Source organism: Strongylocentrotus purpuratus, unplaced genomic scaffold, assembly GCF_000002235.5.
Source record: "Strongylocentrotus purpuratus isolate Spur 01 unplaced genomic scaffold, Spur_5.0 spur5_scaffold_19, whole genome shotgun sequence".
Classification (NCBI taxonomy): Eukaryota; Metazoa; Echinodermata; class Echinoidea; order Camarodonta; family Strongylocentrotidae; genus Strongylocentrotus; species Strongylocentrotus purpuratus.
The window spans coordinates 8,572,290-8,633,237 of NW_022145604.1; the positions used below are offsets into that span (position 1 = coordinate 8,572,290).

Below are 60,948 nucleotides of genomic sequence, written 5' to 3' on the forward strand. Positions count from 1 at the left end.
TGACTGCTATATTTACTATACAAGAGCTTTTAGACAGTGTTGTTTACATAATGACGTCATGTGTCACGTGCCAGTAAAGTGCGAGTTGGCTAAAACCTTTATTTCACATCATGGCCGACTAAGCTACCGACGTGCTTCTAAGTGACTGGGAATTCAATGGCTTAATTGAAATCACGTTTCTATTAACCAATTTGAAGTTTTTAACTGTACGTAAGTTCACAGTTAAAATGTTCAGTATCTGTACGCAAATATCAGAATATAGGTAGACTTTAAATCGTCGCGTCATGCAGTGCGGCACTGATCGATAAAATGAAGAGAGATTAGAATTTAAAAATAAGATATATAACAAAAAGACGATGGAAGAAATTGACATCGAATTGTTCCATTTTTGACCAAAATTGAACAGTTTTCATGAAAATTGATGTAGTGTTTTTTATCTTCACCGCAGTCTATTACTGTAAAGTTGTTTTCTTAACGTGCCACAGAATTCAAAACCAGTCTTTTAAGGGTGAGATCGAATGCTTCACATATTTATTTATTTTGCATGTGCAAATTTCAACAACCTTTACTTATTTTTTTGTTTTCAGTCTTTGCTTTGCTTTTTTTTTGTTTCTTCAGGGTTGTGTCGGTCATGTCTGGTTTCAGTCCTGTTGGTAATGTCATTGTAACAAAGATTATCAATCGTTACGTAGACAATCCTGAGCACAACCTCCCCTTACATGTCGGAATGATCATTCTGCATGATGCCCGGACCGGAGAATCCAAAGCCGTAAGTTACGACTTTGATAATGATTCCTTGCTCCTCGACATGAAACATGTCCAGAGTGCATTACGAGAGAGCGAATTTTACATAGCACATACATACATAATTATGCAGGGTCATAGGTCATATTATGGAGATCCAAACAGTTTCTTCCCATTTTTAATTTCCATGGGAGGGAACTGTTTGGAGTTCTGTGAAGTGACTGACCAATCGGGAAAAACCTCCTGTGACATAACTATATCCCTCAACTAGCTATGAACATGGCCTATTCCTTTCGAGCATGGAAAAGAAAAGGGGGGAATATTGTGATAAATTGTTTTCTGTGTTTCTCTCTTTCTTCAGCCATATGTTTGTAATGCCTGTTGTCAGTTCTACTGATAAATCATAACAACAATGAGTTCTAAAGACCTTGCCTAATGTCTTCTTATACATGTATGTATTTAATAAGAAACTACTGATACACACCCCTACGATAGACCCTCCATTCGTATGGCTACCCAGTATTTGTCCCATGCACCATTGGGCATATGCACCATTAATTGGCTCAATGTACCACTGGTAACAGTCACCATTTGTCCTATGAACCATCGGTTCCATATGCAGCTGGTCATCTGGATTTCTGTTGCTCCTCCCCTGTATGCACTATCGGTCCATTGGCTATATGTAACATTGGACCTACCCTGATATAATTACTTCAGTATTGTATGTGCCATAATTGGTTAAGGGGGCTAGAATTACGGTAAACCTAACCCTACATGTAGTCCTAATCTCAGCCCTTACAGTTAGGACCAGGAATTGTAAACTGAATGGCATAATCCTATTAGGTAGCTGAGTGAAATGAATTGGCACAAAAGATGCGTCCATAATTGTTGGTGCGATTCAGGAATTAAAAGTCCTTTCTGGACATATCTAAATCACATTTTAATTGGTTGGTTCTTTTTATTCATATTTCATGCAAAATTAGCAAGTCTCAATACATTTTACAAAACATTATCATTTTTGGTGTTATCTGTCATAATCAAGGTCACAGAGTTGTTTAACAGCTCCAAGTCCTGGAAACGTGGTTCTACCTCTATTCCTTATGAAAGTAATAATTGTCCATCATTATGCATTACGTGTTCTGGGCGGGTCTTTTTGCTAAGCTACATGCCTTCCTGTTCATTTACTAGGTAATGGATGCAGAGCACATTACTGCTATGAGAACCGCCGCAGCATCAGCCGTAGCTACAAAGGTAAGACATTATATCTGATATTAAACTCAGCAGGAATCAATTAACCATGTTGAAGACACCGATATCTTTCACTCAATATGGTATTCGCAATGTGTTCATCCCTATATCCGAAGGGTTTAGTTGTCATTCAATCATTTTTGAAAATGTGTTATGGTTTCATCCTCCAGGCAATAAATTATCTTTTTAGCACTTTCCATTATGTGCCTGTGAGTTCAGTGAAATTATCTATCTGCCTACCCCACCCCCCAAAAAAATATACACAACACGGAAATGTTATTATATCTTATTAGATTAAAACAAAATATTTTCCGGAGGTTTAAAATAAATTATTTGTGTCTTTTCTCTTTAGTCTATTGTGTCCTAGTTGTTTTTATTTTGTGTAATGTTGTCATTTTTTATTTAAATGTCTATGATTATTTTTGTTTAGTGCCATAAATCTATGATATTATTATTGTTATAAGTAATAGTAGTAGTAGTATCATTCTTCTACTTCTCTTTCTTCTCCTCATTCTTCTTCTTCTTCTTTTTACTATTGTTATAATAGTTATTATAATGATGATTAATATTTATATTGTTCTTATTGTAATTTTGTTATGACAATCATCAACTTAATCGACATTAAGTTGATAATATCATCAATAAATTGAACGTGTAATATAAATTCCATTTTCCATCCAGTACCTGGCGAAGGATGGCTGGCAGACGTTAGCAATTCTTGGAGCAGGGTCCCAGGCCGTGTCTCACCTTCATGCCTTGAAGCATATGACGACAATTAGGGAGGTCTGTATCAGGTCTCATCCACATAGATGATGCATTAAGCCATCAAAAGTACTGCTATAATAATATTTATCATATGCCATTCTTGTATAGTGCAAATCACCTGATTATATAAAATCTCTATGCACTGTCGAAGGACTTTGCATATTAGAGACCCTTGCTCTACCTCAGAAAACCATAGCGCTTTAAATATTCAAGGAATAGCCTAAATCCTACCATGTAGGCAGGTACCAATTTACCCCTCGTCGGTCAAGTCAGGCAAATGTAGATTAATGTCTTTCTTAAGGATTTTAGTACTGCGGTAGGGATTCAAACCCGTACCTTGTAGTTCATAGTCCAGAGACTTATCCACAAGACCACAAACCTCTACATTAGCGCTTCATATTAATGTTTTTTTTATTTTATTGACAGCACAGAAGATAAACAAAGTACCAGTACTGAAAGTGCTTATTTGCTGGAATTTGTCAAAACCTGTTGCTCTGCCTGATATCCTGATATTTATCATGATGAAGATGCACGTAGGCCTGCATGTAGGTCTACTACAATTCATCTACAATCATCTACTACAAACATCTTAATTATATGATAACCTTTATCGATGCCCTGGATTATGACATGTGTCAAAAGATTATGCATTTTCACCGATATCAATGGATTATTGATATTTATGTATCCTTTTTTATCTATATCATGATTGTAAAATAATCTGCAATTTGGCCATCTAGCTGCGAATTATTTCTTATCCAAAAACCATTTAGAATGAATAATCACTCTTTATAGGGGCTTTTGTTGTGTTCAGCTTCATTTAATTATTCCTATTTGCCATTCGTTCACATGCAGATGTAATATGATTTTAATTTTATATGCGAAGAATTAAGCAAGATCATGTGACATCATTTGATCAATAAAGAATTCTTCAGAACACAACGCTGTAAACTGCTTACCGAATGATATCACGTTGATCTTTTTGATACAGGTACGAGTTTGGACAAGATCCTCTGAGAAATGCCAGGCTTTTGCCCAAAAGTTTGATGTAAAAGCATGTGAAACAGCTCAAGAGGCAGTTACTGGCGCAGATGTTATTGTCACATGCACTTCTTCTAAAACTCCTGTGTTGGAGTCTAGCTGGCTGAAACCGGGTGCTCACATAAATTGTAAGTATCTTGCTTTTCTATTTTGCAGTACAACGTGGACTTCTGGGATGCTCCAGCATTTAAACAAATACATCTCTTCTCTGCCATAATGCAGTATAATGCTTATTTTTGCTTGGTTCTTATTTGATGTAATTATTGACAGTGTCTTTCAAGCCATACACGATGGTATCTGGTGACGGATAACAATTATGGTGTAATTGCAAGTGAGCAAAGCGAGCAAGCAAATTTTCTGACACTTATTCAATATCAGTAGCCATCGGTGTGTGTTATTGATCCATTTCAAGCATGAGAAGGAACTTCAAATTTTTTAGTTGGTTTTTCATACCTCAAAGACTTAAGGTGGTGCCGGAGGCACAATTCTCTGTAATTGGTGGCCACATCAAATTGTGCATGTCGTATGGGCTATTATCTAAGCAGCCCATATTCAATTCAATACTTCAGTACACAACTTAAGCTTTTTACTAAGTAGTTGGCTCATATAAAATACTTAGCCAATTTTGGTATTAAATTCAAACTTTTGGCTAAGTATTTTACCCTAAATTTAAGACAGCTCTCTACCAGACTTAAGCCAATTATTTGGAGGCTTTGTTTGGTAGGCGTTTGTTTTTCTCATGCAGTATCAATGAAAATGACAATGACAATGACAATGGCAATTTATTCTCATGTCACCCACATTGGGGTATTGGAGAAGGTTACAATCAGTTTGAATTTGTCAATTAAACACTGTGAAATATACAATACAATACAAATAGAATTAATATTAATCCATACAAAATAACACTATCGACAATAGTGAGAAAAATTATGATGATAATGATAACAATATTGATGATGATAATAATAATAATAATCAAAAACAAAACGATAATATTAATTAAAACGATAATTAATGACGAAATTAATGGAAGCAATTGAAAAAGAGATTTACTGGCACCAGTAAATTTATATCTGAATTAATGAATTACTGAAAATATTCTTGATATCAATTTAATAAATTGATATAAGACAAAAAAGAGAAACATAAAGTTAATATTGAACTCATAACATGTTTTTGCACATACTTAAATTAATGAAAACGAAGCATTATTTGTCGACAGAATTTTACTAAGTTTAAACGTGTTTGTACATTATTGGAGTTAAAAAGCTGACCCATATTTAGTCTTTCAATAAAATATTTATCGATGAACAATTTTCTTTCTGAACGAAAGGTAGGGCATACAAACAAGTAAAGAAACTCATCCCCAAGTGATTGCAAATTGCACAGCGTACATAGCCTCATTTCCCTTGGAGAATTTGAATATCTACCAGCTACAATCGGCAGGTAATGATTGCCACAGCGAAAACGACTTAATATTGTCCGATCTCTTTTAATGAGATCGATTAAGTATCTTTCTAAACATAAAGAATGTTTGAAGATTCGATAGTTAACACTGACAATGACAATGACAATGACAATTTATTCTCATGTCACCCACATTGGGGTATTGGAGAAGGTTACAATCAGTTTGAATTTGTCAATTAAACACTGTGAAATATACAATACAATACAAATAGAATTAATATTAATCGATACAAAATAACACTATCGACAATAGTGAGAAAAATTATGATGATAATGATAACAATATTGATGATGATAATAATAATAATAATCAAAAACAAAACGATAATATTAATTAAAACGATAATTAATGACGAAATTAATGGAAGCAATTGAAAAAGAGATTTACTGGCACCAGTAAATTTATATCTGAATTAATGAATTACTGAAAATATTCTTGATATCAATTTAATAAATTGATATAAGACAAAAAAGAGAAACATAAAGTTAATATTGAACTCATAACATGTTTTTGCACATACTTAAATTAATGAAAACGAAGCATTATTTTTCGACAGAATTTTACTAAGTTTAAACGTGTATGTACATTATTGGAGTTAAAAAGCTGACCCATTTTTAGTGTATTTGGTCTTTCAATAAAATATTTATCGATGAACAGTTTTCTTTCTGAACGAAAGGTAGGGCATACAAACAAGTAATGAAACTCATGTTCATGAAGCTGTGTTCAATAGAATGTATCTTAGGTAAAATTGTTGTATAATATTACATAACTTTCGTGAGCATGTATCCAGTATTAGTCTGAGTGGATTTTACAATTTTGTACACGTTGAAACGATGCACAGGGGAGAACTATGCTAGTTAACACCGATAGATCCCAATCTATTTCTCAAACTATCTTTCGTGCCAAAGCGGTAACAAATAAGGCAAAGGTAATATATAAGGCAAAGTTAAGGTTTGCCGTGGCGACAGCCCAGAAAAACGGCAATGATCATAACCTGCGCACCCGCATTTATTGCGACTCATTAATTGCGCGTTACTTTTGCTTTGACCGTGAGACGTCACAATGCTTATCATTAAGTATTTACTTAGATTTTGTCGCAGGCAAGTTATAGCCTAAAATGAGATTTGAATACGATATAAGTAAACTTCTTAGCTGAGCCATATACTTCGTAAATTTCTTACTTATCCTAGGTAATTTTACTAATGTCTGAACAAAATTATGGGTATTATTTGTTTTATAAGATTATGTTTTAAAACATGATTTTACTAATGACCGGTCGATATCAAAATTATGTGTCAGGCAAAATAAATGCCTGGGCACGTGTACGCTCTCAATCAACCATTTGATTAGGGTCCACGTCATCATCTTATAATCTCAGTAAATGAATCACACGTGACCGCGCATGACAAATCATTTGGTTAGGATCTGGGAGTGAGTTGTATATAAAGATTTAAAAAAACATACGCCTGCATATCAAGGCCTTCACAAAATTAGCATCAGTATTTTATCTAAGCAGAAGACTAAGCCTAAAATACTCTTATTTCAAACTTAAAGGGATCAAGTAACTTTGTCTCAGATTCTGAAAAAAAATCCTGGATTTAACTCATGCTGCAATGATAATGATAAACATTTAGGTCTTTCAGGAACCCCATGATTTTTACAAGCCGATAGCATGTCTGATTATCAAGATATTTTTTATTGGAATTACAAATTTTGAACACTACAGTCTATTGGGGAAAACGAGTATGGAAAAACCGGTCACTCAAAGATGTTTACTTTTGGAGGCACTTTTTGATCATTTTGAAGCGCAATTTTTTAGGGCTTCAATATTGCACCATATCACAGACACTGATAACACGTAGGGCCGTGCATCTCAGATTTAACATTGTTAAACGATGCCTTTAAGTTTTGAATTGAATACCGGCCCAGTGATATAGGACATAGTTTGAACTTATGGTACGAGGATCAATCATTCCTAAACGCTGCTATATGACCTGAGTACAGTATTTTGAGGATTCCAGTTCTCTTTGATCATCACACTGTGTGTTAGGTGTTGGGGCCTGCCAACCATGGGCTCAGGAGTTGGGCGTTGAGGTGATGAAGAAGGCTGTAATCTACGCAGATAACACTCCAGGGGCATATCAAAATTCTGGGGACATCGTCCATTCCAAGGTAATTAGCATTATATCCCACTTACCAAGAATATTGCAAGAGGTATCCTCTAAATGAGGTCACTTGGTATATCTTGAAAGTCGTAGTGATAGTAAATGCTATTTTTTAATTTGTATTTTCTGTTTGCTTAAGATCTTTCTGCTTCTCCAAGAGCCCCAAAACTAGAATTTTAGATGTTAGACCCATCAGCACTTCAGTAGTTTGAGTTTAGATTTGCCCATCGCTATTAACCCAAATTACTTTGATACTACATGTAGTTGAATCAAATTATCCACTTTTACGGGGGTTAAAATGTGTTACGAAACACTCAAAGTATACACAAAGCATTTTCCGAATAACTGTTATAAGCTACTGAAATCCTGATATTTGATTGGCTGGCAGCGAATTCGTCATATAAATTTAGCATTTGTTACTGATAAAAGTTGTATGAAGCAGGGCCCAGCTCTAGTCAAATAAAGAGACTGTGAATCACCATTGTTGTGTGGGTGAAGCAGACAAACCTTGGGTGAGGTTGGGCTAGATTTATTGTTATGTATAACACTCCTGTGAGGCTTTCTGTGAGTGTACCATTAATGCTTAGATGCTGTGCAATCACCTTTCCCGACACCTTCACTTCCGTGGTAGGAAATTATTCTGACATAAATAAACTGACAACATGCTTATGCTTGCTTAAGTCGGGTCAACTGCCCGAGCTGTGATGGCCTTCCACACATTCCTGTCCAGCATGGCTGCTTTTATCTCTGACAGTTCAAGTCCCGTGTCCTTCTTGAGTAGGTCTGTATAGGTAAGATGAGGTCTTCCAGGTTTCCTCAACGTAGGTCCTTAATTAAAACTCCGATTAGGTTTGTATTACTACCTGGGAAAAATCGTCATTTGTGGCATGGTGGTAGAAATACATGTAAAGTGTACATTTACTATCGAGATCATGCCAACGTACGGAAAGTGGCATTGTATATTGTTGAAATTACAAGTTTAAATTCACCAATATCACCAACCGTTATGCCTTTGACATTCCTAACGCATCATAACGTGCCACTACTGTGCTTTGCTAAGCTACAAATTTAAAGTGTCATTCTTTATTCACTAATTATCTTGAAGGTGACGGTGTTTGCAGAGATTGGAGAGGTGATTAATGGGACCAAGGAAGCCAAAAGAGATGAGCTTACGGTCTTCAAATCTCAAGGTGAATATTGACTGCTTTAACATTACTTGCTGTCAGGCGCGTACGCAGGGGGGGGGGGGGGGGGGGTCAAAGCCCCCCCCCTCATTTTTTGTTAATGTGTGTGTGTTTTTTTGGAGGAAACCCCACCCCCCCCCCAACTGAACGAAAACCATAACAATAACAAACCATAACAAATGAAACCGACTGATTTTGATGGTGTCCTAAAACCAAGGGTAGGTCGATCTTTGCATCCCCAGTTAAAACGTTGGAACCAGTTGAATCCAATCCCTTGCTGGCCTTGACAAAATAATTTTCTAAGATCTAACCGACCCTGCTCTTATCTTGATTTTGTCTTCTAGGATTGGCTGTTGAAGATGCTGTAGCAGCAAAAATCGTCTATGATAAAGTGAGCGTTCTAAAGGACATGAAATTATAATAAATAAAACCAATCGATGGTGATGTTTCAAGGATAGGCTTGTAATCTTCCAAAAATCAATTTGCTGAAGACAAGTTGTCATGATTATTCGAACATTTATAGGGAAATTGTGCTGCATATATAAATTAAATTTATAAGGAAATACATACATGTATTGTATTTATTAAACTTTATTGGTGTATATCAATATTCTGTTTATAAACATATAAATCAATTTACAATGCAACATGTATCATTTAATTAGTTTTGAGATGTGTATTATGTCGACTTCTGTTTTTCTAACAAGTCCATGTTTATTCAAGGCACTTACTTACGTTTTCTGATGAGTATAATTTTTAGTGGATTAATGAAGCATTGTATTTAAGATGAGTGATTACTATTACACATTGGGTTTTAAAAGCATAAGTTTAACAAAATTGTTTTTGTTTCTTCTTTTTTTTTCCAGAAGGGAAAAAAGAACTATAATTAGTTTCACATCAATTTGCAATGTCAATACATCGGTTTTACACAGAAAATATACAAATTTCAAGTTATACAAAATTTAGAGAAGCAGAGGTAAAGCCTACTGCATAAAAGAAATCAAAATACAATCCCCAATTCTAATCAAAGTTATCACACTGATAGTTTTTTTTATAAAGATGAACCTCTCTTGATAAAAAAAATACCTCTCAACCTCTCCTAAATTTGGATGTTTATTATTCATTTTCATTTTGTAGATATGAAAACGAGAAATTAGCATGATAGTGTTCAAAGCACTAAATTTGAGAGATCTGACTCCAAATAAACACAAATCCTCATCAATTTGAATATGGATACTTGAAAGCTCCCTCAACCATTGAGCTACTTTGTTCCTAAACAATATGATTATCGGACATACACAGAACAAGTGAATTAATGTCTCTTCTTCTTCAAGACTACAGAAGGAGCAGAGACCTGAATCGACTTTATTACTTTAATAAGGAAAGAATTAACGCCTAACATTCTGTGGATGAGCCTAAACTGAAACCACCTTAATTTTTGTATCTGTGGTACATTTATACGGGATATTATACACTACCGACCAATCGTCTTGAATGTATCGAATGTTCAACATATTGTTCCATTTTTCAGTAAATTTTCTTATGACTTTTTAAACAGAAACAAGCATATCATAAATATTCCTCGACCATTTCTTATCTTTAAAAACAAAAATTGAAATGGAAAGGTTTGAAGGGTTGAGTAAATTTAGTAGATATATTCTCCAAGAGCCTACCTTTTCTAACTGCATTCACTACTCCACCGTATTCAATAAACTTGTTCGAACATTAAATCTGTCCCTAAACCTGTTGAGGGAAAGGTGGAATTCCCTTGAATCATTCATGATATCACTAACGGACCTTGCATCTTTCTTTGCCCAATGATTATAACAAATACACTCGCCGCCAATTTTAACTCTATCATTAAACCACAACATATTTGTCATTAGATCATATTCATTTTGTGGTACATGAGAAGCACAAACTTACTCCAAGCTATTAAAACATAAATAAAACAATTCTTATTTTGATCAGGATGAAATATATAACACAGTTTTTGGGAACCACTCACAACATATAACAGGTCAGGAGTGTTAGCTATGGTCACAAAAACATTACACCATTGTACATTATCTGCTCTTAGAATTCTTCTTATCCATGTCACTTTAAGTGCATAAATATAACTTTAAACATCAACCATTCTTACCTCACCTTAATCATAATCTTGAATCATTTGGTTTCTGGTAACTCTATCCATATCTTTCCAGATAAATTTATATAATGTTTAATTCTTTCGGTTAAAGTTAAAGTTTCAAGTTAAAGTGACTTGGTAACATTGTTGAAGGTTGATGAAAAAAATGCTTAATTTTTGTATAAAATGTTACTTACTATATTCCTTCTACTGTTCTAACCCTCTGACATGCAAAAAATCCTGAGAAAATTCTCAAACCACGAAGATATCTATAGTTTTCCTTGACGGAGTCGATGTATGACACCCTCTATTGATTAACAGTAAATTCTCCCAAACAATTTTGAATTTTCCCAACCGTTTTTCCATGAAAAAAAGGACATAAAACAGGCTATAAAGAATCCGTCAACACTTATTATGTCTGGAATGGAATGTAGAGCCATTTTATTGCTTTGTGACGATTTCCATTCACCTAAAATGTAATTAAATTGTAATAATATAGTTGGGAGAATTGAGGAATCGATCAGATCAGTTTTTCCCAATTTGTACCATGAATAATGGTCCGTTTTCACTCAAACTTTCAAATTATCTGTAATTGTACATCTAGCATTGAAGTCACTACCTTAGCACCACTATCTCTCATCTGAACAATGTTACCAGGTCCCTTTAAATCAAATTTGGCAAAATCCAAAAAGTCTTTCATAAAGTGTAACAACACAATTATTTTGCATAAATATTGTTATGCCGCAAATTAATGAAATCTGTGGGGGTGTTTCATAAAGCTGTTTGTAAAGTTACGCATGACTTTACGAATGACTTATGAAATATGAAAAGCCGAATGGGATGCTCAATCATTATTAACTGCATCAACTTGAGTTGAACTGTGCAGATGTAGATTAATATTCTTATTATATAACAATTTTTTTAATGCAAAGTATATTTTTGGCCATAATTTAATTGAGGTTATTGGAAATATAGTGACACTTTGAGGCTGTTATTTGCACTGCACAAAAGTTTTGTGTCACAGACATTGCTGGTTTTACAGTGAGCTAGGGGATTTTTCTTGTTTGTAATGCATGTACATGCAATCATCTTTGTTACCTCTCTTTTAAGGTTTGTTCATAATAACCGTGGATTTATTTGTATACTGACATGTATTGAAGGGTGGCGTGCCTAACTTTTTTTTTCTTGTATCTCGTATCATATGACAGAAGTGAGTATTGCTTTTAAAATAAAAGCTCAAAATTCATCAATGTGTTACCTTTGCGAAGTTCTTGGTTGTCGCTAGTCTGCTTAAGGTATGATGGGGGAGCTGTATGTCTGCGCCCCTAACATTTGACACGAAATCGACAAGGAAGTTCCTTCCATACTGTATTCCTCTAAAGCTTAAATTGACATTATTCCTCATATTCTTAAGAGTAAGTGCGCCAAGTCAAAATTTAAACTGAGAGAGAGAGAGAGAGAGAGAGAAAGAGAGAGAGAGAGAGAGAGAGAAGTGAGAGAGAAAATATGGGTGGGGGAGATAATAGAGAGTTTAACTGTTGAGACGGAGAAAGAGGAGAGATTAACGAAACATACAACGTAATGAAGAACATATATGAGAGTAACAAAATGAAAGGACTGTTTGTTCTTAATATTTCCAATATCAAGTTTGCTGGTTTATACTTCGTAGGCCCGTCAAACGTTCAGCCAATTATGGTAGTGATTGCTAAAGGCCCGGTCACACAGAGGGGACGCATGGGGGACGCATGCTCAAAAAATCCCGACGCACACAACGAATGACGACGAATGCATAGCGTGGGTCCAGCGCGCTCGAGGAACGAGTAACGAATGATGACGCACACCTAGCGAACGACAACGCACTGGTCAAAATTCCAAATTTCCATTGCGCTGGCCGTGCGTCCCCCATGCGTCCCCTCTGTGTGACCGGGCCTTTAGAAAGCGTAACAAGCATTTTAACTTCACCTTTCCTGCCTATCTGTCCATCTTTATCTCTCCCTGGCTCTCACTTTTTCTCTCGTCGGTTCTCTCTTTCGCTCTCGCTCTCAATCCCTCTCCCTCTCTCTCTGGTGATTATATTTAGTACATGTAGCCTATTTTCCTGTTCTGTTCTCATTCATCCTCTCCTTTCATGTTGTTTGTCCCTCCCTGCATTATTTGCTTTCCTATCTTGCAGTCTATATCGCTATAATAAAAATATTATCACATTAAAAAAGATCAGTCAGCACTAATAGCTCATTCATGGGTTGAAATAATTCCATTTATTGCTGCCAATACATTCTCTCCCATAAATTTGTCCCACACTCTTTAAAATCTAGATTTCTTCTCCATTACATCTCAAATTCTCTCATTTATATTCAACAATTTCTGGACATTTGTCATGTTCCCTTTTTATGTTTTGATTTTCAGAAACCAAATCCCAGTAGTTGCCCGTATGGCAGAACCAAAAAGCATTGGCATGAAATGGAAATACACGAAAAAGTATAAAGCGAAGGCTAATAATTTACTGTAGTCAAAACAAACTGGCCAATCGATGATCCGTTCGAAAAGCGGCTAAAAATCTTTGAGATGAGTGATTAGCCAGGTCGAATTTCATGAAAAAAAAGACACTAGACATATAGCTCTAATACTATTTACGTTAAACTAAAATTATGATCATTTGATTTATTTCATTAATAGCAAAATTAATTTGTTCCATTGCATTTAATTCATCTTTGAAATGCAAATCTTGTAGAGTAGTTTGCTATCAAGGTTGGATTTCCCTTGGATTGAATCACTATTCAAAGTAATCTTGTAAAAAAAGTTATTAAGACGATACGAATTTATTCTACGAAATGAGGCTCCGACTTGCCCTTCGATTTTACTACTTACTGTACATGTATGCTCTAGCGACCATTGGAATTGCTCTGCGGTCAAATTTTTTTACACCATCAGAATTCCCAATTTTAAACATGAATACAATTGTATTCATATTTGACCAATTCAAGTTTATGGCAAATATTAACATAGATTTGACGAAAAAGATTAAAACTAAAGACCATAATGAACAGATTGAGATCTAAAACAAGAGAGTATTTTGGAAATTTGAAGACCTACTAAGAAGCCTATAGCTTGCAAAATATATACCCTCAACAATATCATAATGATTTAGCTGAGCAAATTAACAAAAACAATAAACAAAATAATGCTATAAACACCATGAAATTTATATGTACGCTATATACAGATGAAATATACAAATACGATTACCACACAAAGGAAAACAAAATATATAGAGTCAAACAGAATAGACATTAATGCCTGCAGCAAAGGACGCCCGAACAAATGTCGCAGAAGTAAATTAATGTCGCCCGAACAAAATGTCGCTGAAGTAAATATCGCCGGAGCAAATGTCGGATCACCAAACTCAACCCGCTAAGGCCTTTCGCTGGACATGCATTCACCCAACCAATCTATAGATCTCTGTTTGGCAGGTCATGCCTTTGGTTGATTTCAAGTTCGGTGTCGAAAGCTGATGTTAGTGTCGTGAAAAGATCAGCACCAACACCGAACTTGAACTCGCCCATTGTTTCCATTAATTTTTTTTTACATGAACCTCACAATGTGTGGGTCTTTGCCGAATCAGTGCGCCGAAAGAAAAAAAAAATCATTCATTAGTAAAGTCGCAAATGTGAGGGTCACTGCACTCTCTATGTGCCTGATATGATCTTTCATTTTTTTTAAAGGTGAAATTCAAAGAAGATCACAAATATGTCAACATATCGGGTGATTTATAAAAATACAAATACAACCACCTCCATCGCAGCTGGGATATACGAGGGATTCGCCGGAAAAATAACGATGTTTTGATGACGTCACTATATGGACCAACACTGCCCAAGCAGACGAGATCCCATAGAGAATGGACATAATTGCAAAGCTATTATTTTTCAAATTATAATGAGTTTAGTGTATATAAATGTAATGGCATGTCAAACCATTCAAAAGGGGATATGACCCGATTCTGATAACAAAAATCTTTTGCTTGTAAATACACAGGATAGGGGTTAATTAACAATCGAAGAAACCAGACTTTCAAATTGAAAACCCCCCGGAATGATATTAAGGACGGCATTTGTTCCCTCTTGAAACGCCGAGCATAACCCGATGTGTGCAGCTGAATATACAATGGCGTCTTATTTTGTTTGCTAGCGACAGATTCCCCTATTTTGGTATCGCTGCATTTGTCATTAAAATAAAACCATGCACGGGGTTTAGAGTGAGGCAATAGAATACATTTAGCATGCTATGCCGGGGCTTTATCTAAGCGTTTTGTAATTTATAATAATCCTTACTTCGAATGTTCCCAAGCATTGAATTTCGATAACCTTGTCGAATCCAAGTTTCAACTTTGCAATAATGAAAATAAATTTAGTTTTTAAAATCAATGAATATCTGCTTTAACGTGACAGTCTGAATAATATGAACTGTATGACGTCGCTTTTAGTTCTATATGAAGGCCAGTCTGCATCGTACGACCTTTCATTTATGACGTCATTAGGAAGCGTGCTCTCTTTCAGGTCAGTCCTCGAAATGACACCCTGAATATTTCCCATTTAGTTTTCAGATCTCCGAAATGGGTCCTTCGCTTATGACGAATCAAACTTCGTAGAAAGGTTGCCATTTACTCGAGAACTGGAAGACCCTCCAATGTTGGGTTGGAACCTGTTTTTCATGGTCCAAATGAGAAGATCAATGCTGCTCATCACGTTCATCCTTTTCTTACCGTCTCCTTTCCACTTTGGCCAAGCGTCAGGGTCTTCTTTGCTTCCAGGGGAACCAGGGCTATCCGATTCATGTTTGCTCTTTCGGTTGTTATCCTTTCCTTTCCGCCTGCCACTCGTTGGGGTTTCAGGTCGCTTCTTGTCAAAATCTAGGGTCATCCCGAATTCTAGAGCATTGTTTTGGCGTAAACTTTTCTCCTTCTTGATCTTCCTTTTCTTCTTCTTTTTCTTCTTTTTCTTCTTCTTCCTTTTCTCCTTACTGTTTTGATTGTCCAATGTTCGCACTTCCTCTGACGTTGTATCACGCGACAGTCTCGATTCACGACGTGCCATGCTTGGGGTCTCTGTCCGATCTTTGACGGCATTTTTAGCCACACTGTACTTATCACTGTCGTTTGATTCTTTCTTTCTCTCCAATTCTTCCAGGTCCGCTGCTTCAATCATGAATTGAAATAGATTAGCCCACTTGGAGTTTGGTCTATCAACGTTTTGTTTGTCAATGCACAGACCCCTCTGTGACGTCTTGCAACCGGACTGACCACGCCTGGTCTTTACTGTACTTCCCATTTTGGAAACGCAGGACTTCGTGCTGGGTGATCCTGGCGTTGGTGTGTGAATGGCTGGCGTGGACACGTCACCGCAATCTTCGACAGATTTTTTAAGACCTGGAGCAGCTCTGGACACGAGGGTATCTTGAAAGGGGAACACGGTCTTGAAGAGTGATCTTCTGCGTTCGTGAAACTGGTTCAGACTCAGTGCGGTATCGACGCTTCGCTTGGCGTCGCCCTTTGTGTTCGCCCTCACTAGTCCCTGTGAAGTCGGCTCAGGTGTGTCGCATTCTCGAGATACCTTCGTCGTATCCAGCTGATGGAATTCGCAAGAACGTGATTGAAACTTTCTGCCGTACTTCTTCCACAGTTTCGTCTTCGACCTGGACAGGCTGCCCTTTGTCAAGTTACGAAGAGGTTTGTTTGAGTCATGAGATGTAGCTCTTGATTCTTTTTCGTCTGACATTTTAGTCGGTCCTCTATGTAAGTGACCTTGCTGCAATTTGCAACTTTCGATGGCTGACTTCCCTCTTGAAGATGGTATACTTTGAGATTTTTCACCCTGTCTCCCATTACTTCCAATCGTACGGACCATACTGCTAAGATCATTTCGTTTCCAAACCGATGACGATATCGGCGTAAAGCTGAGTTTTTTCCTCTGTCCTTTTACAAAATCCTCTCTCTCTTTTTTCTTCCCATCGATTTTTGGAGACGTAGAAGACTCTCCTCGTTCACTCAACCGGGTTTCTTGAAGAATCTTCTTCGGTCCTTTGAACCTTTCCTTCGGAGCGCTTTTCATCTCTTCTCGTTGACATACCGGGTTCAACATTTTCGTGTCAGAAGTCGTCGACATAAGTTCTCTGTCATCAATTTTTACAGTTCTTTCCACAACTGACGTTTCTGATCTCGATATAATCTTACGATCAGTCTTGGCGAGCTGTCCAGGAAGAGGTGGAGTCAGACTTCCATCTGTGCCCCCTCTCTTGGGGTCACGTTTATGTGCCTCTTTCCTGTGATTTCTTGACCTGTCAATCGTGCTGGTGACCAAACTATCAACGTAAATGTTTTTGAGCGTCTCGACATTGCGGGATACACGTTTAGATTTGATGATGTTTCTCCCCTTTGCATTTCTTGCTTCTATAACGTCACCAGCATCTTTATGACCTCGTTGGTTTTTTCGGACCTGCAATTTATACAGAGATGATAATTCAAAGTATGTTTCAGGCCTTCTAATGCAACATCACGGGATACAGATGCAAAAACATGTCTGACAATAACTGTAACCAATAGCGACTCCAAAACAGATTGATAAGAGGTTCATCAATCCACAATAACGAACATTTTTAATTGTGAAAATACTAATTTTTCAGGCAGCGAGATGCCCAATATCTTCATATCCAAGGCAGCGAAGTACATGTACAAGGATAAAAGACTATTCATAAATTTCCATACGCAATTTGATGACAAAATACCCGTTAAAAAGGAATCGCCCCTTCCTTCGTTCCTTTAGGAATGCTTAGAAACGGGAAAGCTAATATGCGGGCAAGAAGCGTCAGTCCTCCTCCCCTTTCGAAAACATGTACCATAACCGCTCGCAAGTGACCTGACTTATACTCATGCGACAAATTTCTCTGGACACTATGTCGTCCAAGGTTAAGGGTTAGGGTTACGATTTGGTTTTAGGTTGAGTTAGGTTTAAAGTTAGGGTTATGGTGAAGGTTAGGGTTACGAAGAGTTTTGGGTCCTGGATTAAGTGTAGGAAATTGACACGGAATAATAATAATGTCGCATAACCGTGCCCGCAAGCCAATGCTTTATTCTCCTCTTTTGGGTACCGGTGCTCATTATTTTAGTAAACTTGATAATCATGACTTACATCTGATCTCGGAACAGACACGTTGCTACCCACATCCCCAGACGGTTGGCGAGAAGGTGTCAGACGGGACCGTGTCTCGTTGATGAACGTCCTGGCGCACTGCACGGAGCAGAATTTTTCAGCTGCTTCCAGGGTGTAGCAGGATCGAGCAGAGAAGTAGAGCAATGAACCAAACCCGTTGCAAGTTCTGCAATGCCCTGGGAAGAAAACGTAGACAACCGTACGTCTTAAAAAATGTATATGGTTCCAAATCTGCCACCACCTTAAATGCTCTAGCTCTTAGTACGTACATGCAGGAATACGACTGATTAGAATTTGCATAGGAGACAGAAATTGTGGGTGTTACAAAGGATACTATCGGGCTAACATTATGAGACAGGAAAAGAAACGAGGAAATAAGAAAAGAACAGAAGGTAGCTAACATTCTGCTGAAGATGGGGAGATGGGATTGAGATAGTTTGGACACTTGGAGAGGGCTGATTAAGGAAAACAAGCAAAGGACATTATGACGCGAGCAGTGGAAGGAAGCGGAGGAAGAGGCAGGCCGAGAACTTGATCGTTGGAAGGATAACATTAATAGAGATAAGAGGGAACTAAATCTGATAGCGGCTCAAATAGGAAACATAGAACATTGGAGACTGTATAGCTGTATAGCTGTAGAGGGTTATAATAGATAAACCAGCGGAGTATACATTTTAGCGATTTTTTTTCTGTCAACACCCAAAATTCCTCCTTACCTTTGGGCGGTTGGAGACAAGTTACAGCTACAAACTTGATGCCGTCTATCATGATGACACGACCGATAGTGCTGCGTGACGGCTCCGTCGTTTGCTTGGCGCCATTTTCATCAATCGCATCAGTCGGACTGTCACGATGTCGTCTCCGCAATGCAGGATTATCCTTCGTTTGGTGACCGTCATCTGAAGTCTGATTCTCGCCATCTTTATTTTGGTCGCCGCTCTCAAACAACGTCGCGTTCTTTACATCTCCTTTATCACAACGACGGCTTTCCTCAATCGTCTGGTCTGTCTGGCCGAGGGTCTTCTCCAACCGTTGCCTTGAGTGATCTATAAGTTGACCAGCCATTTCTTCATTTGATATTGACCCTACCTTTTCTGGAGCGTTTGGTTCATTCGTAATCAAGCATCCGATACCTTTTCCAGTAGGCATACATGGACCAGATCTTTGCTCTAGTTCAATCTCGTATGAGCTCTTATATGCAGCAGAATTCTTGTGGTCTTTAACAGGCGTCTTTAGTGGCTGTTCACCAATACCCAATACTTTGGTTTTAATGCAGTCTATCCTGGACGGTTGAACCATTGTCGCGTCGCAACCGCAAAGGTTAATTGATATCCCGCCTAGTTTTGTCCTTTTCTTGATCAAGGAATCCTTTGGGCAATGCTTGTGAGACGAACTCTTCTTCTTTTTCCTGGTCAGGGAAACCTTGGTCGGATCTTGTACTAGTTGGTAAACAGTCTTGGTCCCCAACTCGTTCGCATCCAGGAAATAGGATGGAGTCTTGGGTACCAGAAACCCCTGATGATAAGGTACTAGGTAGTGTCACTGTTGAGGACCTCACTCCCGATGACATCCAGATCGAAGACTGAGCTGTATTAATTTCCAAAACGATAGTTTTTAATACAAGCATAATTATATGATCAGAGCCACAAGGGCATTAAGCCTGCGTTAAAGTACATGTAACAGTTAAAGGAATAAAGACTTCTGGCTCCGAACATACAATATGATGAGGTCGGGCTTGAGTGTGCGGACACCAGGCGCGTACGCAGGGGGGGGGGGGGGGGGGGAGGGGGAGGAGCGAGGCGGGGGGGGGGGGGTCTGAACCCCCCTTTAGCTTGTGTGTGTGTGTGTGTTTTGGAGGAAACCCCCCCCCCTTTTTTTTTTTTTTAAAGGAAAAAAATTGAAAATAATTGTGGTAATGGGTGACAAAAAGCTGACCTTACCCCTCCCCCCAACGAAACGAAATATCGATCGGCCAAATTTTCAAATTTTTGGACACCCCCCCCCCCCCCAAAAAAAAAAAAAAAAAAAAAAAAAAAATGTCCTCTTATAAAATGAAGGGGTAACCAAAGTTCGGGGACATTTAAGAACACATTACAAACTCTGATATTCGATCTATGATTTCTCATATTCTAAACAAATAGACGGCAAAGTTTTTTTTACTACAGACTGGTTCAACTAGAAAATTTATCGTCGACGGGTTTCGGAGATATTGCGATCTAAAAATTTGTTGTCCAATCGTGCGTGCGCGCTGCATCTAAAAAAAGTCATAAAAACAACGAGACCTAACTTCACGCACTGGGGTTTAGGTCTACAGTTGATTTATCAACAAAAGTGATCCATCAAAAATAAGTTCTATCATAATTTGCAAGGCAAGATATCATACAATCCGTTTGTACTACTTTTACTCACGATTTTGAGGAACTCAAATTGAAAACTGAAAATTTTCAGACCCTTAAGGCCTTATCAGTAAATTGATAATTTTTCGGAACGGAGGCAAATGATTGTAAAATTTGCCGATCTTTTGTCAATATTTTCACAATTTCGTACCAAATTCCAAAGAAAATTTCATCTCTGGGTAATTTCATGTTCCTCTTTCCATTGGTGATATCAGATTGTCGAAATCTTCCTGATTTTTTGAAATAGAGAACTTAGGTCACACGCGAACTTTGGTCACACCACCATAACCCTTATCAATATCATCATGCACGACAGATTGTTATAGATCTATTTTGTTCTTGATCTAGGCCTAGATCTTGATCTAATGTTCTTCAATACCTGTATAAAACATCACTTGTCCTAATCATAAACCCAAGAAATCATAACAATCTAGACAATAATATTAAGAACAATTCTCACCTTACCGTTGGGTGACGACTCTTGTTGCTTGTCCATCGAGTGTACGTGTGTGATAGTGCCTGATTCGTCCGTAATTAACCTTTGTTTACTTTAACTTTGTTTATGTCATGTAAACTAATGAAATGAGACTATGCGCAGAGATTTGTTGCGTAACAATAATTTTTACGCAATCTATATTAGCGCGCATTACACTTTTGCAACCGGCCGGTGACGTGGGTGGTTCCCATTTAAGGCGGTGTCAGACAGAGGCCAACAACCCGGAAAATAATTAGTTATCCACTTGATGGGCTGTCTGTCATCAATTTTCCCTTAAATAAACCCTTTAAAAATCTTTTTAATTTCTCCCTTGAAGGGATTTTTAGGGATTTTTCTGTCTGAAATAAACCCTTTAAAGGTCAGTGTAAGGTTAACGTTTGACTGGCTGGCACATGGTTTTTAACGCGATATCAATGACAATGACAATCACAATCACAAATTATTCTCATGTCACGCACATTGGGGTATTGGAGAAGTTTACAATCAGTTTGAATTTGTCAATTTAACACTGTGAAATATACAATACAAATATAATTGATCCATACAAAATAACACTATCTACTATCTACAATAGTGAGAAAAATGATGATAATGACAATAACGATATTGATGATGATAATAATAATAATAAAAACAAACAAAACGATAATATTAATTAAAACGATAATTAATGACAAAATTAATGGAAGCAATTGAAAAAGAAATTTACTGGCACCAGTAAATTTTTTATCTGAATTAATGAATTACTGAAAGTATTCTTGATATCAATTTAAAAAATTGATATAAGACAAAAAAGAGGAAAATAAAATTAATATTGAACTCATAACATGTTTTTTGCACATACTTAAACTAATGAAAATGAAGCAGTATTTTTCGACAGAATGTTACTAAGAACATGCGAACAATTATTAGCGCGCATTTAATGTGACGCGTTAATTACGCATTACTTGTGTTTGAACGTGTGATGTCACAATGCTTATCTACCTAAACGGCGCATGCACACTGGCCCATCATTGTATCCCCCGGCAGCGAATTTTTTTTCCGTACTCGAGAGGGCAAATACCCCATGTGCGCATGCGCGTGGACTTGTGATTTCTCTGCTACTTCCCATACGAAATGTACATGTATTCGCATGTACTGTGCACGATTCGCGTTCTACGAGTAAACGATGGCATAGTAGTCTTCAAACACAGACTCTGATTTGCCAGTTTGACAAAACAATTACGCATATATCGTGCGTAGCAATAGTACTAGTATTCAAGTCTGAGTAGTTGTATGATTCAGACATTTTAGTGCTTACAGAAATGCATCCCAAATTGAATAGCATGGTATAGTAGTCTGCAAGCACAGACGCTAATCGGACAGTTTGACAACATAGTGTCTTGAGTAGTGCTTTATATTCAAATATGTGTAGTTTTATGATTCAGACCCTACTGGTGCGTGTATTGGAAAGGCATCTCAACTTGCAGAGTGGCATAGTAGTCTGCAAGCACAGACGCTAATCTGACAGTTTGACAAAATAGTGTTATTCAAGTCTGAGTAGTTTTATGATTCAGACCCTACTGGTGCGTGTATTGGAAATGCACCTCAACTTATAGAGTGGCATAGTAGTATGCAAGCACAGACTCTCCTTTGACAGTTTGACAGAATAATATAGGCCTATTGTGGCGACTTGAATAAAGTACTTCTCAGCACACTACTAGTATGTTGTCAAACTGTCAGATTAGCGTCTGTGCTTGCAGACTACTATACCATTCTATACAACTTGCAATGTATTTCCATATGCACTACTGGGTCTGAATCATACAACTACACAGACTTGAATAAGCACATCGCGACACATACGCATATTGATTTGTCAAACTGGCAAATCAGAGTCTGTGTTTGAAGACTACTATGCCATCGTTTACTCGTAGAACGCGAATCGTGCACAGTACATGCGAATACATGTACATTTCGTATGGGAAGTAGCAGAGAAATCATAAGTCCACGCGCATGCGCACATGGGATTTTTGCTCTCTCGAGTACGGAAAAAAAATTCGCCCCCCGGCAGTATGCCGGTGGGGTACTTTGGATTCAGCAGCGTTACGCCGCCGCCGCGTCATATTCTTGTGTGCGCTCTCACTGCCACATTTCTTGATGGATTTCTTTCAAATTTTGTATGGAGGTGTATCCTGGTATAATCTACATACCTATAACTTTTGGTGATGCTGCCCCCAGTGTTCCGTCTTCTATAGGGTACAAGGCCATATTTCTGTGGATGGTTTGTGTGCGCTCTATAGGCCACATTTTTAAAGGGATTTTGTTCAAATTTTGAACGAAGGTGTATCTTGGTATAATCTACAAGCCTATAGATTTAAGTGATGCTGCCTCCAATGTTCCGTCTTTTATAGGGTCAAAGGTCATATTTTGATAGATGTCTTGTGTGCACTCTAGTGTGCGCTCTAACTGCCACATTTCTTGACGGATTTCTTTCAAATTTTGTATGGAGGTGTATCCTGGTATAATCTACATACCCATAACTTTTGGTGATGCTGCCCCCAGTGTTCCGCCTTCTATAGGGTACAAGGCCATATTTTTGTTTGTGTGCGCTCTATAGGCCACATTTCTAAAGGGATTTTGTTCAAATTTTGAACAAAGGTGTATCTTGGTATAATCTACAAGCCTATAGATTTTAGTGATGCTGCTTGTATTAAGGTTCATTATAGTTTACTCTAGACCTCCACAAATTTGGTGCTGCTACCCCCCAGTATTCCATCTCTTATAGGGTCAAAGGTCATATTTAAAGGAATATCTTGTGTCGCTATGCAAATCACATTTCTTTCAAATTTTCTATAAATATGCAACATAATCTGATCTACACACCTATTGTTTTGGTGATGCTGCTCCTAGTCTTGACAATAGTCTGAGCCACTTGCGGCAATCTCTACGTCATCCTTTTGTTTCACAAAGAGGAGAGGGAATCTTTGTCCCTCCTTCCACATAAGGATAACACAAAATCGCTGCCACTGCCGGGGGATACATTCGCATTGCGCGGCAATACAGATTGCGATATTTCTAGTTAATCTAGATAATAGTTATCCGGATCATTCGTAGCCTGTCTGTCACCGACGAAAATGAATTATCTGGATTTCTAAAATGTAATTCATTAAAGATGAGTCGGGATTTTTCTGTCTGACACCCCCTATATACTACTACTGTATTTGTCTGTGGTGCCCGTGATGTAGGCATAGATTAGACATATACACTTTTTACCCCAATCCCTACTCCTTAGAAGTGAAAAAAAATGGCATACATCTCTCTCGTACGGTCCCAGCTAGAGTATGCTTCGGTAGTATGCATGAGACCCCAACAAGCGAAATCAGATAGACCAACTAGAGAAGATCCAAAGACGTGCACTTCGTTTCATTTGTGGAAACTACCAGCGTGATGCCAGTGTAACATCCACGCGAGAACAACTTAATCTCCCAACTCTTGAAGAAAGAAGAAAGCAGGCACGTTTGTCAATGTTCTACAAGATAGCAAATAACAAAATTTCGATACCAATACCGGATTACATCAAACCGAGGGAGCGAACTACAAGGAGGAGTCAACAACAACGATATATGAGACTATAGGCTCTTCAATGGACACTTACAAATTTAGTTATTTCCCCCAGGACACTGAAGGATTGGGACAGCTACTTCAAATCATCGTTGAAGTCTTTGGAGCAGTTCAAGGTGGCTCTTGAAACAATTTAGTTCCCTTTTCAGGAACTGTACCGCATATAGATGTATATAACAACTCTATGCTTGACCCTCATCTAGATGCTGAACAGGCGTTGATGAGTATTACCATAGAAGTAGAAGGAAGTGGCCGTCTGACACCTCATCCCCACGGAAATTGTTGTCAGTTTAATGTGTTTTGTATAATGTCCAGTCACACAACTTCCTACTGACAAATGTTTGGTCATGGGCTAGATAGGTGTCAAATCGAGTCGACTTTGGGGTCTATTTGGGGGGCTCGGAGGCTGAACCCGACGGCTACTGTCGGACTGAAAACATGTTTGTCAAAGAGTCAGATGGTCTAATTAATTAATGCTAATTGAATTGAATTGGTTTAATAGGAAACAGCACCATAATATGCAGCTCAAGGCTAATGTTGTCTGGTCTACAAAGTTATCAGATATTTACATCATAATAAAAACATCAAAATACAAAAGCAATATAACAAAATGGCAATGGTATCATCACACAGCGATAATATACTAAGATTCACAAATTTCTTTCTCAGAAATACAGTCCTCTGGGCGGAATCTGGGCCCAGTTTTCATCAAACTTGTTATCAATACCAAGTGCCAAACTGATGGAACAAATTTCTTCCCTGCCAATCATAATGCAATGACTTCAGTAACTTATATCTGATATTCTTACCCTGTCACTCATAATACGTGTTATGAACCAGGGTCCCAATGTAAGCTTGTTGTTATTCACATTCATATCATTTTATTCATGAAGTGCACCGGTGCCTATCAATTGTCATAATTTGTTCCTTCTTGCCTGCTATACTTCTGCACTGTATGCGTGCATGCATGTAAGTTGCTATTGAAATTGTATTTATGCATACCAATGCATGAATGCCAAAATGCGCAGTAGTTTGAAGTTGGACCAGACGCCATTTTCATTGCATCTGACGCACTTGTTCTTCTTCGGACAACGTTTTAATTATCGGAAAAGTGTCACGTGGTCAGCTTTCTCTGGGAATTTACATCACACAGGTCAGAAAAGCAGCTGATACGTGAATACTGGGTGAAATATATTGTGTGTTGCTTTGATGGAATATGAATAATGGGGAATTTTAAACACGGAAGTACGATAAAAATGTCAGAGAAGAAACGAATGGTTATTGCTAGTCAAGACTATGTAGTACGGGGTGTATGTATTGAGAGTAAGTGGTGAACCAAACAGAAGAACTTTAAGAAAGTCATCAAACCTTCTGATGTGCATAAAGCTGAATGAAGCATGTATAATCATATTGTTTTCTTTTATTAAGCGTTCAAAAGAAAGTATTATAGACCTCTATTTAGTATATTGAATAAATCTCGTCATCTGATTGGTCTAAATTGGAGTCGTGATTTTATCCATGCCCTCCTACCGGTCAACAGTTTTTTTGTTAAGATGCCTGCATGCCCGCCTACCGGTCAATAGTTTTTTAAAAGATGCTCGTTGCCCCGGGTGACGGGCCGCATTAATAAAATTTGCTGAGATCCCCATTGGTCAACGTGTAAACAGTTTCTTTGACCGGGATAATGATATATTTGTAAAGCGCTTATTATTATTATTTGTGCGAGCAACTCTCCAGCGAAGATTTACATACAGTGTCTTTGTGATTTTCTGTGATGTTTAACCAGTCTTTAATCAAGAAAAAGATAAATTAAGAAGTACTTGTAGATTTGTTTGTGAATTTGGTATATAAAAGATATATCGACCGCTTTAATATTCGAAGCATAGCTGTTTCTATACTGGCTCTCAGGAACGGGCGGCGCGCCTCGGGGTCATATCAGGATGTTACGTCAACTTGTCCCTATAGAAACAGCGATGCCTCTCATAGCAGTCGATATATCTATAATATATAGAAGAGATCCTCCACCCTCTCTCTTTCCTAATTTCTCTCTCTCTCTCTCTCTTATTCTCTCTCTTTTTTACTACCTGTACTTTCTCTCTCTTTTCTCTTTCTTTCTATTTTTCTCTGTCTCTTTCTCTCATGATGATTATGACGGCGATGATGACGATAAGCGTAGATAAGGCGCGATTATTTATCAAACACCATTAATTTTGTGTCTTCCCTTTCAATTTATTCTGTCTCCCACCGCTATTTCCACCTTTCTTCTTCCTTTTTTCTCTTCCTCTCTCTCTCTCTCTCTTTCTCTCTCTCTTCTGTCTCTCACATACTTCGTCTTTCTTTTATAAATTCCCCCTCTCTTCTCTCTTCTCACATTCCTTTTTTTCTTTTTGTGTCTGCTTATTCTCCTCTCCTGTCTGCCTGTCTTCCCTTCTCTGTGTGCATGAATGTCCATCTTCTTGTATTATGCAGGTCAATACTCTGATCAGCATGGCTTCTGAATTGAGCTCTGTAGAGGGCGTCTGTGAAGGAGACGACTGTGAGGCGAATGCAGATCTTACTTTCTATGTGAAGGAGAAGAAGAAGCTCTGCCATGACTGCGCCTCTAAAATGGAGTGCTTAGGAATAGCAAGAAAGGGTATGCCTTATCTGTACTGTGAAAAACACGATAAACATATCGATATGTACTGTAAAACACATTGCGTGGGTTTATGTGTTTCATGCGCTGTGATAGATCACCATGAAAAGCCTTGCGTGCGACAGGATTTAGAGGACGCAATCATGGAAATTAAAGCTAAGCTCAACATTCTGAAGAAAAAGGCGATGGAGAAGTTAGAGTTATGTCGAGTCCATGGAAAGCACATTCGTGAGTGTAGACAATCCGCCGACGAACATCTGCAGAGTATCAAAGAAAAGGTTGATTCCGTAATCGAAAAGGCGATTGCAAGCGACAAAGTCAGGGAACAGGAGGATACTGCTAAAATCGACCAGGAGATTGATGGGAAAAACCAAAAACTCCAAGAAGAGATTCAAAAGATGCAGGATAAGATTCGAGAGAACGATGAGGAGAGAAAGAAGCGACATGATGAAAACAACACAAATGCAGATAAAAGACAAGAACCAATACAAAATAAACAATGCGAACTTCATGCTGACATTCAGACCATCGCTCAAGAGATCAAGAGAAAGGTTGGCGAGTTGGAGAAATCATGGCAAGATGACACGAAAAGCACAGAGAATGCAAGCCAGACACTTGACTCGGTACTCGAAGACGATCAAAACATTGTCAAAGACGGGCATCGTGTGAATACATCAGTTAGTGATACACTAAAAAAGCCACTGAATGAGGATGAGGTGAAAGAAATGAATCGTGTTGTATCAGGTGTGAGGTTTGTGAAGGGTGCTGGGAGGGAGATGAAGTATGATGGGAGGATTGATGGGTATGATGGCGAGTGGAAGCTCATTGATACAATCAATGTGACAAATGAAATCACATACCCGATCATTGTAGGATGCATGGATGGATGCAATATTATCATTACAGATAGACTAGCAGGTAGTTTGCATACATACATGTTGAATTTGAACACTAAACATATTCAGAGGGTGATAAACGGTGGTGATACATCATGGGTTATGTCCTGTGCAGTACTGAATGATGACAAGGTAGTATGCGGTAGAGCGTACAGAGGTAGTACAGGAGACAGTTTGAATGGATGCATCAGTGTGTATGGCAGACAGTGGAAGCTCATTACTGACGTCACAATACCAAGAAACACGACGGGTAATGTCACACAGGTGAATGTTGCAGCTGACAAGGATGGGATGATCATCGCTGCTGAGGTGAGTCAGTCTAAGATATACGTCATCGACCCAGCTGATGGTAAGAGTACCATCACGTGTAAAGAGAAGATAAGGATGTGTGATATGCTTTCATCAGGTCACTTCATCGCTCGACCCTCACCACCAGATCGCAGAGCGCTCATCATTGACAGAGAGGGTGCTCAAAGGGAAATCCCCCACAATGATGTCACCCTGAATGTCTGCGTTGATCCTAATACTGAGGACCTCTACGTCATGACATCAGACGAGGGATTCAAAACATGTGTGATTGATCAGGTGATGAGTGAGGGTGCTATGAAGAAGAGAAGAGTAGCATCATTCCCTCTGTCAACAAGGGCGGAGAAGGGATTTGACTTGAGGAATCACCTTATTTATTCTCGAGTGATGATGACGTCATCCGGGAAGATGATTGCTTGCGATAGAGACAATATTCTCGTATTCAGAAAGCTATTCAGCCTCTAAACTAATCATAAACAGTCTTTACATTTGATTTTTGATCACTACTTTGGTGGAAGAATACTACATGTATTTCATCATTTACCTAACCTCATAAAACTCCCAATGAATTGAAGAAAAATGTTTGAAGGGAACGTTGATTCGTAAAATTATTCAGTCAGCAATAATTCTTTCTTCATGTTCCCGTTCTATATCCGCCTCATTCAAACTTTTCAATTATTCGTAACGGGTGAATGAAATAGTTTTATCGAGTCATTTATTTGATTACATTGCGAACATAATTATTCTATTCCGAGGGTACCGTGGACAACAACATATCTTGGCAGAGTTTTAGTCCCTAAATCCTGGCTCAATACGTAGAGGACAATCCCGATATGGAGAACAGTGCAGATAATCATTCAAATAGATATACAAAATGTGGAAGGTCATATTTTAAAATATCTCAGAAAAAGTAGGGATATTCGCGGACTATCCATTATAGGTTTACATTACAGGTTAAATCTACCCGTTTAGTATCAACGAACCGCGCGCGTCCCGGATTCACTCTTTTATTAATTAACATGAAAAACTTCTTCCCAAAATTTGAGGTCAGACTGGCAAAAGGCCCTGAATTTAGCATGAAAAATATACTGAAAATCAAATGTAAAAATGTATTGTGTCTTGCTGTAGTCGATTTTATCTCACCATGGATTGCATTTATCAGTAACATAAATACTGTTATTTAAGATTCATTGTTTAGCCAAAATACGTTTGATTGGAGGAGATACAATCCTTTTTTAGGAGACGATAATTAGTTATGTTACAGGGCCCGGAATGATTATGGCAGGAATCTGATTTCTCACAAATTTATATGAATATTCAGGAGGAATTTTGGGTGGTATGATTTAGGTAGTTTGTGGTTAGACTGGCAGAAATTCCAGGAGTCAAATTTCTTGGAATATTCGCTAGACAGCAGGTGCGTACGCAGGGGGGGGGGGGGGGGGGGGGTGACCCCCTCAAACTTTGTTTTATGTGTGTGTTATGGAGGAAACCCCCCTCCCCTCAAATTGTTTTTACCTTACCCCCCCCCCCCCCCCCCCCCCCGAACGAAACGAAATATCGATTGGCCAAAGTTTCTAATTGTGGGACACACAAAACAAAAAAAGTGCTCTAACCCCCCTCCCTGCTTATTGCTTATTCAACGGCTGGCTGAGTCGTTGATTATCAAATTTTACCCCCCCCCCCTTCGAAAAATCCTGCGTACGCGCCTGCTTGGCAGTGTGATCTCACCTATAATCAGCGTAAACACTTATTTAATGATTATATACACACAAACTCACATGTTTGATGAAAGCATTTGTGAATAGACCACAAGTCTGGGTCAGTGATTTGAACTTTGTTATTGTCATTACATGTAATATAATTTGAATATAGTAATCTACACATTCAAAAAAGTGTACAATAGTTTTCATCATGATTATTTTCATGAAGGATAGATAGCATGCATCATGGTTTATTTCTGGTTTTAGTTACGTTTTCTTGTACATACCTTGACAACTGGTGTTTAGTTTTCTATTCAATGTCATTCATTCAATGTCTTTTATGTCATGTTATCATCTTTTAAAATTTCGGAGCTTTGCATTCCCGATGTTGAGAGCATTCCAAACTATTATATGTTGTAGAGTAAAACGCTGTCTCTAAAATCAATAATACATGAGGTATAATTTGTAAACATGAACAGTTTTGGTCCTTGGACCTTTGAATCATGTATATTTATATGTCTTTTTAAACCGAAATAAATAAATAAATAAATAAAATAAATAGGTAGTTAAATGCTCATCATGTGTTATCATTGTACATATGATTTTCAATGTAGATATATAAATAATGTATATGTTGGAGTAAGATCGCTCGGAGGAATGATTACGTTCTATTTTTATTCTTGGTTGATTTGGTCCGATATACTGTTAAGAGTTATCAGAAAAATAAGAAAAATAGATCCCTTGTGGTAAAGTGTGAATTCAATCTAAACTGTTTGTTTGTTTCAAGATTTTTGATACCCAGGACACGGCGTTACTTTCATTTCTTCATGCATAAAATATATATATCTCTATATTGTAAAATATCATTTTGAACTATAAGGTATTTGTGTTTTTTTAGAGCGTTTCTCTAATCGAGTGAAATTGCTTACATTTGGGAAAGATGTCTCATAACGCTTTCCCCAACATGAGTTCATATGTTCTTCAATATTTTATACGTATACACAGTGTAGATAATACGTAATATCATTGTATCAAAGATATTTGAGTGTTATATTCAATGTATAAAATTGCATTGTAGTTTTATATGTTGGAGTAAATTCAAGTAGACTAGAATGTATTATTTATATTCTTTGTTTTATTGTTTGTATGTTAGTTTTACCTGACTACTCGGTAATTATTTGATTAGTTGCTTGCCTGGTTAAAATAAGGCAGATTTATTACAAAGATCCATTCAAGGAGACGGTCTGACATAACCACCCGTTTCAAATAAAGGTTTTGTTATGGTGTGTCATATGTTCAGCCCAAACTATTATCTGTTATAGTGTAAAATGTTGTCTGTAAAATAAAGACAGCTTTTATTGTAATGTACATACTGCTACATGAAATATATTAATACCCGTTTGATAGTTATAGCATAGCCTAGTTATGGTGGGATTTGTGTATATTAGTATTTGATTTCAATTGTTTGATCTGATAATATATAAAATGTATACAATTAAATTTACAAATCCATAAAAAAGATAAAATACATACAGAAAAGCATGTACGTGCTGTAATAAACGTTATATAAATTTGACTATTATTATTGCTATTATTATTATCATTAAGATTATTATCGTTATCATTACAATCATTATTATCATTATTATTCTTGATAATAATAACTCAGCATTTCCTTTCATTATATTATAATATGTATATATTATTGTTTGATCTAATATGCTAATATTTCTCATACATGTATATACAAGATGTAGAACTGAAGTACTTTTATTTACATCACTGGTTCAGGGTAAAGTTTTATTTTAGTTTGTCTTATAGGAAAGTAATAATATTTTTATTCAGATTTTAAGGTGGTGTGTCCCTTTTGCAGGCTGAAAGTATAAACTTGTGTGAATCCTATGTTAAACAAGAGATAATACCAACTAAAAACCCCGTGAAATGAATGGACTAGTAATTGCCTTTAATATGAAATTATATCGACCGTTAGGAATTTTCGCACCGCGTTTCGAAAAATTTGCGTAGAAAATCGGACATTCGTGACATAACTCCTGCAAAGTTGTACAAAATTCGATGTTGGCTGCAAATGGGATACACTACCTTAAACATCTAATGGAGTACATGTAGAAAGACAGTACAACTTTGTAAGCAGAATATGAAAACTGTATTTGTAGAATATCTTATATCATCAGCTGGTAGAGTATAATTTGGCAAATAAAGAATCGGAGTGATGGTGGTATAAAGAATTAGTGCCTAAACGAATGATTTTCCTTTCTAATAAAAATATATTAACATTGCTTGAATTAGCCCAATTGTTATAACACAAGGAAATATAGTTCATTGCTTGCTTTCATTTGTTCATGTTCGGGAATGTTCTTCTTTCGTACGCTAGCTTTCTAATGAAAGATTATCACATATACATGTAACAGTTTTTTTTCATGCGATTGGTTCAGATGTGATTCTTTTATCAAAACAAAGAACTCTTGCTAAATATATTACTTATTGCGGATGTAGTATGGAAAATAATATCGCTAGTGACATTCATTTGTCTCGTAATGTATGGTCAACATGGCGCACGAAACGTCGTGATCTTTTAGATCCCTTGGTGACCATACATTGCGAGACAAACGAATGTCACTAGCGATATTATTTTCAAAGAACTCTTGTTTATGATTTGGACTGTTTCTCCAATCCACGTTGTTTATCTCTCTCATGTGTCAGTTTTCTTTCTAAATAAAAGTACCCATCACTTCACAAGCAGCTCTTGGCAGAATCGTTATTTCGTGTGTCACAAAATACATTCAATATGTTTTTATGTATACCTCTCACTTTTTATTAATTTTCTTACATATCTTTAACATACCACTATTGCAGTACACCCTTTCTAGAAATTGTCCATCCTCTATCTCCCCGTCCATACCATCTCTCTCTCTCTCTCTCTTTCGTTCTCTATCTCTCTTTTTTTTCTTAGGCTCTTTCTCTCTCCCAATCTCTAACTCTCTCTCTCTCTCTTTCGTTCTCTATCTCTCCTTTTTTCTTACTTCTTTCTCTCTCCCAATCTCTAACTCTCTTTTTCTCAAGCTCTTTCTCTCTCTCTCTCTCTCTCTCTCTCTCTCTTTCGTTCTATATTTCTCGCTTAGAAGTCCCACACTTGTGCTTGTTACCATGGTTACTCAGTTGATCTAGATTGTGACTTAAGGGCTGATCAGAAATAAACAATAATGATTTGATAACAAGATTTTTAACCGAAGGTACAACCGTCCATCCATGAAGATGCTAACATACACCACCTAAACACATACGTTACAAAACTCACATACATGTATATACCTGTTATTGGAACGTCTCATATTATTATCAACGTTAATTCTTACTCAGTTCTTAACAGCCGTTTATAATCATCTGACCCTATCTGTGACAAGGAATAGCCTTCATCTTTTTATGAGCTCGTCAAAATTGAAGATCATTGCAGACAATTTTCAAAATGAGTGATCAAGCTTTCTAACACAAACACAAGACATCATAAAGTTGATTGTTCATTTATGATTGCTATTACTTTATTACATCTCTGTCAAATGGCACTAGAGACTTCTGTAATCACATAGCACAACTGATCTTTAGTATACTATGTAATTCTAAGACATTTTGCCGGAATTTAAGAATTTGGAAAGATCATATGAATTCATTTTGTCCGGCATGTTCATAGTGATCATTATAATAATGCCTATGCACATAAACATGACATGACATGTTTGACACATACTACTAGTAATGCCTTTGCATACTATACAATAAATAGTCTTATACATACAAATATTCAAAGTCATCTCTTGACTGTAGTGCCTGTAATTCGACCGGAAGAAACACGTTTGGAAGGAACCAATGGTAGCAGCGACAAAATAATTGGTAAATTTGACAAAAACCTGTTTCAGAGTATTTTCTTTCCTCTTTAGACAACTAAGAGCAGTTTTAATACAAAAGTTACAGACAATTAAATACAAAAATCTTTTTTCATATGAAAATATGATGCATAAAAAAACATAATATATATATATATTCTGTATTTTAAAACAAATATTACCCAAACAACTTTAAAATGTAGATTAACAAATCTTGCTAAGTTGATAATTAATTCTTCGACAAAATCAAATACTGCTGCTGCAGTACATCAATAAATAGGGAAAATTGATAATTCAAGTGATAATTATCATGAAACACAATTAACCACTTAATGTCACAGGCTTCTTTCAATAGTTACACCAAAGTAGATTATACGATCAATATTTACTTACAATTTACGGTATACAAAAACCAGTGAATGGTTATAAATCACATTGAAAAGTCCTTTTCTTCCATTTCCCTCCTCTACACATACAAAATTCATATGGCATTGCATCAAATGTACGTTTATCTAGATGCAAAATTGTTTTTGACATGCCAATGTTTTAAATGGTACACCTTATTTTTGAAAAACAAAACCATTGTAAGACAAACATATTCTAAAGGCCTCCACCACTATGTTACTTGGAATTTCTAAGTAACATGACATACTTCATGACAAATATTAGACTGCCTTAATATATTTGATCAAATATGGTGAACCCAAGTAGACCCATGGTCAGGATGAGCACCTTAATTTCTGTCAAATTCATTCTGGTTAAATTAAAAAAAATTGCCAAAATTACTACATTGTATAATCAATTCCACTTGAAGGATGAATATGTAACTTAAATACATCCAATTGATGTTAGACAAAAAGCAATCTCACCTGGTCATCTTCCCATGCTTATAAATAATGTAGCAAGACCAAAAGTATTTTCTACGCAATATACCTGTTCACGCATAACAATTAGTGCGAATTGGATCACACACAAAAAAAAATTGGATCGCGATGCACAAATCGATTTTAAATCTCACTTTTTCTGTAGATGTGAACGCCCCTAAGGCCAACAAAAAACATTGTTTGGTTGTCCTCGATTGATTTTTTTTGGAGTAGGGGCGGGCGGGCAGATTCTTTTTTTTTTTTTTTTTTTTTTTTTTAATTAAAAAAATACGAGCGACTGAAAATGACGAGCGGGCGGTCGAGGACAACCAAATGATTTTTTTTTTGCCTAATGTTGAACAGCAGCGATCAGGGAGGGTTTGAAGTCCACGCGCTTGCGTATTGTTCGTCTACTGCCTTATTCATGAATAATTCATAAGGCAATAGGTCGGCAGGTACGAACAAATATTCGGGGAAAGGGGGAAGGGGGGATCAAGGGCCTAGCTAGGGGCCCCTCGGCCGGGGATGGGGGGGGGGGGGGAGTAAAAGTAGGATTCATACACAGAGAATTTAGAGAGATTATCTTTTTTTTTAATAACGATCAGAGTCTCACTAAAAGTGCGCTTAAAAAATATATATTATCACGATTATTGGCAGAGCATTTTGCATGTGAACAAGAGCGAGCACTCGTCAAAACGTTAGATTTTTCGCAGAGTATGAACGGTGGCAAAATAAAAGTGAGAATAGAATCGCGATCCAAATCTCACTTAATGTATGCGTGTGAATGGGCATAAAGCCTCTTTATGACGAGTAAACGGCAAAAAAAAAAAAAAAACTCCGCCGCAGACAAAACGGCTTTGGAAAACGCGGAGCGGACAAATTTTTATATACAGACTACCTTTCTTATATCTTGTAAAACTGGTGCAGAGTTTAAATGGTAGTATTGTCATTATCTTCTCAATTTTGTGCTATTGTTGAGAATGCAATATTTTTTCACTTGTAATGAAATGATTACAAATTGCACCTCAAAAAAGTCACAATACACAAGATTGCACTGTGTAAACTCAAACTGATTTGAATTGAATTGGGTTATTAAAAGTATTACAAAGTTTTGGTAAATTTTGAAAATTGGCTGGATAGTGATTCTTTACAATTTTTATATATCTGGATGCCCCTTTGAATGTATTATAAGCACTGAAAAATTAAGCCCCTAAAACACTTCTGCTTTCGAGAAAAATTGAATATACAAATTTACCGGTGCTCCCGGTAAATTTGGTTAAATTTCAAATAGCGCCTACGACCATACGATGGTAGCTGCCACCATGAAAATCTCAGAATATGTAGTTGTGATATATATATTCCAAACGGTAATAGCAAATTGGTCGATTTTATTCAGAGAACATTGTTGTATTGCTAAGCCTTGAGAGGGCGCTAAACAACATAAAGAGTTTATTATTTACAATTTCATCACTTTAGATTCGATTTCAACCAAGACAACGATCACTGAATATTGTAGGATCACCTATGCTTCCAATATGTTCAAATTCATGACCCCATACCAAAACTTTGTATTACCTTTAAGGTCAGAATGTAAATCTACATGCAGACCATGTTTGGGCAGCAAAGATTGTTTTAAAGGCACTTTGGTGTCATCTTTTTTAGAGCAGTGGTATACCTCCTTCCTGATACACAATTTTGTCAGTTGATATATTTTTGTAATGTACAACCACTGAGCTCTCCATTCTGACAAAACTTGGTACATGGGACCTAAGGGAAACATTTGACCCCAGTTCTTAGGGCCCGTCTGACTCCTCATCAAGACGGAAATTGTTGTCAGTTTATTGTGTTCTGTAATGTCCAGTCATGCTACTCCATACTTAAATGTTGTGCTAGATGGGGTGAAAACAAGCTGACTTTGGGTTTCTGTTTTCAGGCGCTCTGTGGGCTTAACCCGACGGCTACGGTCAGATTGAAAATATTTTTGTCAGTGAGTTAGATGGTCTAATGATCTAATGCTAAAACAGTCCTTTGGGCCCAGTTTTCGATAAACTTATTATCAATAACAAGTGTCAAACAGTTGAAACAAATTTGTTCACAGCCAATCAAATGCAATAATTTCAGTAGCTTATATCAAAAGTTCTACCTTGTCACTTGGTACATGTATTATGAACCAGGGTCCCAATGAAAGCCTCTTATCATTATTACTTACCACGCTTTTCCCATAAGGCCTAAAGCGCTTTAATACAGTGATTGAAAATGAAAATTACATAAGATTGTTTTTCATATTTAATGTATTTATTAAATACATTAATGTGAAAGTTGTAATTTTGTATTTGCTAGTTAAAGTCATTTTATTTAGTATTTATTGATTTAGCTTGACATTGCAATAATAGAACAACAGAGGGCGTTTGGTCAAAGATTACTTTGACAGTTCTTATTTGAAGTTTTTCTAGTTTGAAGGTCAGAAACTTGTTTGGCGCCACCTGTTGTTGGCTGATTTGAAATGATCATGTTTGCAACATGATTTCTGTTTTGTGAGGAAAATCTGTGGTTTTCTGGAGCATCCTTTGTTCCTGAGAGCTGTTTCTACAGTATTATGGAGGCACAGAGGTAAGTTAAACCACATATTTGAGCATTATGAAAATGAATGTAAAAAAGGTAGTTTTTAAGATGTTTACATTGTATGAAACTTACACAGAGCAGCAGTAATTTGTATGACAAATGTATAACATGTTTATACTGTGTACCCACACATAGGATAGTACAATTACCTTACCAGAGATATCTATAGAACATTCAATATGTCATTACATCTATAATTGATGTTTTGGTTTTGCTTAAAGTTGAAAGAAATAGTAAAGTTAGAGGTTTGATGCAGAAGAAGACATTCTATGATGAAAATGGATGAGGAATGTGAGCATATTTGTGTGAATGACTGGTCAAGGTCATGACTTTGTTATTGTGTTCCTTGACTATGATAAAGTCATTCAAGTTCGTTAAATATGGTCACATTTTTAGTTGAAACCGTGTTAAATCTGGTTTAGACATGATAGAGATGATATAAGTTTAATTGTGTGTTAGCTGTGACATTCTACATAAAGTTCAGATAGATTTGTCAAGACAGTGTCTGACTTATATAAGATTTACAAGCAAACATGAAAAGGAGTTATAATTCAGACAATGCTTTTGATTTAGTAGAATGCTATAGTTGCTTTAATGTTGTGAAACTTATATTCATGAACACGTACTTATTATGCATTCCTGTTATGCTTTATCATGTACAGTTTTCACGGAGTGAAGGGAAGAAGAACGGAATAAAGCAGTGAAAGGAGTAAAGATAAAAGATTCGTTCGTCAAAGACAGAGTTGCATTCCCCTTGATGGTTATGACTCTAGAATAAACTGACATTCCCGTAAAAACCTGAGTCGTTGTTATTATTCAGCGTTTCGCCTCACAGACAGTCACAATTAAATAAGAAAAACAATCTTACAACTACAAACAGGCCTTTCTGAAGGTAATGGAGACTACCTAATTATAAATGGTAGATCATTCCAGTATTTTGAAGCAGATACAGTAAATGTCCTTTCACCGGCTAATGTGCGGGTAATTGAATACTATGTGAGACGGAGGACCACTGGCTGTCCCCAATGCCCTGGCAGGTGTATATAAATTCAAACAGGTGCCTAAATATTGTTGAGCTTGATTATTGAGTATTTTGAAGACAAACAAGAGTAATTTAACAATTATTCTTTGTTTCAAAGCTAGAAGCCAGTGAATGATCTCAAGAGTGTCGGGCTGAGATGGATTGACCCTAGAAATCTGAAAAAGCAATCGGGCTGCCTAATTTTGTAGCCGTTGCACACGATCCAATTTAGTCGAGGGAATGGGAGAGAGAAGCCCATTACAATAATCAATACGGGATAGAACTACAGAACGCACAGCATTATGACAGGCAGACTGGTATTTATGAAGTGCACTGGTGCCTATCAATCGTGTCAATTTTGTCTTCTCTTTTTGCTTGCTATACTCAGGGGCGTCGCTAGAGGGGAGTGGGGGGGGGGGGGGTGGGGGGGATAAGAGCCACCCAACTTATCAGGATATTGTCAGTAAAATTGCCTGCCGTCGGGAAAATGAGAAAAGGGGGAGGGAAAAAAGAGAGGGAAAGAAAAAGAAGAAAACAAAGGAAAGGAAAAGAAAGAAAGGAGAAGAGAAGAAAGAAAGAGAAAAAAAAAGAAAGGAGAGGAAGAAAAAAAGGAAAAGAAAAGAAAACAAAGAAAACAAAGAAAACACAAAAAGAAAGAAAATGAAACAAATGAAACAGGGGACGAAAAAGAGGAGAGAGAGGGGTAAGAGCATGCGAGAAAAAGGGTGGGAGTAAGAGAGAGAGAGAGAGAGGAGGAGGGGGGGGGGGGGTTGTTGGGTGAAGTGATCTCGTCGATGGAGCGGGAAAGATACGCATGTATATATGTTGCTGTGTCGGGTCATCTGTGTCCGGCCGCTATAGGCAGGGATTAAAGCGATAAATTCGACAAGAATCTTGTCTACTGGCTAAACTGCTCTTCTGCAATGTGTGCATGCATGCATGTCAGATGCTATTGAATTTGTATATGCATACTTTACCAAACGCATAGGCCCGAATTCACAAAGCAAGGTTTGAGCTCAGACCAAGGTTTGACCTCAAACCTCCTTTTGTTTCGCCAAACCTCCTTTTGTTATTTACAAACCTGGTTTATAAATAACAAAAGGAGGTTTGGCGAAACAAAAGGAGGTTTGAGCTCAAACCTTGTTCTGAGCTCAAACCTTGCTTTGTGAATTCGGGCCATCAAGTGCCTATTATTCTTGTCATATTTTTTTCTTCTCTTTTTGTAAAAACGCAATGGGCAAAAGGCAAAGGGCACAGTAGTATGAAGTTCGACGGTAGGGAGGGATAAAAGCGATAAATTCGACAAGAATCTTGTCTACTGGCTATACTGCTCTACTGCAATGTGTGCATGCATGCATGTCAGATGCTATTGAATTTGTATATGCATACTTTACCAAACGCATAGGCCCGAATTCACAAAGCAAGGTTTGAGCTCAGACCAAGGTTTGACCTCAAACCTCCTTTTGTTTCGCCAAACCTCCTTTTGTTATTTACAAACCTGGTTTATAAATAACAAAAGGAGGTTTGGCGAAACAAAAGGAGGTTTGAGCTCAAACCTTGGTCTGAGCTCAAACCTTGCTTTGTGAATTCGGGCCATCAAGTGCCTATTATTCTTGTCATATTTTTTTCTTCTCTTTTTGTAAAAACGCAATGGGCAAAAGGCAAAGGGCACAGTAGTATGAAGTTCGACGGTAGGGAGGGATAAAAGCGATAAATTCGACAAGAATCTTGTCTACTGGCTATACTGCTCTACTGCAATGTGTGCATGCATGCATGTCAGATGCTATTGAATTTGTAAATGTATAAGCCTACCAAAGGCAAAAAGTACATTAGTTTGAAGTTCGACGGTAGACAACCAGACGCCATTTTGATTGCACGAATTACGGTTAGATATTGATGGATTGTTCTTCTTCGGTCAACGTTTACATTTTCGAAAGAGTGTCTACGTGGTCAGCTTTCTGTGAGAATTTACATCGCAAAGGTCAGAATAGCAGCTTATATACGTGAATTGAATTTTGAATGGTCGGCATTCTTTAAAGGTAATACAGAGTGTTGGTATTGGGTCATGAATTTGGTTCAAATGAACATATTGGAAGCATATGCGATCCTACATTATTCAGTGATCGTTGTTGCGGTTGAAATCGAGTCTAAAGTTATGAAATTGTATGTAATACACTCTTTATGTTGTATAGCTCCCTCTCAAGGTCATGATGTTAATTAAGCTATAAAACAATGTTTCTTGACTAAAATCGACCGATTGGCTATCCCCGTTTGGAAATTATATATCACACCTAAATATTCTGAGATTTTCATGGATGCAGCTACCATTGTACGGTCGTAGGCGCTATTTGAAATTTATCAACATTTACCGGGAGCACCGGCAAATTTTTATATTCCATTTTTCTCAAAAGTAGAAGTGTTTTAGGGCCTAAGTTTTCTAGTGCTTATAATACATCCACATGGGCATCCAAATATATAAAAATTGTAAAGAATCACTATGTATAAGCCTACCAAAGGCAAAAGGTACATTAGTTTGAAGTTCGACGGTAGACAACCAGACGCCATTTTGATTGCACGAATTACGGTTAGATATTGATGGATTGTTCTTCTTCGGTCAACGTTTACATTTTCGAAAGAGTGTCTACGTGGTCAGCTTTCTGTGAGAATTTACATCGCAAAGGTTAGAATAGCAGCTTATACGTGAATTGAATTTTGAATGGTCGGCATTCTTTAAAGGTAATACAGAGTGTTGGTATTGGGTCATGAATTTGGTTCAAATGAACATATTGGAAGCATATGCGATCCTACATTATTCAGTGATCGTTGTTGCGGTTGAAATCGAGTCTAAAGTTATGAAATTGTATGTAATACACTCTTTATGTTGTATAGCTCCCTCTCAAGGTCATGATGTTAATTAAGCTATAAAACAATGTTTCTTGACTAAAATCGACCGATTAGCTATCCCCGTTTGGAAATTATATATCGCAACTAAACATTCTGAGATTTTCATGGATGCAGCTACCATTGTACGGTCGTAGGCGCTATTTGAAATTTATCAACATTTACCGGGAGCACCGGTCAATTTTTATATTCCATTTTTCTCAAAAGTAGAAGTGTTTTAGGGCCTAAGTTTTCTAGTGCTTATAATACATCCACATGGGCATCCAAATATATCAAAATTGTAAAGAATCACTATCCACCCAATTTTCGAAATTTCCCAAAACTTTGTATTACCTTTAACTTCTTTCTCTCTATTGTTAAGTCTCCAGCTAAAGTCAAAACTGAGCCAAGTAAGAATGGGAATATACCAATAAACATTTTAGGTCAGCATCTGCAAAACATTTAACCAGCTGCTTACAGTATATTTACTTTATATTCATGACAATATTTCTTAATGCATGGTGTACCTATAGTATTCATAATTAATAACGTTTTTTTTCTCCAAAAAAACAATCAGTTTAATACTTTCACAAGTACCACTTTCGGAATCACCTATGTGATATTACCACAACCACACAGTACACACTTCATTAATTAAAGCGATAATATTCTACCCAACATATTTTGAGCACATCAAAATACTTTCTACATGCAGACCTGTCTACATGTATCATAACTCAATCATAATGCATAACTTAGTCTTTGTGAAACACTCCCCAGGACTATCAAGTTGTCCTTTACAAAACCTACGATGTATTCACCGATAGCTGAATAATAATAATAATAATAATAATAATAATAATAACGTTTCATTTACCCAGGGTAGCCACTTCAGTTATGAAACTGCTCTTCCAGCGGGCCCTGCATAAACATGTTATTACTATTACTATCCTTCTCCAATCTAATATGCCTAGCGCCTAGCTAGAAGGCAGAAGGTCCCATTGCTATTATAGCCTAGTTATAAGTCTTTGGTATGACTCGGCCGGGGTTCGAACCCACGACCTTCCGTTCATGAGGCGGACGCTGTAACCACTGAGCCACCATGACCGGTATAAAATGTATGAATTTAGTATTATAACGAACAACTCGTAATACTTCGTGTATTACTCAAACAAATAGTTTATTTTTCGAATTGCAACAGCTTCTGAATTGGAATTGACCATCTAGCTATATTTATAATAATTCCCCCCATAGACGTAATGGTCTAGATTTTGGATTACTAATATTTGTAAGAGTATTTTTTAAATGTTATTGGCTTGTGCTTGGTCAATCACTTTGCAACTTGCACCTGATTGGTTGAAACTTCCTACCAGCCGGAAGGACCTGGTAGCAAAATTGTGTTTCTTCTTTGAACTGTCTGACCGGTGGATTTTTACTCTTCTGGGTGCGAAGGGCTCGTTACAATATGGACTTTTAAATGTGCACGTCGACATAGTGGACTGCTACGTGTGACGTTCTTTTAAAGCACTGGCAGTAACTTAAAAGGAAGTCAGAGTGCTTTAAAAGGACGTCACACATAGCAGTCCACTATGTCGACGTGCATATCTAAACGTCCCTAGTGAAAGAGATTACTGAAGCGATAACAAGTATGAAATGAAACCTAATAAAGCTCCAGGGTTCGACCGTTTAAGCGTAGAATTCTTAAAAGAATTTTGGTCAGAAATAACTGACCTAGTTCTTCATAATTTGAATGAGGCTTTTTGAGAAAGGACATATCAGTTATTTACAAAGGAAATGCGTTATTGCTTTATTGTTAAAGGTAGAGATGAACGAAGTTTTAAGTAATATAATAGAATAATACTATCGGAAAACACAATACAGAAATTAAAGTAACTCAACTGGCTGACGATATGAAGTTTGTTGTAAAAGACGTTAAATCTAGAAGGAAGGTAATGAATGTGATTGAAAACTTTGAAAGGGTACCAGGAATACATTAAAATACGAATAAAACTAAAGCCATATGGTTGGGTAAAACTTCTCCCTCAGAGACAATAAAGAATATAAGTTGGTGTGATACTTTTTTTAAATCTCTGGGTATATACTTTAGTAAGAATAAATCTTTGAGTATGAATATGAATTGGTCGCAAGAAAGATTCATTAAAATACAATAGCTTTTAAGTTCTAGGAAACGGAGAAATTTGACATTAAATGGGAAAGCACTTATTTGAAAAGGTCTTGTGATTTCGAAATTGATTCATACAGCTCAAATTTTATCGTGCCCTGTAAGAATGGTTAAAAGCGTACGAAATGTTATTTTATGATTTTTTTAATGGGGTAATAGAGCGAAAGTGAATAAAGGAAAACATAGTAAATACTCTTCAAAATGGAGGCATGAATATGGTTGACATTTGTACACAATGTATGTCGTTAAGAATTAAAAAAAGTTGTTTAGCTTCCTGAGTTTTAAAGAACTCCATGAAAAAGGGGAAATTGACAAGTATTGGAATGAACAAATGGGAAGGATTATATCATTTTGAATTGTAAATGTTTACCAAAATATGTGACTTCTCATAGAGGAAAAATACCTGATTTCTATTGTGATTTACTTTATACGTGGTTTACAGTAAAGCAAGTATATTATGTACAAAATATACAATCCACCTATGAAAGTGTCACGAAAGAAATGATTTGGTTAAATCGTGATATCAAATTTAAAGAAAAACAATTGGGTATACAAATTTGATAAAGTCATATATTTTTTTAGGGGATATACAGTGAAAGGAAATAGATTTTTGATAGTCAAAGAATTGAAAGATAAACTAATTTAGTATGATGGTAGATGGTATTATGGTAAAGTGAATATGTCAAAATACGAACCGTAATACAGCATAGATGGAGGCAAATGATAAAATATGGAGAACAAAAAGTTGATGATTTTAAAGATTACAAACGTATATCAATGACATATTCTTATTTGACTGAATTTGAATAGTTTTAGAATATCAATACACTGTATTACTGTGAATTTTTTTCATACGGAAGTCGTAAAATTGATTAAAAAACCATCCAGGCCAGTATATTTTGGGAACTAAATGTTACATAATTTTTTTCCTATGATATGGGATTCTCTGTGGTTACCTACATTGAAATATGTTCGTGTTAATTACTTGATACAATTCAACTTTAATTATATGTATAATATTTTACCAACACCTCTTAATTGATTCAAATGGAGAATCAAAGAAAAAGATTTGTGTTAGTATTGTAACAAACCTGGTACCATAATACTATAGAGATATTGACTGCCTAGAGGGGCAATATAACATTTGAGATCCTTGAGGGGAGTTATATTTGTGTCGAGAGACATTATATTTTTCCGAAGCGCGTAGCGCTGAGGAAAAATATAGTATTCCGAGACAAAAATATAACACCCCAAGGGAAATTAAAATATCATATTGTTCCCGAAAGAAAAAGTCAATATTTGTTATATTATGATGCCCTATATCAGATACAAAATAAGATAAATAGAAAAAATAAAAGTAATATCAGAATATTATTGTGCCGACTCACCATTTTTAGTTTTATTATAGATCTAGTCTAGGCCTGATTGTAGAATGCTTTCTTGATTCAAGTGGCAGTGTCAAATGTTAAGAAATCCGCAAATTTGTTGTGAAATCATTACCATAATTATGGTGCTGTAGACAGGTCTAATCTTAGAATGCCTTCTTGATTCCATTGGCAGTGTCAGATGTTAAGAAATCCGCAAATTTGTGATGAAATCCAACTGTACAGTATTTCTAAACAGAAACAAGCTCAACTAAACACGGAAATTCCAACTCCGCAGTAAAAGTTTGATTGTAACACGAAAATACTGGAAAATCCAGTTATTCCTAATATGTCTGTCTAGTATCTAAGTTCTAGGGACTAGACTATGTACAAGTAGTCAAAATCAGATTAATTTTAAAAGTTGACATTACAATTATAAAAATAATAAGGCTAGCTTGTTAGAAACAACATTTATTTGTGGTGATGACTGAGATTATGAGCTTTGTGACGATGCAGTTTCTTCTGTGTGTTGTACCGACACGAGAGCTGCAGTGCTAGTACTAGTACTTGGTCCTGGTCCTGGACTAGTAGTAATACTATTACTAGTCGGATGAATGCTAGCAGAAGTGGATGGTGCTGTAGATGGGCCAGCTATTTCATCACTCATTGATGAAAGGCATCTGCTCATGCGTCTTTTTTTAGCTTCATCGACATAGGAGTAGGTCTAGTGCTTGATGCTACTTTCGGACTTGTGTCCGGATAAGAACATTATGTGTCTGGCTTCGAATCCACTTGCGTCTAGGACATGAAAAGATGTTGCGCGTAGGCAATGCTTTGTGTAGACTTTTGATGTCATGTGCTTCAAGAGATATTTTCTTCATTTTTTAACCCAAAGTGTTCTTTCCGGCGAGAGAATTGCAGTACCACACTTGCTCATTGCTTTCCAGGCTCGTCTTTTAACGCTAAAAAAAGTCACTGCATGCTGGATTAAGATGAGAAAAGTGCTTAAGAAATGATTCAACGTAAATTATGATTTTCGTAAATCCTTCCTTGTTGACTGCGCAAGTCATCGAGAGATTCTCCTCGATGATTTTTTTTTTCAGTTTGTCACTGGCAAGGTACATATATCTCTTATTTTTTTAATCAGTCACGACTACAAAATCTGTTTTGGAAAAACTGCGTAAGTTTTCTTTCCCACGATTGCAAAAATGCATCATAATGTCTATGAATACTTTGTTCTGAAGCCCGCGGGGAGTATTTACATCCGTTGCTGTTGATGACTTGATTTTCAAAAAATCATCCTTTGTAACGGGATCTTTGTGATCAACATACCCTTTTCCTTCCTTCTTTATTTTTATGAGAACGGCGTGAAACAAGTTCTTTGAACTGTGGGTCATTTACAATATCAAGACTGAAATCACTCACTTTTCTGAAATGTCTCTGCAATCCATATCGCATTGTTATCACGGAGTGGACCGCTTACTTTATAATTGACCATTCGATCTACAAACCTCTGCATAAATTCGAAGACTGAAACTTACTCAGTTCAGTTGCTATAATTGTTTCTAAAATTGTAAATCCTTTGTGTTCACTGTAGTGTAAGCTTTCAGCACATTATCATCTACATTGATGACTTTTTCAGTAGAAAGAGAATCTTTTTCTTCAATTATTAAGGTCAATTCTTACTCACCAAGCGAAGCGAATTTTTGTTTGTTGCACTTTCATATTTTGCGCTGCATAAAATTTCACAATTCTTTTGTTTTCTTCAGATTTATTTGTGTTCTTGATCCGACTTCATAACATGTGAAGTAGAATACCATTTTGCATTCCATACCTTGCTTTCAGGGAAGTAGATTATCTCAATCACAAGAAAGAAGGAAAAACATGAAATTTGATGTACAAAAGGCATGGAGAGTTGTCCACAGATGATGTCAAATTAAATATCGCCCTCTAGTGACTAGTAATTTCAAAAAGCTCTAACTTCCTTATTCCTTGCCCGATTTTGTTCAAATTTTTGCTGATTTTATTCAAATATTTTAAACTATACAATAAAAGTAACTTAGTATGAAGGTTTTGGTTCCCTTTAATGCGTGTAGATATGTGCGAAGCTGCTGTGTACGTGTGCATACAGTGCATTGAACTTGTAGTGTGAGCTTGAGGTATTACGTAAATTACGTCATACCTCGGGATATAACAGCGTTATATTCAGAGGTATGACGTAATTTAAGTCATGTTGGAAAGTATAACGCTTCTCATCCTTGTTGCGATGGTCATGTGACAGCATTTCGACCAATCGCACATCAGAATCGATATAGACAATTTAATATATGTATTTATTTAATGCGAACAGATTTATCCATTTTGGAACTTTATTAAATGATTTCTATGTATCTCCTTCTGTAGAAATTTTAAATTCTCACCCATTTGTGTTGTTTATGGTTTTCATGACGCAAACGGAAATGCAACATATATTAATTGACTGCTTCATTATGCTTTATTTGCAATTTATAAAGTGATTATTGTAAATAAATTTAATAAAAATGTAGCAACAAAAATAATAAGCAAATATGTTTTGTTTATGTCAAAATACAGACTAGAAGTTGATGAAAATAAAACTAAAACAACAAATGTAAATACTACTAAGTGGATAAAGATAATTGATGATTTGCAGGAAATGCATCTAGAATCTGCTTTCAAGTAAATACAGATAAATAATTTGATCTCATCTGAACACGAGATGCTTGTTATAAATATATATCTATGATGTTATCCGTGATTTTGTAGCTGAATAAAGATAAATAAATAAATAAGTGGGAGATATGAATTGATATCAAATTGCTTTGATATGTTTCTCAAAGTAACTTGATTCCAGAACAAAAGAATAAATGAGAAATAAAACAATAGACATAATGAGCAAAAATTAAAAATAAAACACATGACTAAAACAAAAAAATATATGGGGGAAGTGGATACAAGTACATGTACAATACAAGCGACAATGCTCATGAATCACAATTAACCACTTAATGTCACAGGCTTCTTTAAACAGTTACATCAGAGTAAGGAAATTATACGATAATTATTTAGTTATAATTTATGGTACACAAAAACCAATAAAAGATTTTAAATCACATTGGACTTTTTTCTTCTTTCAATTCCCCCTCTACACATAAATAATTCATATGCATCAAATATTCGTTTATCTTACATTCTGAATTCCAGGTTACGTACAAGATGGCCCATGCATCATCCCAACCATGTTTGATCAGCCCCGCCGAAGTCGTCGAAAACCTGACGTACAATGAGCTCATACCCGCCGTGGAACAAGGTCTTGGGAATTTTTCTAAAAGGAACGAAGAAGGAGGGGGAGGAGGAATATATCCACAGAAAACCAGAATGGACATTGAAGAGCATAATGGGTAAGACGCATGGAGTAAACCATTTTTGAAATGTAATAGAGTTAAATTTTAAATCCGTAAAGACCAAATCCGATGAAAAAACAACTTGATAAAAATGGAAAAACTGTATGTATGTAGAATAAAAATATAAAGAAATACAAAGTATTTACCCTTTCATTATTGCACACAGGCAAATTAATACCTAATTTTCAGCACCCCTCAAAATTACGGGTCAACTCAGGACGTAGACCCGATCGGTTCAACTTTATCGCTGAGGCGATGAGCAATCACCCCCGGAAAACTACCCCCGTAGGACGATTCCCCCCCCCCCCCGGAAAATTACCCCCCAGAGAATTACTTCCCGAGGACAATAACCCCCCAAGGACAATTACCCCCCGGAAAATAACCCCCCGGACAACTACCCCCGAGGACAATTACCCCCCAAGGACAACTAGTGTCGATGGGGGGTAAATGTCCTCGGGGGGTAATTGTCCTCGGGGGGGGGGGGGTAGTTGTCCTCCGGGGGTGATTGTCCTCGGGGGTAGTTGTCCTCGGGGGGTAATTGTCCTCGGGGGGTAAATGTCCTAGGGGGTAATTTCCTCGGGGGGTAATTGTCCTAGGGGGTAATTGTCCTCGGGGGTAGTTGTCCTCGGGGGGGGGGGTAATTGTCGTCGGGGGTAATAGTCCTTGGGGGGTAGTTGTCCTCAGGAGGTGATTCTCCGGGGGCAAAATTCCAGGGGATAATTTTCCTTTGGGGGTAGTTTTCCGTGGGCAATTTTCCGGGGGTGGGGGTGATTGCCCAAGGGGTAATTGTCCTAGAACCCCTAAAGAATTGTAACGGGAAAAAGGGATAGAAATAAAAAGAGATGCTTTATATTGCATAGTACACAGTAAAAACGCTGCTTAAAAAAGTGATGTTCACTTACAGTTGTACACTATCTTAAACAACAGTTGAACAAATTGCAAACAGTGTTGCTCGAAACGAAAGGAATTTTGTTAAACATTCGCTGTTTAAAATTTAATGACTGCTATATTTACTATACAAGAGCTTTTAGACAGTGTTGTTTACATATGACGTCATGTGTCACGTGCCAGTAAAGTGCGAGTTGGCTAAAACCTTTATTTCACATCATGGCCGACTAAGCTACCGACGCGCTTCTAAGTGACTGGGAATTCAATGGCTTAATTGAAATCACGTTTCTATTAACCAATTTGAAGTTTTTAACTGTACGTAAGTTCACAGTTAAAATGTTCAGTATCTGTACGCAAATGTCAGAATATAGGTAGACTTTAAATCGTCGCGTCATGCAGTGCGGCACTGATCGATAAAATGAAGAGAGATTAGAATTTAAAAATAAGATATATAACAAAAAGACGATGGAAGAAATTGACATCGAATTGTTCCATTTTTGACCAAAATTGAACAGTTTTCATGAAAATTGATGTAGTGTTTTTTATCTTCACCGCAGTCTATTACTGTAAAGTTGTTTTCTTAACGTGCCACAGAATTCAAAACCAGTCTTTTAAGGGTGAGATCGAATGCTTCACATATTTATTTATTTTGCATGTGCAAATTTCAACAACCTTTACTTATTTTTTTGTTTTCAGTCTTTGCTTTGCTTTTTTTTTGTTTCTTCAGGGTTGTGTCGGTCATGTCTGCTTTCAGTCCTGTTGGTAATGTCATTGTAACAAAGATTATCAATCGTTACGTAGACAATCCTGAGCACAACCTCCCCTTACATGTCGGAACGATCATTCTGCATGATGCCCGGACCGGAGAATCCAAAGCCGTAAGTTACGACTTTGATAATGATTCCTTGCTCCTCGACATGAAACATGTCCAGAGTGCATTACGAGAGAGCGAATTTTACATAGCACATACATACATAATTATGCAGGGTCATAGGTCATATTATGGAGATCCAAACAGTTTCTTCCCATTTTTAATTTCCATGGGAGGGAACTGTTTGGAGTTCTGTGAAGTGACTGACCAATCGGGAAAAACCTCCTGTGACATAACTATATCCCTCAACTAGCTATGAACATGGCCTATTCCTTTCGAGCATGGAAAAGAAAAGGGGGGAATATTGTGATAAATTGTTTTCTGTGTTTCTCTCTTTCTTCAGCCATATGTTTGTAATGCCTGTTGTCAGTTCTACTGATAAATCATAACAACAATGAGTTCTAAAGACCTTGCCTAATGTCTTCTTATACATGCATGTATTTAATAAGAAACTACTGATACACACCCCTACGATAGACCCTCCATTCGTATGGCTACCCAGTATTTGTCCCATGCACCATTGGGCATATGCACCATTAATTGGCTCAATGTACCACTGGTAACAGTCACCATTTGTCCTATGAACCATCGGTTCCATATGCAGCTGGTCATCTGGATTTCTGTTGCTCCTCCCCTGTATGCACTATCGGTCCATTGGCTATATGTACCATTGGACCTACCCTGATAAAATTACTTCAGTATTGTATGTGCCATAATTGGTTAAGGGGGCTAGAATTACGGTAAACCTAACCCTACATGTAGTCCTAATCTCAGCCCTTACAGTTAGGACCAGGAATTGTAAACTGAATGGCATAATCCTATTAGGTAGCTGAGTGAAATGAATTGGCACAAAAGATGCGTCCATAATTGTTGGTGCGATTCAGGAATTAAAAGTCCTTTCTGGACATATCTAAATCACATTTTAATTGGTTGATTCTTTTTATTCATATTTCATGCAAAATTAGCAAGTCTCAATACATTTTACAATACATTATCATTTTTGGTGTTATCTGTCATAATCAAGGTCACAGAGTTGTTTAACAGCTCCACGTCCTGAGAACGTGGTTCTACCTCTATTCCTTATGAAAGTAATAATTGTCCATCATTATGCATTTCGTGTTCTGGGCGGGTCTTTTTGCTAAGCTACATGCCTTCCTGTTCATTTACTAGGTAATGGATGCAGAGCACATTACTGCTATGAGAACCGCCGCAGCATCAGCCGTAGCTACAAAGGTAAGAAATTATATCTGATATTAAACTCAGCAGGAATCAATTAACCATGTTGAAGACAGCGATATCTTTCACTCAATATGGTATTCGCAATGTGTTCATCCCTATATCCGAAGGGTTTAGTTGTCATTCAATCATTTTTGAAAATGTGTTATGGTTTCATCCTCCAGGCAATAAATTATCTTTTTAGCACTTTATACTCATGTGTCTGCACTTTCCATGTGTGCCTGTGAGTTTAGTGAAATTATCTATCTGCCTACCCCACCCCCCAAAAAATATACACAAAACGGAAATGTTATTATATCTTATTAGATTAAAACAAAAGATTTTCCGGAGGTTTAAAATAAATTATTTGTGTCTTTTCTCCTTAGTCTATTGTGTCCTAGTTGTTTTTATTTTGTGTAATGTTGTCATTTTGTATTTAAATGTCTATGATTATTTTTGTTTAGTGCCATAAATCTATGATATTATTATTGTTATAAGTAATAGTAGTAGTAGTATCATTCTTCTACTTCTCTTTCTTCTCCTCATTCTTCTTCTTCTTTTTATTATTGTTATAATAGTTATTATAATGATGATTAATATTTATATTGTTCTTATTGTAATTTTGTTATGACAATCATCAACTTAATAGACATTAAGTTGATAATATCATCAATAAATTGAACGTGTAATATAAATTCCATTTTCCATCCAGTACCTGGCGAAGGATGGCTGGCAGACGTTAGCAATTCTTGGAGCAGGGTCCCAGGCCGTGTCTCACCTTCATGCCTTGAAGCATATGGCGACAATTAGGGAGGTCTGTATCAAGTCTCATCCACATAGACGATGCATTATGCCATCAAAAATACTGCTATGGCAAAATAAAATGTCATGATGATAATAATATAGGATTTTCCGGCCAAATTCGCGAGTTTGCCATTCAAATTCATTTGTCTTGAGTTCAAATTCGACGGTTTTAGTGCTGTCGGGTATATCTCGGGTTTATATTCCTTTTTCTAGATTTCAAATCTATGAAGTTTTCGTTAGAATCTATGTATGTTTCATTCCAATTAATGAACAAAGTGCTTCTTTCGCTATTTGGTCATTCGATTTAGCGCAACACGATTTTCTGACATCGCGACGGTGTACTTCTAGCATTCGAATTCATTTGTAGCATTCAAATTAGCACTTTGTGCCCTAAAATTAATGGTCAATATACATTTCTCGTTTATTAAACACTTTTTATAGCTCATTCTTTTTCTTTCAAGATCGTTTTTTCATGTGTATTTCATCCTATTTTCTTTTCTTGCATTTATACTCTTTACATACTTTTAGATTTATCAAATATTCATCAGCCTTTAAGTTTGATTGTTAAAAAAAAGACTTACATCTACGGACTTGATGGTCTCAATACTTGTGTAAATTTACATGTAAAGAAGCTGTTTGTCTTGTGTTTCATCATAAATTTAATACAATTTCATTATAGAGGAAGGGTACAATATTGTGACTGGGGTAGGTGTTTTTGTATCCCCACTTTTCCGGGGTATATGAACATGTCCGTTCAGAGATGCCATATCCCTTGATTTCGCCCCTTCTTTAACTAATGTCTGCCTACAAACAAATGCTTTGTCCTCAAAATGAATAAATTGAATAACAGAACAGACAACAATGGCAAATCATGTATTTAATTCCCCGTAACATTCCTAACTTGAATAAACATAATTCGAATACGAATGACAGGTGTTAATTTGAATGATAAAAATGACGCCTCGACAAGTGACGATTAATTTGAATGCTAGTTGATCAGTTTTTAAATTGAATGACAGATCTATGAAATCCTTCGACCAATATCCTAAATTAAATACAAAATCGGGAAAATTGAATGATAATTGGCATGGCAAAGCTGATCTGCGCTAACTTAACTGCAAAGTAAATGAATTCGAATGACAAACTCGCGAATTTGGCCGGGAAATCCTATAATATTTATCATATTCCATTCTTGTAAAGTGCAAATCACCTTGTGTTATAAAATCTCTATGCACTGTCTAAGGACTTTGGATATTTGTGACCCTTGCTCTACCTCCGAAAACCATATCGCTTTGTATATTCAAGGAATAAATCTTACCATGTAGGCAGGTACCTATTTACCTCACGTCGGTCAAGTCTGGCAAATGTAGATTAATATCTTTCTAAAGGATTTTAATGCTGCGGTAGGAATTCAAACCCGTACCTTGTAGTTCATAGTCCAGAGACTTATCCACAAGACCACAAACCTCTACATTAGCGCTTCATATTGATGTTATAAATGACACATACAGCACAGAAGATAAACAAAGTACCGGTACTGAAAGTGCTTATTTGCTGGAATTTGTCAAAACCTGTTGCCATGCCTGATATCCTGATATTTAACATGATAAAGATGCACGTAGGCCTACATGTATAGGCCTACTACAATTCAAACATCTTTATTATATGATAAACCTTTATTTATGCCCTTGATTATGTCATTTGTCAAAAGATGATGCATTTTCACGGATATCAATGCATTATTGATATTTATGTATCCATTTGATATATTATGATTGTAAAATAATCTGCAATTTGGCCATCTAGCTGCGAATTTTTTCTTATCCAAAAACCATTTAGAATGAATAATCACTCTTTATAGGGGCTTTTTTTGTGTTTAGCTTCATTTAATTATTCCCATTTGCTATTCGTTCACCCACACATGTTCATTTTATGTGTGAAGAATCAAGCACGATCCTGTGACATCATTTGATCAATAAATAATTCTTCAGACACAAAGCTGTAAACTGCATCACGTTGATCTCTTTGATGCAGGTACGAGTTTGGACAAGATCCTCTGAGAAGTGCCAGGCTTTTGCCCAGAAGTTTGATGTAAAAGCTTGTGAAACAGCTCAAGAGGCAGTTACTGGTGCAGATGTTATTGTCACATGCACTTCTTCTAAAACTCCTGTATTGGAGTCTAGCTGGCTGAAACCGGGTGCTCACATAAATTGTAAGTATCTTGCTTTTCTATTTTGCAGTACAACGTGGACTTCTGGGATGCAACGGAATCTAAAAAGAACATCTCTCCTTTGCCATTAGTTTTTGTTTGTTTCTTATTTGATTATTGACAGTGTCTTTCAAGTCATATATGATGGTATCTGGTGACGGATAACAATTATGGTGTAATTGCAAGTGAGCAAAGCGAGCAAGCAAATTTTCTGACACTTATTCAATATCAGTAGCCATCGGTGTGTGTTATTGACCCATTTCAAGCATGAGAAGGAACTTCACATTTTTTGTTGGTTTTTCATACCTCAAAGACTTAAGGTGGTGCCGGAGGCACAATTCTCTGTAATTGGTGGCCACATCAAATTGTGCATGTCGTATGGGCTATTATTTAAGCAGCCCGTATTCAATTTAATACTTCAGTACACAACTTAAGCTTTTTACTAAGTAGTTGGCTCATATAAAATACTTAGCCAATTTTGGTATTAAATTCAAACTTTTGGCTAAGTATTTTACCCTAAATTTAAGACAGCTCTCTACCAGACTTATATTAAGCCAATTATTTGGAGGCTTTGTTTGGTAGGCGTTTGTTTTTCTCATGCAGTATCATAACCTGCGCACCCGCATTTATTGCGACTAATTAATTGCGCGTTACTTTTGCTTTGACCGTGTGACGTCACAATGCTTATCATTAAGTATTTACTTAGATTTTGTCGCAGGCCTAAAATGAGATTTGAATACGATATAAGTAAACTTCTTAGCTGAGCCATATACTTCGTAAATTTCTTACTTATCCTAGGTAATTTTACTAATGTCTGAACAAAATTATGGGTATTATTTGTTTTATAAGATTATGTTTTAAAACATGATTTTACTAATGACCGGTCGATATCAAAATTATGTGTCAGGCAAAATAAATGCCTGGGCACGTGTACGCTCTCAATCAATCATTTGATTAGGGTCCACGTCATCAACTTATAATCTCAGTAAATGAATCACACGTGACCGCGCATGACAAATCATTTGGTTAGGATCTGGGAGTGAGTTGTATATAAAGATTTTAAAAAAACATACGCCTGCATATCAAGGCCTTCACAAAATTAGCATTAGTATTTTATCTAAGCAGAAGACTAAGCCTAAAATACTCTTATTTCAAACTTAAAGGGATCAAGTAACTTTGTCTCAAATTCTGAAACAAAATCCTGGATTTAACTCATGCTGCAATGATAATGATAAACATTTAGGTCTTTCAGGAACCCCATGATTTTTACAAGCCGATAGCATGTCTGATTATCAAGATATTTTTTATTGGAATTACAAATTTTGAACACTACAGTCTATTGGGGAAAACGAGTATGGAAAAACCGGTCACTCAAAGATGTTTACTTTTGGAGGCACTTTTTGATCATTTTGAAGCGCAATTTTTTAGGGCTTCAATATTGCACCATATCACAAACACTGATAACACGTAGGGCCGTGCATCTCAGATTTAACATTGTTAAACAATGCCTTTAATTTTCGAATTGAATACCGGCCCAGTGATATAGGACACAGTTTGAACTTATGGTACGAGGATCAATCATTCCTAAACGCTGCTATATGACCTGAGTACAGTATTTTGAGGATTCCAGTTCTCTTTGATCATCACACTGTGTGTTAGGTGTTGGGGCCTGCCAACCATGGGCTCAGGAGTTGGGCGTTGAAGTGATGAAGAAGGCTGTAATCTACGCAGATAACACTCCAGGGGCATATCAAAATTCTGGGGACATCGTCCATTCCAAGGTAATTAGCATTATATCCCACTTACCAAGAATCTTGCAACAAGTATAGTCTAAATGAGGTCACTTGGTATATCTTGAAAGTCGTAGTGATAGTAAATACTATTTTTTAATTTGTATTTTCTATTTGCTTAAGATCTTTCTGCTTCTCCAAGAGCCCCCAAAACTAGAATTTTAGATGTTAGACCCATCAGTAGGCCTACTTCAGTAGTTTGAGTTTAGATTTGCCCATCGCTATTAACCCAAATTACTTTGATACTACATGTAGTTGAATCAAATTATCCACTTTTACGGGGGTTAAAATGTGTTACGAAACACTCAAAGTATACACAAAGCATTTTCCGAATAACTGTTATAAGCTACTGAAATCCTGATATTTGATTGGCTGACAGCGAATTCGTCATATAAATTTAGCATTTGTTACTGATAACAGTTGTATGAAACAGGGCCCAGGTCTAGTCAAATAAAGAGACTGTGAATCACCATTGTTGTGTGGGTGAAGCAGACAAACCTTGGGTGAGGTTGGGCTAGATTTATTGTTATGTATAACACTCCTGTGAGGCTTTCTGTGAGTGTACCATTAATGCTTACATGCTGTGCAATCACCTTTCCCGACACCTTCACTTCCGTGGTAGGAAATTATTCTGGATGGTAGCATCATAAACTGACAACATGCTTATGTCAACTGCCCGAGCTGTGATGGCCTTCCACACATTCCTGTCCAGCATGGCTGCTTTTATCTCTGACAGTTCAAGTCCCGTGTCCTTCTTGAGTAGGTCTGTATAGGTAAGATGAGGTCTTCCAGGTTTCCTCAACATAGGTCCTTAATTAAAACTCCGATTAGGTTTGTATTACTACCTGGGAAAAAATCGTCATTTGTGGCATGGTGGTAGAAATACATGTAAAGTGTACATTTACTATCGAGATCATGCCAACGTACGGAAAGTGGCATTGTATATTGTTGAAATTACAAGTTTAAATTCACCAATATCACCAACCGTTATGCCTTTGACATTCCTAACGCATCATAACGTGCCACTACTGTGCTTTGCTAAGCTACAAATTGAAAGTGTCATTCTTTATTCACTAATTATCTTGAAGGTGACGGTGTTTGCAGAGATTGGAGAGGTGATTAATGGGACCAAGGAAGCCAAAAGAGATGAGCTTACGGTCTTCAAATCTCAAGGTGAATATTGACTGCTTTAACATTACTTGCTGTCAGGCGCGTACGCAGGGGGGGGGGGGGGGGGGGTGTCAAAGCCCCCCCCCCTCATTTTTTGTTAATGTGTGTGTGTCTTTTGGAGGAAACCCACCCCCCCCCCCCCAATTGAACGAAAACCATAACAATAACAAACCATAACAAATGAAACCGACTGATTTTGATGGTGTCCTAAAACCAAGGGTAGGCCGATCTTTGCATCCCCAGTTAAAACGTTGGAACCAGTTGAATCCAATCCCTTGCTGGCCTTGACAAAATAATTTTCTAAGATCTAACCGACCCTGCTCTTATCTTGATTTTGTCTTCTAGGATTGGCTGTTGAAGATGCTGTAGCAGCAAAAATCGTCTATGATAAAGTGAGCGTTCTAAAGGACATGAAATCATAATAAATAAAACCAATTGATGGTGATGTTTCAAGGATAGGCTTGTAATCTTCCAAAAATCAATTTGCTGAAGGCAAGTTGTCATGATTATTCGAACATTTATAGGGAAATTGTGCTGCATATATAAATTAAATTTATAAGGAAATATTAGTGTTACGATATTTTTATTTACATTTAGGGGCTTATAAACATACATGTATTGTATTGTATTTATTAAACTTTCTTGGTGTATATCAATATTCTGTTTATAAACATATAAATCAATTTACAATGCAACATGTATCATTTAATTAGTTTTGAGATGTGTATTATGTCGACTTCTGTTTTTCTAACAAGTCCATGTTTATTCAAGGCACTTACTTACGTTTTCTGATGAGTATAATTTTTAGTGGATTAATGTAGCATTGTATTTAAGATGAGTGATTATTATTACACATTGGGTTTTAAAAGCATAAGTTTAACAAAGTTGTTTTTGTTTCTTCTTTTTTTTTCCAGAAGGGAAAACAGAACTTTAATTAGTTTCACATCAATTTGCAATGTCAATACATCGGTTTTACACAGAAAATATACAAATTTCAAGTTATACAAAATTTAGAGAAGCAGAGGTAAAGCCTACTGCATAAAAGAAATCAAAATACAATTCCCAATTCTAATCAAAGTTATCACACTGATAGTTTTTTTTTATAAAGATGAATCTCTCTTGATAAAAAAAATACCTCTCAACCTCTCCTAAATTTGGATGTTTATTATTCATTTTCATTCTGTAGATATGAAAACGAGAAATTAGAATGATAGTGTTCAAAGCACTAAATTTGAGAGATCTGACTCCAAATAAACACAAATCCTCATCAATTTGAATATGGGTACTTGAAAGCTCCCTCAACCATTGAGCTACTTTGTTTCTAAACAATATGATTATCGGACATACACAGAACAAGTGAATTAATGTCTCTTCTTCTTCAAGACTACAGAAGGAGCAGAGACCTGAATCGACTTTATTACTTTAATAAGGAAAGAATTAACGCCTAACATTCTGTGGATGAGCCTAAACTGAAACCACCTTAATTTTTGTATCTGTGGTACATTTATACGGGATATTATACACTACCGACCAATCGTCTTGAATGTATCGAATGTTCAACATATTGTTCCATTTTTCAGTAAATTTTCTTATGACTTTTTAAACAGAAACAAGCATATCATAAATATTCCTCGACCATTTCTTATCTTTAAAAACAAAAATTGAAATGGAAAGGTTTGAAGGGTTGAGTAAATTTAGTAGATATATTCTCCAAGAGCCTACCTTTTTTAACTGCATTCACTACTCCACCGTATTCAATAAACTTGTTCGAACATTAAATCTGTCCCTAAACCTGTTGAGGGAAAGGTGGAATTCCCTTGAATCATTCATGATATCACTAACGGACCTTGCATCTTTCTTTGCCCAATGATTATAACAAATACACTCGCCGCCAATTTTAACTCTATCATTAAACCACAACATATTTGTCATTAGATCATATTCATTTTGTGGTACATGAGAAGCACACACTTACTCCAAGCTATTAAAACATAAATAAAACAATTCTTATTTTGATCAGGATGAAATATATTACACAGTTTTTGGGAACCACTCACAACATATAACAGGTCAGGAGTGTTAGCTATGGTCACAAAAACATTACACCAGTGTACATTATCTGCTCTTAGAATTCTTCTTATCCATGTCACTTTAAGTGCATAAATATAACTTTAAACATCAACCATTCTTACCCCACCTTAATCATAATCTTGAATCATTTGGTTTCTGGTAACTCTATCCATATCTTTCCAGATAAATTTATATAATGTTTAATTCTTTCGGTTAAAGTTAAAGTTTCAAGTTAAAGTGACTTGGTAACATTGTTGAAGGTTGATGAAAAAATGCTTAATTTTTGTATAAAATGTTACTTACTATATTCCTTCTACTGTTCTAACCCTCTGACATGCAAAAAATCCTGAGAAAATTCTCAAACCACGAAGATATCTATAGTTTTCCTTGACGGAGTCGATGTATGACACCCTCTATTGATTAACAGTAAATTCTCCCAAACAATTTTGAATTTTCCCAACCGTTTTTCCATGAAAAAAAAGACATAAAACAGGCTATAAAGAATCCGTCAACACTTATTATGTCTGGAATGGAATGTAGAGCCATTTTATTGCTTTGTGACGATTTCCATTCACCTAAAATGTAATTAAATTGTAATAATATAGTTGGGAGAATTAAGGAATCGATCAGATCAGTTTTTCCCAATTTGTACCATGAATAATGGTCCGTTTTCACTCAAACTTTCAAATTATCTGTAATTGTACATCTAGCATTGAAGTCACTACCTTAGCACCACTATCTCTCATCTGAACAATGTTACCAAGTCCCTTTAAATCAAATTTGGCAAAATCCAAAAAGTCTTTCATAAAAGTGTAACAACACAATTATTTTGCATAATTATTTTTATGCCGCAAATTAATGAAATCTGTGGGGGTGTTTCATAAAGCTGTTTGTAAAGTTACGCATGACTTTACGAATGACTTATGAAATATGAAAAGCCGAATGGGATGCTCAATCATTATTAACTGCATCAACTCGAGTTGAACTGTGCAGATGTAGATTAATATTCTTATTATATAACAATTTTTTTAATGCAAAGTATATTTTTGGCCATAATTTAATTGAGGTTATTGGAAATATAGTGACACTTTGAGGCTGTTATTTGCACTGCACAAAAGTTTTGTGTCACAGACATTGCTGGTTTTACAGTAAGCTAGGGGATTTTTCTTGTTTGTAATGCATGTACATGCAATCATCTTTGTTACCTCTCTTTTAAGGTTTGTTCATAATAACCGTGGATTTATTTGTATACTGACATGTATTGAAGGGTGGCGTGCCTAACTTTTTGTTTTCTTGTATCTCGTAACATATGAGAGAAGCGAGTATTGCTTTTAAAATAAAAGCTCGAAATTCATCAATGTGTTACCTTTGCGAAGTTCTTGGTTGTCGCTAGTCTGCTTAAGGTATGATGGGGGAACTGTATGTCTGCGCCCCTAACATTTGACACGAAATCGACCGTCAAGGAAGTTCCTTCCATACTGTATTCCTCTAAAGCTTAAATTGACATTATTCCTCATATTCTTAAGAGTAAGTGCGCCAAGTCAAAATTTAAACTGAGAAAGAGAGAGAGAGAGAAAGTATGGGTGGGGGAGATAATAGAGAGTTTAACTGTTGAGACAGAGAAAGAGGAGAGATTAACGAAACATACAACGTAATGAAGAACATATATGTTCTGTTATATACAATATAATTTTC

At 36.5% G+C, this 60,948-nt stretch overlaps 4 protein-coding genes and 1 long non-coding RNA gene across 10 annotated transcripts in view; 4 read left to right on the forward strand and 1 right to left on the reverse strand.

The window, feature by feature from the left end:
- Window positions 1-9,495, forward strand: part of LOC593410 (ketimine reductase mu-crystallin) — a 19,498-nt gene extending 10,003 nt beyond the window's left edge. For all 3 annotated transcript variants that reach the window (XM_030990216.1, XM_030990217.1, XM_030990215.1), the window contains exons 3-9: window positions 619-769; window positions 1,933-1,995; window positions 2,674-2,775; window positions 3,749-3,926; window positions 7,320-7,441; window positions 8,540-8,624; window positions 8,963-9,495. In XM_030990216.1, coding sequence (XP_030846076.1) covers window positions 619-769; window positions 1,933-1,995; window positions 2,674-2,775; window positions 3,749-3,926; window positions 7,320-7,441; window positions 8,540-8,624; window positions 8,963-9,039 — 778 coding nt within the window. In that variant the 3' untranslated portion in view covers window positions 9,040-9,495. The remainder of the gene's footprint in view (window positions 1-618; window positions 770-1,932; window positions 1,996-2,673; window positions 2,776-3,748; window positions 3,927-7,319; window positions 7,442-8,539; window positions 8,625-8,962) is intronic.
- A 5,876-nt stretch (window positions 9,496-15,371) lies between these two features.
- LOC105445817 lies at window positions 15,372-19,250 on the reverse strand. Its single transcript, XM_030990889.1, has 3 exons — window positions 18,668-19,250; window positions 17,931-18,127; window positions 15,372-17,237 (listed from the first exon to the last, which is right to left on the reverse strand). Exons 1-3 carry the CDS (start codon window positions 19,248-19,250, stop codon window positions 15,372-15,374), a joined length of 2,646 nt encoding a protein of 881 aa, XP_030846749.1.
- Window positions 19,251-25,082: 5,832 nt separating this feature from the next.
- LOC105439596 lies at window positions 25,083-29,443 on the forward strand. Its single transcript, XM_011668768.2, has 2 exons — window positions 25,083-25,599; window positions 26,916-29,443. The coding sequence occupies exon 2, from the start codon at window positions 26,934-26,936 to the stop codon at window positions 28,746-28,748; it is 1,815 nt and encodes a 604-aa protein (XP_011667070.1). The 5' UTR covers window positions 25,083-25,599; window positions 26,916-26,933; the 3' UTR covers window positions 28,749-29,443.
- Window positions 29,444-37,057: 7,614 nt separating this feature from the next.
- LOC115925909 lies at window positions 37,058-38,164 on the forward strand. Its single transcript, XR_004064849.1, has 2 exons — window positions 37,058-37,355; window positions 38,030-38,164. It is a non-coding gene; the product is annotated as an uncharacterized LOC115925909 (long non-coding RNA).
- A 1,877-nt stretch (window positions 38,165-40,041) lies between these two features.
- LOC115926012 (ketimine reductase mu-crystallin-like) lies at window positions 40,042-59,435 on the forward strand. Of its 4 annotated transcripts, none has more exons than XM_030990219.1 (10): window positions 40,042-40,212; window positions 40,912-41,124; window positions 48,037-48,233; window positions 49,852-50,002; window positions 51,166-51,228; window positions 51,923-52,024; window positions 54,049-54,226; window positions 55,883-56,004; window positions 57,102-57,186; window positions 57,529-59,435. In XM_030990219.1, the coding sequence occupies exons 3-10, from the start codon at window positions 48,049-48,051 to the stop codon at window positions 57,603-57,605; spliced, it is 963 nt and encodes a 320-aa protein (XP_030846079.1). In that variant the 5' UTR covers window positions 40,042-40,212; window positions 40,912-41,124; window positions 48,037-48,048; the 3' UTR covers window positions 57,606-59,435. The 4 variants fall into 4 exon arrangements, with proteins under 4 accessions (XP_030846079.1, XP_030846078.1, XP_030846080.1 ...); XM_030990218.1 differs by having other exon boundaries at window positions 40,912-41,068; XM_030990220.1 differs by lacking the exon at window positions 40,912-41,124 and having other exon boundaries at window positions 40,042-40,427.
- Window positions 59,436-60,948: the final 1,513 nt, after the last annotated feature.

Bases quoted from the DNA above. Each gene is read 5' to 3' on its own strand.
- LOC105439596 (XM_011668768.2), top strand. From the start codon at position 26,934: ATGGCTTCTGAATTGAGCTCTGTAGAGGGCGTCTGTGAAGGAGACGAC.
- LOC115926012 (XM_030990220.1), top strand. From the start codon at position 48,049: ATGGCCCATGCATCATCCCAACCATGTTTGATCAGCCCCGCCGAAGTC. The intron at 56,005-57,101 runs GTAATTAGCATT...ATTATCTTGAAG, and splicing joins GGGACATCGTCCATTCCAAG to GTGACGGTGTTTGCAGAGAT. The intron at 57,187-57,528 runs GTGAATATTGAC...TTTGTCTTCTAG, and splicing joins TACGGTCTTCAAATCTCAAG to GATTGGCTGTTGAAGATGCT.
- LOC105445817 (XM_030990889.1), bottom strand. From the start codon at position 19,250: ATGGTTCAACCGTCCAGGATAGACTGCATTAAAACCAAAGTATTGGGT. The intron at 18,128-18,667 runs GTAAGGAGGAAT...TTTTCTTCCCAG, and splicing joins TTGTCTCCAACCGCCCAAAG to GGCATTGCAGAACTTGCAAC. The intron at 17,238-17,930 runs GTAAGTCATGAT...TATAAATTGCAG, and splicing joins TGTCTGTTCCGAGATCAGAT to GTCCGAAAAAACCAACGAGG.